Here is a 72,089-nt window from a genome sequence, read left to right as displayed (position 1 = left end):
CAACGTTTGAATGGAAGACATCTTTCTGTGTTCTGGTACTAAAGAGTTTTGTCTCAAAGCACTGGCAATATTAAGACTTTTTTTTGTTTGTTTTTTTTTTTTTACTATTGATTGGTTAACTACAGGTTTAAAAATGTAACTATATTTTCCCAAAGTTACCTTCTGACATCACTATTCTATAGATAGATTATACTAGGGAAATATCTAGGAGTATTAAACTACTTCTTACCAGGAAAGTAAATCAACAGCTGCCTTTGTGTGTTGATCACCCTCGACTAGGGCAGAGAATGCATATATCTGACTCTACATCAAGTCATCAGATATTTTATAGCTAACAGAGGACATTATGATTTTATAACATGAGCTTTCAGATTCCTTTTGCATTCAGTAAAAAAGGAATTATTTTGTAACTGTCCCAAGCCAATCATCCTTCCTGATCTGTATATCTTTTAAATAGATGTCATTCTAACTAAAGGAATTTGAATATTGAAGAATCTGTTCTGTAGTTTACAAATATAAGTAAACACTGTTGTTAACAAGATTCATATTTTCTATCTTCACTTTATTTCACTGGTTTTTGATAAGCCTTTGTCAGCTTTCTGATATGGAAAGAGAAAAGATGAGCTGAAAACCTTGTAAATTATATAAAATGGAAATAAACAGACGTATATTTGAGGTCTTCCTATTCCATCATTGTTGCCCATAAAATTCTATGTTTTGAATCTTCTAAACTCCCCATGAACGAATAATTATCTTACGTAACACTTGTAAAGGGCTTCAAATTGTGGTAAATGTGGAAAATGTATTTTAAGCCAAAACTTCAAGTATGAATTCTTGGGATTCAACCTGAATGCCAGAGCCCTGACCTTTAACACTTCCTAGACCAAAAGGGAAACTATAACAAATATGTGTCAAGAGGTGATGACTCTTCTCTCTGTCATCATAAGAAACTTAGCAGTATCTGTGCCCTTCCAAGCACAAACATTATTACATCAATAACAAGTGATGTGTAGATGAAGCAAGCAAATCTTTAACTAATTAAGAATTAAGCTGTTTCATATTGTTCACTATTTGGTTATCTTTCATTTGGTGAATACTATCAAGATCTTTCTGCTTCCTCAATTTTCTCATTTTGGAAATGGTACCTCAAAAATAATCATAGAAACCTACTTTTGATCTTCATAACATTTACAACTATGAGACTTACCAGTTGCTTTGTTAAGAATAAAAAAGTACATCTGCTTTCAGTCTAGAGGGCTAATAATGGAATATAAATGACTAAGTAAAGAGGTACTTACCATAGAGTGTAGCCTTGCCCGAACAAACTGGTGAGAAAATCTGTAAGAAAACTCCACAACTGGATTAAAAAATGTGGTATTTAAGTGAGTTAATAAATTTGTATAAATTAAATGCACATCTGAAATAGATAATGTCTCTATATTAGTGTGGATAATGTATTTTACTTTTTGTGGCTGTTATATGAAGCTACAGTGTTTTGCCATGCCTAACAGTAATGCAACTCCAATGTTAGTTTCTCTTTTTCCTAGAACAATATCAAAGAGAGATGAAAATGGTAAGAAACAAATCATTTTTTTCTTTACAACATGACAGAATGTGCAACCAAAAGTACTGAAACACTAAAGCAGGAAAAAATATAGTAAGTGAATTCTAATGGCCTTTTATTCAGTTTTGACAAACCTAGAGATAGGGATCTGCTGCAAGAACACAATGGTTATTGCAATGCAGGGAATTTATCAGAAAATGCAGAATATCGGGAACATGGTGTCAAATCTTTGCTTTAAGACTACAAAGGAGCAGCCAACAAATCAATAACATTTATAAGCAGTTTACTGGTAAATCTTGGAAATAAAATGATCTATTCTCAGCTAAGCCTCTAATCTATGATTATTGTACAATCAAAATAGGTCTTCCATTTTCCCTGGGTATAACTGAATACAAACAAATTTGCAAAGATCACTGGCTCCATTTTGAAAGAATAACAGTCTGTTATCATAAATCACACAGCAACTAAATCTTATAAGTCATTATAATTTGACTACTAGTGAGAGGAAGGAAGAGACACACACACAAAAAAGTAATTTTAGGAGTGAAAGGGAGTAAAATAAGCTGAAATTGCATAGAACTACTGTCAATCATCCAGCTACCACTACTGCCATTCTACTGTACTTGCAGAGCTTGGATAGTCTTTTCCTTTTGAGTGGTTACTAAATCCATCTAATCATCTTTTTCCTCCCAGTGACAGCTCTCAAGTCTGGTCACCTTCCCTTTTTGCTGACAGTTACAGCTTTTTTATCTAATTCTAAGGAGAAAGATTTTCCTTAAGTGAGAAGCAGAGAATGGTTGATGTAGTGTTGACAAATCAATGAAATCTGTGTTGGGCCATTTGATCATCATATTCTGCCTGTATACAGAACCATATGTACATATTTTGGCTATTTTAAGAGTGTAATTCCCTAATTCCCAATATATATGTCTATAAGAGTACACCTATTATCTGTGAAGTAGAAGTTACATATTAGCTGGTTTGCACTCATTATAGGTTATAAATCTGTAAAATTCTACTACAGACAATACTTAGTGAAAGATCTATTTAATTAATTCTATGGAGAGTGACAAGTTATCCAACAGCACTCTCATATATGTGCATAACACATTAGCTAACGTTTTATATTAGAAACGCTGGTCAGCCGAGATGCCATTTCTTGTTTCCTCTAAATAAATATAATTACAGCTATAAAGAATTATAGTGAGAGATTATTAGTGTTTACAGATTAAGTAGAATTATCAGATTAGTGAAGATGTTTGAAATGTTATTAATGGATCATTTGCAAACTTTTTTCTATACTACAGAAACTATCATTTGCATTTTATGTCCCATTTTGATACCATCATCCCAATTCTCCTCATCAATATCAGTAAGAGCGAGAATTCTGAAAAGTGTCCTTCAGAATGTAATTTAAATCTTCTTCCTAATGTTATTTCAAAAACACTAGAAAAAGGTTCATTAATGTCTCCAAAACAACTTGCCACTTTTTGAAAAAGAAGATAAAAAGAAAAAAAAAAAAAAAGACTCCAAACCTGACAGTCATATGTCATAAAATGTTACAGGACAAATTGGTTGGAAAAAGTCTCAACAGCTTTCATTGCTCTTTTTCTTTGTATTGCAATGCCCCCTGCAGGTATAAAAGTTCCTCTGTTTCTCCGTAGCATTTTCTTTAGCTCTTTGAGTGGAGCATCTCATCTGAGAAATACATGATTTCCAAAACCCTTTTTAATTGCAAAACACTGTTTGAAACATACAACAAACTTACAAAGTACAAAACAGAAGGTAGAGTTAAAAAAACCTTGACATATACTGTATCTTAGATGGAGAAGACTGTATGTGTAGAAATAGAGAAAAAAATCACCTTGCAGAAGTTAGTGAAAACTTGTGTCCTGGCCTGTACTCTGTAGGTCTCAAGAGGTTTAAACTGGAGACTAATATGATGGTCCTCTAATGCAATTTTATTCCAAAACCTCTGGCCTCAGTCTTAAATGAATGGCATGTTGTTACCATTTTTCTTAAATGGACACAAGAGAAAAGGCAAATGAACTATCTCGGGATGATAGATTTTGTGAACGACCCACCCCCACCAATATATGTTAAGCACTAATCCAGACCACCGACTTTATGTGATTACCACTATACTGCAGAACATACTTTGACAAATAATGGATGCTCATACCTCTTTGACAGGTTTCAGAATGGGAGCTATGGAGCAATCAAAAAGACTGAGGCGGCACTGTGAGACACCGAAATCCGGGTGGGGGCCTGATGCCCTTCAACAGCAGTTATGCTGGTATGATTAGAGTGATTACTGGTCTATCCAAACTGCAGTTAAAACTAGATAATTTGAGGGATTTGTGGAAATGGTTCACAGACTCATAGCTTGATTAAAGAATCATGTCAAAAAAGAGACAAAGCAAGATTTCACAGTTGTTGACAGGTAGTATTTTATTGTATTGGTTAAGTGTCACATTTCCTACTGCATTAAATGCCAGAATGTTAAACTCCAGAAGGATGTTCAGCAGAAGCTCCATGAGGTAATTACAGCACACTCACATCGGATAGGGCATAGCTGAATCAAGGATTGGATACAAGTGGATTCAGCGGTTTCTCCATTTTTGTGGAACAGAGTCTCAGTGTAGGGACACATGAAGCTTCAACAGCTGCAGTTCACAAGGGTAATGGAGTTCATCACACATTGTCTCTGCTGCTCTTTCCTCCTCAGCGGGAGGACTCCTCACACACTTGCCCTGTTCCAGCATGGGGTCCCTTCCACGGGAGACAGTCCTCCACAAACTTCTCTGACATGAGTCCTTCCCACAGGGCTGCAGTTCTTCACAAACTGCTCCAGCGTGGGACCCTCCCACGGGGTGAAGTCCTTCAGGAACAGAGTGTTCCAGTGTGGGTCCCCCACGGGGTCACAAGTCCTGCCAGCAAACCTGCTCCAGCGTGGGCTCCTCTCTCCATGGGTCCTGCCAGGAGCCTGCTCCAGCACAGGCTTCCCTGGGGGTCACAGCCCCCTTCAGGCATCCCCCTGCTCTGGTGTGGGGTCCTCCACAGGCTGCAGGTGCAGATCTGCTCCACTGTTAACCTCTATGTGCTGCAGGGGCACAGCCTGCCTCACCATGGTCTTCACCAGGGGCTGGAGGGGAATCTCTGCTGCAGTGCCTGGAGCATCTCCTTCCCCTTCTTCTTCACCAACCTTGGTGTCTGCAGAGATGTTTCTCTCACATATTCTCACTCCCCTCTTCGGCTCATGCAGCAACCTTTCCCCCTTCTTAAATACGTTATCGCAGAAGCACCATTGATTGATGGACTTGGCCTTGGACAGCAGTAGGTCCATCTTGAAGCTGGCTGGCATTGGCTCTGTTGGACATGGGGGAGGCTTCTGTCATCTTCTCTCAGAAGCCACACCTGCAGCCTCCTCGCTATCAAAACCTCGCCACACAAACTCCATACAGTAGTGCAGACCTTGCTGAAGTTATGTAAATATATTATAGATTATAAAAATGAATAAATAATGTTCCAAAATTCTCTTGTATTTACAAGTAGTTTTCGATAATTTTTCATCTATTTGCTCTTCAGCTGCACCGCACTATAATTTTGGAAGTGTAGAAGAGCACATTCTAGCTCTGAGGCTTTGATTGCAAACTTTTTCTTTCAATGATATAAACAGCTATTACATTTGATTAATTAGTTGTGACTGGTCACATTGATCAAATGCTATTTTTTTACCCATTAGACATATATTCCAGACTTTGGAATTGAAAATACAGGGTGTTCATAAAACCAAACGACAGAAATCTCATTAAGGAAATATCTGTAAACAGATTCAGTTCAACCTACTATTTAGTGAACTCAGCTTATGAAGGGAGGGTTTACAGTGCAAAAATAGTGGTAAAAATTATACCTAGCTACTGAAATATAGATGTACATAAATGCATATATATATATATATATTTATGGGCATGTCCTTCAGTTCAGAACTATTTAATACCTGCACTAGGCTGTATCTCTACCTTGAAAATCAAAACCAAAATGTCCCTGTGGAATTTTATTCTCCTTAACCCTTCTGACAGTGACAGATTCACTCAGGATAGTATAAGAGTATAAGATTTAGGGAAGAGGGGAGAGGGACAGTTGTCACATGTAAGTACTTTCCCTAACTCCTGGCTTCTTCTAGGGTCACCTGCTTTACCTGCTTTTTTACTTACCTTTCTTTTATATTTCCTCCTTTTCAGATGTCTTGCTGATCATTCCTTCAGATACTTTGTCTTCTTGTCATTAATTAAGAATTTTTTATTAAAACTGAAAGACAATATGTCTTAAGATGGTAGATGAGAACATTACTAGTACCCAAGGTTTTGTTGTGATCAATTTACATACCTTGGTAGTTAGTGAATATTTTGGTATGACTTAGTCTTTCAAACTGGATGCCAGCAAATGACCTGTTTGGGCACTGTTCAGTTTTCAGTATTGGTCAATCCATCCAGTTAGTTAACTTCACATGTATTACCTATAAGGTGTTTTTTTCCACTTCAAATCCTAATCAGCTTAATTAAAGAAAATAACATACTTGAAGCAGTGCATTATTTGCTAAGCAAATACAGAATGTTAAATCAAAAGAAATTTTTTGTTGGCCTGGAGAGAACTGGAAACTCTGGAAAGAATTGGCTGCAGACTTGGTTGTACAACCATGTCTCATTTTATGGTTTATCTAAATACTCTTACACAAGTATATAAAACCACATTAAAAAACCCACAAGTACAAAAATTTTAGAATGAAATGTAAAGGCTGCCCAACCATCCTTTCTGTTTAGTACTGAAGAGACACAGGAGGTTAACAAACAAAGCTTATTTTAATGCTTTTTGTGATTCACTTCACAAAATTTGATTCTTCTTATTGAACTTTAGATACTCACTCAGACAAATACAATGCTAAGTATCTGAAATGAAGGTGTTTAGTTGAAACTTGTTCCAGACTCCCTCTGAAGTCTTCAGGATGAGGCAACCCATCCTGTGGCAGATGTCCAAAGGGCAATGGCATTGATTGTCACCTGAAGATGTCTACCCCCTTCTCCCTGCAAAGCAATCCAGGAGAATATACAGTAAATAAGAAGAAAACACTGTTGGTTTTCAGTGAAATTTTTTTGAAATAAAAGTGGTTATATGGAATCTTCCCTTGCAGTGAGAATAATGTATGAATACAATTAGATATACTGAGCCTTAAGCGTTAAAGAAAATCACTGAATAAGGAGAATTATTGGATATACAACAGATGCAAGGAAGGAGTCACACTGGGTTTGTTAAAGTTCCATGAGACTAAGAGGACTATGACAATCAGTACATAAAACAGTTACAAATCTGGCCTAAGAAATTACATCATACATACACTTTTGCTTAGGGAATTACTCATAGAAAAACTGAAAGGAAGATATGATATTAAAAATTCTTAATCCATAGAAATAAACTACAACTATATTTATATGTCATAAAATTAATAAAAAAAAAAAAAAAAAAAAAAAATGTTAAAAGCCAAAGCAGATGAATGCAAATGGAAATGGACCAGAGGCTATGTTTGAGTTCAGCAACTATACATAATTAACCATGGCACTAATATTTTGATGTAATCCTGGAAGTCTTTGAAACTAACTTTAAAGTTTATGCGGGTGAAAGTGAAATACCTTCCCTGTGCAGCACTGACAATATCCAGGTAAATTGTTGCCTAAGAAAATAACCACTTTTGGATCATAAACGATTGCTTAAGATTCTTAATGCTATAAATTAAACTCCAGAATAATTTGGTTGTGTTTGATTTTCCTAACAGTCAAAAGGTTATGGCTGTGTTACTGAAAGAAGAGCTGAAGCAAACAAAATTAGTGACTTTTACTTTCATATGCTTGACTCATGGAGATCTGCTTCTCTACTGGTGCAGAAAAAGATATAGCCCATCTCTTTTCTTCTCAGAGAAATCCAAAAGCTAGGCCTATATTCATATCTTAGGCTAACCTCTGCTTTTACTCTGTTAAACATGTATGACATCAATGATGACATTTGATGTTTAAAGATGAGAGCAGAAGGTGAATGTGCAACAAGGGCACTAATATGCTATCAGGACCAAGTTCTATAAAGTTCTAATGCTTTTCTGAAAAACACCAGAAAAAGTTTCATCCGGATAAGTTGTTTGTGCTGATTTCTTGTTTACAAACAGATCAAAGGCTGTGTCATTCCATTAGCTGAAAGAGGAAAGATACTTATCTACATTTCTTTAAAAAACTAGAAAAACATGCAGCACATTTGTCTGAATTCAGTCAAGGCATCTATTCATCCTTCCTGACTGAAAGTGCTAAAAATTAATGAAATACTTAAGAAGATGTTTCACTTTAGCTTTATAAATACTGAATATCAATATTGGACAGCTCAAAGATAATAGCTGGCATAAGTAGGACTGTTGCTCTAGAATGATGAAACAGCACTGCCATTTTGGAGTTTGTTATTTTCTTTAAAATTAGAAATCTAGTTCTATAATATCCTTTAATTGGTTTAATTTAATATCAATTTTGAATTCAAAATAGGAAAGCAGAGGAAACTGGAACTTCAATAAGGTTATCCATAGGTATATCCTTTCAGAACATCCAATGATATAGCCCTAAGGTCATATTTGTAAAATAAAATAGCTTTCCTTCCTACCACATACATACATTCAAGATACCACAGTCTTACATGTGTCACACCCAGATCAATTTCTGACATTACAAAAATGAAATAACTGTTGTTAATTCTGCAGTTAGTTGGCCTTCTTATTTAGGGAGGTTTTTTTTGTTTTTTTTTTTTTTTTGACAGACACATATTGAATGTTACATCTGAATCCCAGTTCTGTTTTCCTTCAAAGTTTGGTTTTCTTTTGTCTTACAAATTTACAGTGTCATGCCATTTTTTAAATTCTAAACCACAGAAATTAGGCAGGCAGAGATCAATTGTACAGAAAAGGGAAACATAATGAAAGATATGCAAACCTGCAATCAAATTTATCCCAAGAACACTACCACACAGATTGAACTATTTCAGGAGCAGACTAAAATGATAGAGGTTTTTCCCGTTTGAGGATATTTGCACCTCACAGGTTGAGCCAAACATTTGCAAATTTCTTCATCTTGTACAACTCATGATTACAGGATAAGGAAGATATCCTCCTGGATTCACCTGATTTGAAAGCATAAACTTTCAGAAACTGTCAAAAATATAATCTGTCAATCTTAAATTTAAAATGTAATAAATCAGACTCTAAAGGACAATACGCAAAATCCTTTTGTAGCAAACAGCCTGACGTGAAAAGTACTAAAATTACTTTTAGAAAAAAAAAAAAGGTAATATACAAGAAGAAGATTTTTGCCCCAGATAGTTGAAAGAATGTCACAGATTTTTGCTGAATAAAGTTAATCTTTTGTAGCACAGTCTATATGGCCACGTGGTGGATTTACAGCATTTCTCTATCTGACTGGCAGCTTGCGCTTAAACTTCCAGCTTCAAACATATTATCTGAACGTGGACTGTCATAATGAAATCTAATCACACCAGTAAATGGGTCACACATACAGATCAAGACAATTATGAAACTGTCAACAAACAGCAGATGAAAAATTTAATTCATTTTAGAGGTTCATCTAACTCCTATCAAAACATCAGTCAGTATACACACTGATTTAAACAGAGAGGCACCACAGCCTCTGTCCATGAAGGTTTCATCAAGGTTACAACAGTACAGGTGTTGCCTTAATTCCTCCAGTGACAACAGTTTTACCTTGTGATTTAGTTGGGTTGCAAGGGCAGAGAACTGGTTTTGTCATCAGAATCTCTAAGTTCATTTATTGCTTCTGAAAGCATTAAGGCAAATTACATGTAATCAAGGGTCTTCTTGAAGTTTACACATTTATGCAAAAGTGTAAAGAATGATTTCTGTATATAATAAAATTCTAAAACTACAGTTACATTATTCATCAAATAAACTGAACTTTATATTGCTTACAGCAACAGAATGCTTCAATGAACATTCAATAGGCAATTGAAGGCTGTGCACCTATTAAAGCATCCTAAGATGTGCTTTTCCCTGTCAGTTGCACTGACTGAGCAAGAGGAAATAAAAATGCAACTCCCCTCTTCCTCAGGTTCCTTGGTTTCCCATGCAGTCAGAGAGAAGCAGACAGCCCATCTTCCAAATTCAGGAGCTATGTATTCACCTACTCTGTACATGATGCAAGCGTGTAAACCAAAGCTGCTTCTACAATCTCTTTTAAAAGTATGTAAAAATACATTCTTTTACTCTGAACCTGTGTAGGGTTCATCAGGAGTTCTAACACTGAGTTGTCATTACTTCTCCTGTGTATTCAATAAGCATCTTTAGCTGTAACTGGCATTTCTCTTGAGTATTGCGATCATGAAGATTGTCATGTATTTTAAAACTAACAGGAGTGACATATTCGCAATGCAATGGTGGCAGAAGAGAATTTTTTGGGGGTTTTGTCACTAATGCTTCCAGCAAGGAGAAATGCTTTGTCCAGTAAGAACAAAGAAAACGCTTGAAATGGAATATTTCTGCTTAAAGAGTTAGTTTCATGCTTATTTAACTATCTGAATTTATGTAACACTTTCAGTGGTTCACCCTCAAATTATTCATAGAGAAATTGTCACCCATCTCTAATGATGGCTCCAGAAAAGTATTTGCACACTCCATTTAGTATTATTTCTCCAGTTTGACAAATGATTGGGGAAACCTATTGATTTGTAAATTACAAAAGAATTATGTTAAAATGAAATTTTTACCAATTCCTAAGTTTACTGAATATTTAGGTAGATTTTTTTTTTTTGTCATGATCAAAACCAATAGGTAATACCTTAAAATACAGTTTCTGAAATTATGTTCAGTTCTGGAAGGTTGTTATTATTATAATGTACTTCACCTGTGGTTTCCAGAGTTGGACTTTTTTTTTGCAACAAAAATTTAATAACTTTAATTGTCTGGAATTTAAACTACTATCAAATATGAAAACATATAAAAAAGGGTGACTGCCGGTAACTCAGAGCAAAATATCCCAATATTAAGCCATATTCAGAGACCATGCACTTAGAACACATTGATACCAAAAGTCACCATGGACTATTAGTAGCATTAAAAAGCTGCCATAAACAGCAAATAACACCGAAAGTACTGGAATATTTTTAAGCGTGCTTGTAAGGAAAGAAATATTTTTACTTTGAATTTCACCTGTAAGAATTCCTGCACTCTGAAATTACTCTGTTGTTCCCAAAGTGCTCTGGTCTCCCCCAGGCTCCCCAGAGATGACAAGCCCTGCCCTGGTATAAGAAGGGTCTGGGCTGAGAAGAGAGAAGTCCTTGCTCATGGGCAGACCTCTTTGCTTCTGCTTAGGACTCCTGAGAAGCAGAGTCAGAGAATCATCATCCCACAGCAGCTCCTGCTGCTTGCTGCCACGGGTCACCCAGATTCAGAAAGACCTGACCCTTTCCCTGCTCTACAGTGGAAAACAGCTTGAGGTTGCTTATGCAGTGTCTATGAAGCTTGTGTAAAGGCTCCTGAGGATACACAGCAAGAGAATACAGTGACACAGGACTGCCATGCAAAGACACTGGAATTTTTCAGCCAATTGCTTTTACCTTTAGCATTAAAACCATTCAAAAGAACATTTACTCAGAAAAAAATTCTCAGGATGGCATTTCTGGCAGAAGAGGTTGGTCTGCCCCCAAGTGACTTCATGTTTAGACAATGGTCTTCATTCTAAACTCAGGTCTGCCCCATCTGGAACAGATTTCAACTCTTATGAGCTTTTTCAAGATAGGTATATTTCCACACTTTCTGGTGGAGCTAAGCTATTTAAATGCCTGCGGAATTGAATTCACATATTGAGAAAAAAAAATGTTAGGGAGTTGGGAAATATCATGACCAAGCATGAATTTTTATGTCTAGAATTCACAGCTTAGAAATATTTATAAAACACTAGCACTGACAACATAAGTTAACTGATGGAAGCACAGAGTTCTTTTATCCTTTTCATACAATCCTTATTTAGACTGTCATAATTTCATCTTCCTTATATTCCCCAGCCACAAACTTTTCACTTGTTTCAGGATATCTTAAATCACACAGAAAACAGTATTACTGGATAACATTTTATCAAAACCCTTGCTTTGTCAGGTTAAAATCTTGATCTCCTCATAAATAATGTTATCAAAGTAATCACACTTTGTTCACCTTTACCTCTCAGGAAGGTTCAGTGAATCTGTCAGAAAATGTTATTGTAAGAGTCATGGTTAGTGAAGATATTCCAGAGACAGGCAGATTCAATTTTCCATTTTTTGGAGACATCAGACAGTTTAAAGTAAACATTACTAAATTGTTGGTATTTCACAGATTTTCTGTCTGTCTTACATTCCTCACTAAATTCCTTTGAGTCTGGTAAGGGTCATTATTTTGTAGTCATGTTTGGAAAATGAAGGACATACAAAAAACATTCAGCACGTGAACTTCAGGCAGGTTGCTTTGATGGACTGAAATATCTACTTTTGCCTCCTTTTTAAACTAGCTGTTGCATTAATATATCATATTAATGCATATGTGTCTATTATAAGATCTCCAAGTCATTTAAGCAGATACTTACCATAAAAGTGCAGTCATACCAGACCGGTGGTAGAATTCTAAGAAAGGAAAGGTTCTGCTAACTCATCATATTTATAGCTTTACTCTCTCTCTATCAGAGAGTACAGATTAAATCTGACCTTTATGTACTACAGTAATGTTGGAAGAGCTTCAATTAACATGTGTTTGTCTTATGCAAATGTTGTTCAACAGCTTTTAATGATACTGCCAAGTATCATTACAATAATGTCTTTTGCTCATTTCACAATGATGGAGATGATTTTAGCTAGTAAAGTTAACTGGCATAAAATATAATGTGAAATATAGAGCTGAAGGAGCTGTGAAGCTAAATCAGAACACAGAACAGACAGATCTGATATTTTAAAAAATTACCCAATACCATACATGCCAAAACAGATCAAAATATCAATTGAAAATTAGGTAATTTTGTCTTCTATTGTCTCCTGTCTACAGAATTTCTTATTCCGTCTCACCAAGCCCTTTCCTATTGCCCTGCTCAGCAAATTTTTTATTGCTTTGCACTGAACATGCCACAGTTCCTTGTGAAGAGGCTATTTTTAGATAAAGAAGAATGTTTTGTTATTATAAATCAACAAATAACTGTCTTCTCACACTCTAGTACTGTCTCAGCCAGAAAAGGAGACATTAAAGTTCAGTGTTAGTAACGGTGTGTTTTGCCAATTGACGGGGTTAACACAAAGGACACAGACACCAAGCTAAAGAAATAGGCTTATTTTACTTTAGTAGAAATAGAAATTTTACTATAGTAGAAATAGCAGAAAGAATAAGCAAGGTAATGCACCTAGACATTACTATTTAAAGCTAGCTATAGTGATTAAGAAAGATACATCACCAATTGCCCTCATACTTTACCATCATCCAGACCCGTGCATCAGCTGGGGAGCCCCGTCACAGCGAAGGGTCGGAGAGCCTTTCCCGGCAATTGGGAAGTCCTACGCAGTGCGTCCACTCGTAGGTGAGGTCTCCGTCTTTGCTGTGAGAGGGTCCAGCTTTTATACAGTTTAACAAACAAGTCTAAACAAAACGCACAGGAGATATCTGGTAGATTGATATGCCTCACTCAGGCATGTCCGGATCTGGCCAGGATCCGGGCATGTCTGAGGAGTTTCTGTTTTTCTTTACATTTGGGATTTATAGTTACTTCCTATTGTTTACTTATAGTTCCCAAGGATTGTTCCCAGGGTTACATTTTCATGCTGATAAGATACTGGTTGCTTCAGTCTGCTGATAAGATGCTGATTGCTGGTCGGGGAATTCACTCAGAAGTCAACTTTGGTTTGAGGCCTATTGTTTGGGCCCCTTTTTGTTTCAATCGGTCCTTTGACTTATGGGTGAAGATCACGACCCTTTTGGAAGAGCCCAATATGTTCGCTCTATCCGTTTAATACGATACCATACATAACAATTATATAAAGTAATAATAATAATGATAACTAACAATATTACAAGAGGATGTATTAAGAAATTCAACACTTGGGTTGCAGAGGATGAATATCCAGTAAAGATGTCCCACCAGTGGTGTGCAGTCTCCTTTTCCATCTGGCTAGCTAGCGACATTAGTTGATTCTTTGTGATTACAGTCTGTATCACAGAGTCTGACAGAGTTTTATTTCGTCATTCTAGGTGTCGTCGCAAATGTTCTGATTGTTCCATGATGGTTTTCAGTGAAGTCAGGGATAAGCTGATTCCATTAAGTCCTAAGGTTTGGGGATGCCAGTACATGTTTAGTCGTTCTTCATGCATTGAATAAAAAGTATACATCTGTCCGTGCCAGATGAGATAGAATACATTTCTGAGGCATCCCGAAAATGGAGTACTTAGATTATACATTTCTATTATATTTTTATCATTTGTTACTATACAAACATGCTTAGCACTAATTTCTACAAACATATCAAAGCTTTTGGGCAAAATTGTCCATTTACACAGATTCACTGAATGTTCCAATAATCAAGGTTCATATAACCGCGAGCTTTGTCCACACAATAAACCATTTGCTGTGGACGTACACAAATCTAATTTATGGGTTCAATTCCTAGAGTCTATATAATCTCCCTCCAAGTGGGGCAGCCAATATTCTGGTTCAAAGGGTGGTTTTTCCCCAAAAATTACAGGCAATACTAGAAATTTACACATAACTTCAGGTTGGCTAACATCGTCGTGGACTATTTGACCAGCACAGAATAAATCTGTGCACTGCACTGTCTGTGGAGATAGTTTGACCCAATGGGTTTGAGGAATCCATTTCTTAAATATGTTTCTCCATAACAGCTCATTATTAGCCATTAAGTCACTCTGAGCTTTGTTTCGTTGCATAAGGACATGTAAAGTCTGCAGTGTACATGTTGTCCAATTCATAATCTGGCTAAAGTTGTGGTCAACATGCCACTGATTAATTTGAGTCCTATTGAAGAGCTTTAAAAATTCTGTATCATAGTTCAGTGACCCAATTTGTGGGGTAAAGGTAGTTGGAAGCCACCGAGCCTGCAACCTAATTCCTTCCGCCACATCATAACCAGCATTCTTTACTTTGTTTGTTAAGGTTTCGATATCAATAGAATTTAAAACTCCCATTCCTGCCCCAGTTCCTCCTAACAGGGTGTCATACCATGCCCTTTTCCATCTACATGATGGTAGCAGGGGGAAAGAAATATTGAAATGAATAACATGTTTCTGATATTGTTGAGCTACCTGAACACAAGTAGACGGAATGCGGTACAAATGATCAACAGAAATATGAGGTTTAGATTTTAACATAGTAAAGAAGTCTCCCCAGTGTAACCAATTTTTCATTACTGAATTATTATGGCATATTAGTGTTTCTATTTCTTCCATGGGAAGGGTTATCGCATGAGCAGCATTCACCTCACGACCATCTGTTCGATTAACACATTTGTAATAATCTTTCGAACTGGGCAGACCTGATACATTACAACATTTAAGAGATACTTTACTAGATATAGTGACATTTGAATTATCTGTAGGACAGGTTACAAAAAGGCGTCCACGATCTCTCCATCGTGATGCTGGTCCTGAAGGCCACCAGTATGTACATGTTTTGTTATACTGAGTACTGAAAGTAAGATTGGCTATAATACAGGCAGAATTGGCTTTTCATCGGAAATCATCCTGTTGTCTTGTCTTGGTTGCATTTTTCCATTGCCACCTAAGCGGTGTCTCTCGTGGACCTTCCAATGGCCATCCTGGTGTGAAAGCCTTTCCCAAATGGACCATGACGATACACAGGCAAATCCATCTTAGCAGGATCTAAAAGATAGAATCTTAAGACATCTAGTTATTCTCGCAGATAACATTTAGTCGCAGGAACATATTCCCATTTTTCCTGTCCAGGTTTCATGATTAAAACAGTATTGTCTTTTCCTGTGGCTATTACTTCAGCTGGTTCAGGAGGTCCGCTTGAACTCTGGACCCATACTTTAGCTCCGTTATTGAAATTAGTTGATCCAAACCCTTTATCTCCACGAACAGTGGTAACTTGAGGTGGATCCCCTTTTTTCACAATTGCTTTCAAAACTGGCAATATCAATAGTTGTGCTATTCTGTCGTGGGGATGAATAATCAAATCTTGTTCACCATTGTTTAACAGAATTACTTTAATTTCTCCTTGATAATCCGCATCAATCACTCCTCCCATGACGTGAATACTTTTCAAGGCTAGACTCGAACGGGCAGTTATCAAACCAAAGTGTCCTGGAGGAATTTTAATTCCTATCCCAGTATTGATAACTTTCATCTGTTTTTGGTTTATCCTGATCAATTCCAATGCATAGAGATCTAGCCCTGCAGCTTCTGGAGTGGCCCGGTAAGGGGCCATCGCACCCGGAACAATCTCCCAGTAAGTCAAAGTCTCACTTACTGTCAGAGGTTTTATTTGTAAATTGGGTGTAGTCATGCGCATCAAAGGGGTTTCCATTTCCCCAATGGGCCTATTGTTAAGAATATGTAGCGCATCTGTGAGATGAGTTTTCCATCGGGATAGGTTCCCATCTCCTAACTTCTTCAGCTGCTCTTTCAACAACCCATTCATTCGTTCAATCAATCCTGCAGCTTGTGGATAGTACGGTATATGAAAAACCCACTGAATATTTTGCTGTTCAGCATACTGTTGAACAAATTTGTTTCGAAAATGAGACCCATTATCAGTTTGAATCTGCAATGGTATTCCATAGTACAAAATGATTATGCCTATAGTACAGATAGTACTATAATGAGTAGCTTTCTTACAAGGACGGGCAATCAAATATCCAGAATATGTATCTACAGCAGTGCAGACATATTTACACCCTAGGTTCTGGGGTAAAGGTCCAATATAATCCATTTGCCAAATTTGTCCAGGCAATTTTCCTCTTCCCAGTTGTCCTTTCACAATATTAGGCACTGGACGTTTGTGAGTATGTTGGCACACGGGGCACTGGGCGATTATAGTTTTGATCATATCAAGTGACATTGTTATGCCACGCTCTTGGGCCCACCTGTAAGTGGCTTTCTCTCCAAGGTGCCCACACTTTTGGTGTGCCCATTTTGCCAAGCCTTCATGATCATCCTTTTGAGGGAATTCTAATCCAGCTTGGGAAATCTTTGCCCGGTTGTCTACGACAGAGTTATAAAGTCGTTCTAAAGTGTTCACATTACTATGAGCATCAACATGAAACACAGACACCTTAGTCCTCTGTACTATTTCCCAAATATCCTTCCACAATTCCTTTCCCCAGACTTCTTTGGAGTATATTTTCCAATCTTTGGCTACCCATGTTGGCAGCCAAGTAGCTAACCCATTAGCTACTGACCAGGAAGTCAGTATATAAATGACATTCTCCTAGGTCTTCTTGTTTCAAGGCCATATAAGCTGCATATAATTCAGCATACTGGCTGCTTTTCCCTTCTCCTGTAGTTTCTAAAAATTTTTCTAGATGGGGATAGGTAAGCTACTGCTTTCCAAAACCTCTTCCCTCCTATATACTTAGCTGATCATCAGTGAACCAAGCATGTTCCTTTTCAGAGGGTGTCAATTGGTCAAAAGCTTTTCCCCATTGTACTGGGGATTCCCGTTCAACTGTGAAATCAGGGTTCATTACTTGATCACCTGTGGGGGCAGTAGCTACTCTCTCGTGGAGGGTAGCTACTCCACCAACCCCTACCTTGGCCCTATCCTGAATATACCATTTCCACTTTATGATACTCGATTCTTGAGCATGCCCAATTCTATGGGTTTTAGGAGAGCTTTTAACCCATTGCATGATAGGAATTTCAGGACGAAGGGACACTTCATGTCCTATTGTAAGCTGCTCTGTTTCTACCAACGCCCAATAACATGCCAATAGTTGTCTCTCAAAAGGTGTATAATTATTTCCTGCCTCTGGCAGCTTTCGTCCCCAAAAACCTAAGGGAACTTTTTTCTTTCCCTGTTTTTGCCATAGGCTCCAATTGGCATGTAATCCATTTACCGACACATTTAACTCCACTTCTCCCTCCTGCAATGGCCACAAATCTAGGGCCTTTTGAATAGCTTCCTTTGCTGACTCAAAAGCAGCTTGCTGTTCATTTCCCCATTCAAACTCATATTTTTTCCTTGTTACTTTATGCAAAGGAGTCAGAATCTGTCCTAAATGGGGAATATGCTGCCGCCAAAAGCCAAACAATCCAATAAATCTCTGTGCCTCATTTTTATTTTGTGGCACTGCAAAATCCAAAATTTTCTGTCGAGCTTTGGGTAATATTTCCCGATGCCCACAATGCCATTGAATTCCTAAGAATTTTACCGTTTGGGATGGTTCTTGAATCTTGTTAGGATTAATTTCCCAACCTTTCTGTCTCATATGATCTACCACCTGTTCAAGTATTTGTTGTACTTCCTTCTCATCATTTCCCTGAATTAGGATATCATCAATGTAATGCACTATTTGCATATAAGGAGGCAATTTTATCTTATCCAGATGCTCAGCCACTGTCCGATGGCAAATGGTTGGACTATGCAGCCATCCCTGAGGCAATCTGGTAAAGGTATACTGTCTTCCTTGCCAGGTGAAGGCAAATTGGTCCCAATGCTCCTCTGCAATTGGGATAGTGAAAAAGGCGTTAGCTAAATCTATTACAGCATACCAAGTCCCTGAATGCTTTTGAACCTTTTCTATTAAAGTAATAGTATCTGGTACAGCTGCTGTAAGTGGTGGGGTGTGTTTATTTAATTCCCTAAAATCTACTGTCATTCTCCATGACCCATCACTTTTCTTGACAGGCCATACCGGATTGTTCCAAGCTGTGGTAACTGGTTTCAACACTCCTGCATCTAATAAATCTTTAATTGTCTGTGATATCTCCTCATGCCCTCCTGGAATTCTATATTGTTTCATAGTCACTAATTTAGTAGCAGCAGGAATCTGTACAGGAGGCATTTTCACTTTTCCTACTAAAATTGTTTTAATACTGATATGATTTTTTACCCCAAACTGGTACTGACCGTCTGGGAGATTCAAAGTTAGTCCCTTCAGAATGTCTATTCCGATTATGTATTCAGGAATGGGGACAATCATGACTGAATACAGTCGTTTTGGGAGGTTTCCTATTTTCATTTCAATTTGAGTTTGTACAGCTTCAATTTGTTTCCCTCCCAGACCTTGTAATGATTACAGGTTGTCCTTTAAATTTCTTTGGATTCCCATATATCAAGGAGGCCTCCGCTCCTGTGTCAATTAAGGCTTTTACTGTTTGTGAGGACCAGGTTTTTCCAAAATATTTGGAGCTCCACATGGGGCCGTCGGTCCTTCCGTGCCCATTGCACTGGAGCTTGGCCATAATTTCATTCCTGTTTACTGCTCTGGACAATTTCCCTAGTCTCCTTCCATGGGTATAAATCAGAATACAGCTCCCAATCCCCCCTTTCCCCCGGAACAACTGATCTGCCCACGGAGGGCCCACCGTGTGCAGATGGGAAGTCCCGTTGAGGCTCAGGAGGAGGTGCTGTAGGCTGAGTTACCCCTGGCTTCTTAGTTTCAGAACTTTGCACTCTCCTGCTAGGCTTATTCAGCCCTCTTTGTTTGTATATTCGCCACAGCTCGTTAGTTGGAACACCATCAATCTTTTCACGAGATAGGCCATCCTTCAGTAAAGCTGTAAACATTTCTTTGCGAGAGACTCTGTTCTCATTTCCTTTAGGGCTGTCCCGAGTATCTCGGTTTCCTGCGCTTCCTCGGGGGCCCCATTCTCCAAGATCACCTAGCTGCTGTATTTTTTCAATTATTTCATCAATGGGATTTCCGGTCTCATTAATTAAGAGAGTCATTATTACATTTTTATATGCTGGTGGGGCAGTTTTAATCAATCGGTTTCTATGAGTGACAGACAAGGCAGCTTGCATCATTCTGTCAGGGTCTCCTATAAAGATTGCCAATTTCATCCCTTCCTCCTTCATCCGCTGTATACAATCTCGCAAAGTATACCAGGGACGTTCCCCACCTGGCCAATCATTCTCCGTGGGGTATTTATTATTACATCCCCGGGCAGCCAAGGTTAACAAATTTGTATCCTGAGGATTATTTCGGAATGCATCTTGCACAAAGGAGTCAGAACTCAAAACTAAAAACTTCCTAGAGTCCTCTGGATCTAGGGTTACCCCTGCTGCTCCCTGATCGTGCAAACGCACCATCCAAGAGAGCAGGGGTTCCCCCTGTCTCTGCTTAAATCTTTCAATTATATCATTTATTTCATGCTGAGTATAATCTTCAATCACATCCTTCCTTACTTGTTGCCCGTTAGTATCCAATTCTATTTTCCGTCTCCACACTGGTTTTACATCCACAGGTTCATCTGAGGAACCAGCCTCATCAGAACCTGTAGAATCCCAAATATCTCCATCCCATCTGTCAGGATCCCACTGTACCCCTGCTTCTGCAATCACAGCATGCACTTTCCTATGGTTTACTCGTCCCCTTCTTTTCTTATACTGTGCAACTCTTACTGCAGCTCTTTCAGCTACAGTCTGATAAGTATCCAACTTATCGGCAAGCAACTTGTTTTGACACTGTAACATTACAATTTGATTCTGCAAATCACACATCTGTCGCTCCATGTGGGAGCGCTCTAACAACAGTTTTTCTTTCTGTTGGTGCTGTTTCCGATATGCTGTTAACAAAACCCATCCCCGTCTTCCCAAACACACAATTTCTTTTCCTTTTTCGATAGATAATTTTTGGATACATTTTAATACATCCAGTGGTTCAGCTTCTTTTAGCCGACTTTCCCACTGTTCACATGGTCCTCCGACCTTAGCCCACTCAAGAGCCAGTGAACTATAAGGAAGGTCTTCCCATCCAGGAATTTCAGATGGAGCTGATTCATTACGTTTAGATTTAAAAAATGACATTTTGTTCTAATCCTGTCCGTGACGCCAAATTTGTTTTGCCAATTGACGGGGTTAACACAAAGGACACAGACACCAAGCTAAAGAAATAGGCTTATTTTACTTTAGTAGAAATAGAAATTTTACTATAGTAGAAATAGCAGAAAGAATAAGCAAGGTAATGCACCTAGACATTACTATTTAAAGCTAGCTATAGTGATTAAGAAAGATACATCACCAATTGCCCTCATACTTTACCATCATCCAGACCCGTGCATCAGCTGGGGAGCCCCGTCACAGCGAAGGGTCGGAGAGCCTTTCCCGGCAATTGGGAAGTCCTACGCAGTGCGTCCACTCGTAGGTGAGGTCTCCGTCTTTGCTGTGAGAGGGTCCAGCTTTTATACAGTTTAACAAACAAGTCTAAACAAAACGCACAGGAGATATCTGGTAGATTGATATGCCTCACTCAGGCATGTCCGGATCTGGCCAGGATCCGGGCATGTCTGAGGAGTTTCTGTTTTTCTTTACATTTGGGATTTATAGTTACTTCCTATTGTTTACTTATAGTTCCCAAGGATTGTTCCCAGGGTTACATTTTCATGCTGATAAGATACTGGTTGCTTCAGTCTGCTGATAAGATGCTGATTGCTGGTCGGGGAATTCACTCAGAAGTCAACTTTGGTTTGAGGCCTATTGTTTGGGCCCCTTTTTGTTTCACGGTGTAGTTAATAGTATCTGTAGATAGCACAAAGAGGTCATGTGCTCTTGAGGTGTGTTACCTGGTGAAAGAGAGGACAAGTCACTTCTGTCACCAAATGCTGTTTGTGAGTCGGTGTCAACTCACTGCATACTGCTGCATGGAAAGAGGAAGCTGTTTTCACAAGAAGGGGAGACAATAGGTCATACAGAGATCAAAACTGGTCCAAAAAGGCTGAAGTGGTCATTTATGTCCTTCCTCGAGGAGTCTGGCTATTTCATCAATTACTTTTTTGTATTTTTACAAACATCAAATTCCCACCTAAGTATAGGAACCAAATTGTTATCCTTTTTACCTTTCTATGCACAGAAACAGAAAACAAAGATGAAAAAGCTTTAGTATGTTTTGATAGTTCTATTTTAACATCCAAATATTTTTTATGTCTGCAAACTCAGTTATTACCTTTTTCATTCTGAATCAGTAGCTGCAAGGAATTGATGAGCCCTAACTAATTCACATCATATTCACACCTTTAGTTTATTTAGATAAATTTCCTTTACTGATGCTATGTTGACAAAAGCTTAACAAAGACTAATAAATTGATAGAAAGTATATTCAAAAAAAAAAAAAAACAAAAAAAAAACAAACTGAGTGGTAATTTGCTTAATTAGTCACCAAAAGACAAATGTTGTTACAAGCAACACTATTTTCAGAAATGTCACAGGCTAAATGTAGTGGATACATGGGAAATGCTTATAAAGAGGTATGGTGTAAGCATATTCATTAAGTTTGCCACTGTACATACTTCCAAATGGTTTAACATGTGAAATATAAAGAAGACAAGATAAAACTATAGGAAGGTGAGACAGAGGGTTAAAAGAGAACAAATGTCAAGAAGATGAAAAAAACAGATGAAAAATAATGACTTCTGGTAACTGCACATACAACATGTTATGCAGTACAAGGAATTTATCAGTAGTATAATCTTTTTCAATCCACATAGAAATTAATTTGCAACAGTAGTACAGAACTGGGGAAAAAAAGATCATTTCATAGAGAATCAGGCAAAAATGTAATAACTTATCAATCTGCTAAAGTTGAAGTATTAGGGACTGTGAAAGATGCAAAAAGCCTAACTACTTGCATATTGAACTGAAACTTGGAAAGGAATGGTATCCTATACGTGAACAGCAATGTTTATGTAGTCTCACTCTTTACAAACACATCTCTTTTCATTCCTGTACCAAACCTCAGTTACTCGTATTTAACAGAAGAAACAACAAAGCAACACCTACAGAAGGGTTTTCAGAGGAAGTGGTAGGGAGAAAAACGTAGAATCACAGAATCACAGAATGGTTTGGGTTGGAAGAGGGACCTTAAATATCACCTATTCCCAACCCCCCTGCCCCGGGCAGGGCCCCCTTCCCCCAGCCCAGGGTGCTCCCAGCCCCGTCCAACCTGGCCTTGAACCCTTCCAGGGAGGGGGCAGCCACAGCTGCTCTGGGCACCCTGTTCACAGGCATGAGAGCTGTGGAGCTGAACACAGGCATCCGTGCGGGCTGTGACAAGAGGAAAAAGATGGAGTGCAAAAGTAGACACTTGAAATAATGCATTAGGAAATGAAACGAGACAAATTGTGAGCAGATGGAGTGATTTAACAGCAATGTGCCATTCCCCTTCTATAGTGTCCATTTTTCTGACTGAATTTTCTATTTAATGGATGACTTCAGGTTTTGGTCTCTGGCTTCCAGACCGTGATTCATCTCACCTCAGAATTTCAAGTGATGGTGGACTCAGCATTTGGCAACCAAGTGAGTCTACACTGTTGCCAGGACAGAGGCTCTTCCTGCCAAACTTCAATCATTTACCTCTGAGGTGGTTTTCTTAGACCTTCCTCAATGTCAATAAGGAAAAATAAGCAGTTTTAGAGAATGATTCATCTAACATATTTTAAAAGTCTACTCTGGCTTGAAATCAATTCCTTTACAAAAATGTCTATTTCTCTTCACTGACCAGTGAAGCAGCTTAGAATGACTAGCTCAAATATCCATGTCTAGACTGTAGCCCATGCCTGCATTCCTTTGATGAATCCCACCCAAGGCGTCAAAAAGTGAGAGGGAAAACATGAAACTGTCTGGTTATTTGAAAACAAATAAGCCAAAAATTACTGGACCTTTTATGAACTATATGGACACACAACATTTTATTTGGGGTAGATTAAAGAAACAAGAACAATTATAAGTTGCCCGATAAAACTCTTCACTGTCACTTAGGTCTTTGGCTTCAGCTATAATAAAATCAGGCAAAAACAGAATAGAAAAAGAACAAAGCAGCAAAAGCACTACCTCTGCTGTGACTGCTCCTAATTTCATTAAGTATTCCTATGTTTTGTTCAATAGGTTATAAGATTATCAGGAAATTTTTAAAGACAATTTGTAACATATGACAAAGATCTTCTTTATATTTGAAGATTTATAATAATTTCTTGGGTTTTTTTCATTGGCCTTTATCCCCCAAATTAATCCCTTGGCAATATGGAACACATATTATTTATTTATTTATTTATTTAGGAAAGATTTGAATTTCAGATTTCTGCTTGACTTCTTGGCCAGATCAAGGGTACTAGGGAAGTGGGAACTGGAAATGTCAAAAGCCACTTATGTTTCCAATATTGATTTGTAAAAACTAGACAAACAGCAGTGCCACCTACTGCTTAACTACAGAAACTCCCTAAGAGCTGGGTCCACGTACCCTATGTATGTTTTACAGTGGAAAGTTCACATGGAGAAGGAATTACTTTCTGTAATGACACAGTGTAGGTTAAAAAAAAAAAAAAAAAAAAAAGTTTAAAAGCAAAATTAAAAACAAATAGTTGTGCACAGGTGAGATCACCATCTCCTATTTCTATCTTATTTTTTCATGAAAATTATTTCAGTCGGGGAAATAAGAAATTTAGAAACGTTTTTAAATTAAGGAGTAAAGCAGGAAGGGAACTGATTCCACAATCAAATGTCCGTCGATTTGTTACATGATTTTGGAACATATCAGCTGCACTTGAGCTTCCTACACACGCTCTCACTCACTCATAACAGACACACGTGAAACGGACTTGTAGATTGAGGTATTCCTGAAATTAATTATTTGTTTTCAGATAGACAACTTACAGAAAATAATGTTATTTTCAGATTATTGATAAAGAGCACATAAAATATTAGCAGATCTTATATGGAGGAAATGTCTGTACTGACATGTTCAATAAGGCATCCAGGAGCAGCTCTTACCGTACGGGTGGTGGGACCCATCTCCACGAGAACTCTATATCCCCCCAGGAAACCTCTGAATCTGATTCCATCCCTGCACAGCACACGCTAGGACGGAGCCCGGAATCACAGACACCAGGATAGGAAGCGTATTGAGCCCGCGTATCAGCCCCTGGTGAGGATTTCCCTGCTATCCCCCCAAATCCCTACCCCTGCCCCAACAGGAATGGGGCAAGGGGGGGGGGGGGGGGGGGGGGGGGGTGCTGAGCACAGAAAGTAGCAGGAAGGAAAAAAATTACTAGGTCCTTAGGGAAATAATGGCCATTTTGGAGGTGGGGATGATTTTCCATGTTATAACAACTAATTACTGTCCTCTTGTATTACCCAGAGAACGAATGCCCTACAGTGCTCGTTTGGTGCGTTTGTTCTCTTAAACCTCAGTTGTGTTACACATGGGTACACATCCATGCATCAGCCTATTACAAAATTTTCTGTTGAGATCATCACCAGTGAAGAAAGCCTTAGAAGGGCTCCTGAAGACGCCATTCTAGAAAGTTGTGAGTTTTAGATTCCCCATCCCTCTTGTAAAATGATTACAATATTCCAGTAATATAAGAATCCCTACATGCAGGATACATGTTGTTGAAGCCACCTGACAGTGAGGCTTCTAATTCAACCACCCTGGTTACCTGAAAGAAGAGAAGACATTCAGAGGGTGAGTTGCTTCATCTTAAGGTATAATATGAGCTGATTTACCTTACTGCAAATGAATGTCAATGTTTACTTTACATTAAACAAATAAACAAATAAAATATTCAGGCCAAAATTAATAGGGCAGGAAAATCTTTAATATGGATCTTTCAAAATGAAGAATTTCAATTCTCATTTCAGAGTGATACTTTGTTTTTAGATATATAACATTTATTTTTAAGAAAGTATACCTTGACCTTCAATTTCTGGTTTTGGATGGAAAAGAGGAATTGTTTATCCACCATCATTCCTTTTGAACAAACTCCTGGGCACAGTTGCTATGTGTGACAAAGAAAAGCACAGATTAACTTTACAGGCTTAGTATCAGTGAAGACAAATTTTCTAGTCTGAAGTGGCCAGTTGTATACAACAAATGACAAGCAAACTCTTATCTTACTTCCCATATCAGTGGCACAATGGTAAACAATATTGAAAACAACTTTTAACATTACAGCTAGATGATAATATAAATACATAAAGGCACTTCCTAAACTCTTGGGAGATGTAAAGCTGCTGAAAGGCTGAACTAATAGAGTATCCAGGTGGCAAAATCAGATCAAATGCGTGATTTAAATAATGTTATTCTGTTCAATCTAGATGGATGAAGCCTTTGGAAACTGAGGAAGAACTATTTTCTCTTTAATATTTACAAGTAACTTGAACATGTCATCTTTGGACTAGATAACAGCTGCGAGTCAACCCAGGGGAAATCTCACCCTCAGTCTTTTTGTTGGCTGCTGTTACTCAGTTTTAATTAAAAGAATGCTCCAGATAAAGTGGCGACAGGTGCAAGGGAATAAAAATGAAGAGTACCTTGCCTACTCAGCTTGATCAAAGTGAATTTAAGTGGCACCCAAGTGATAAACTGGGGGCAGAAAGGAACAGACACGAAGATAAAAACAAACTTTAATCAACACAACCATGAAAAAATAGTGCTATGTGTTCCTTGTAAACATTATCGTACCATTTTATTTAAGGAGTCTTAAATTACACACTGTCAGTAAATCTCCACAATAATGATGTTTTGTTAACTATGTCAATCACAGCCTCACTTGCTGCTCAAATCAACTGCAGGCTAGCCTACAAGCTATATCATATAAAGCTAGTATGCACTGCTGGACAGGACTGAACTCAAACCCCTTCAGGCTTGGACTGATCCTCAAGTAACGTTCAGCAGATCCAGCCAACTACACGCTAAATTGTATAGTACCTTATGGTTCAGAAATGCTGAGCCTGTTAGCCACCTGCCTTGAATGATTTGTTTGGCTTAAATAAACTAAATAGAACTGCCTCATACTTTATATATATATATATATATATATATATATATATATGTATATATATGTATATATATGTATATATATGTGTATATATATGTATATATAGGTTCTGATTCTGTCTGAGAGGTCATAGTACAGGCCTGCATCTGGAAGATCCATTGTTCAATGGACTTCTGGTGCCCTATATTCAAGCTTTCCAAATTGCAGCTTAAGATAGGTTCTTAATTCATAGAATATGACACATAAAAGACTTCCTGAGAATTTCTAAGGACAGTTTAAATTAGGCAGTTTAGGGGTTTTCCCCCTTTAGTCAGAATTCTATGATAAAGGCTAATTCACCAGTTAAAGTTTTAGATTTAACAGATAACAGATAGTTTAGATTTCTAAAAATTATTCAAACTAATGATGTAATGTCTATCCAGCTAATAATGATGGTTTTCTTCTGCTTACATACTGCTGAGAGACTTGGCTTCAAATACTGGGAGACCCTGTAATTATTCAGCTTATAATCAAAAGAATAGACAGAAACTGGTAAGTAGTAATTAATAATACAATGCCATGGTAATTACTATTGTAACTAAAGTCAATTGTTTCCTTTGGCAGTATTTAAATCCACTTACTTCTTGTCACTTTTGTTTTCTTTCTGACATTGATATATCACCATTTTCCTTTCCACACTTTTGGATCAAATGTAGAATAGCTTTCTGGAATTTTTTACTTCTTCCCAGTAATCAAAAATTCCTCTCTTTTTTCTTTTCTCTGGAATTTAACTGTCTTTATTTGCAGTGACAAACCCAGCAACTAATGCAAGCTGTACCTATTCTATGAAATTTAAGCGCACTCTTAATTGTGGACGGTTCCTTTACTGTTGCCTTTAGTCATGTTTGGTTTTTGTAATTTTGGGGTTTTTTGGTAATTTTTTTTTTTTAGTAACGTTTGTTATATTTGTTTTCCACAGACTTGAAAAGAGGCAGGATAGGAACTGGAAAAAGCAATTAATCAAAAAAATAATTGTACTCCCTGCTCTGAGAAATTATCTTCCCATATGATACCCCAAATTGCATTTCACCTTCACATTTATTTATAGTGAAACTAAGTCTTTGCTTTTTTTTAAACCTTTCTTGTTGGCATCATTCACAAACTATATACATTTAAAAAGTACTTTTTCAAAAAAATTATCTTTGATTCCAGCCATGACTCCATGATGCACTGGATCTATTTTCACCTGGCCTTCCAACAAGGTGAACTTCATTTTGTTTTTATTTTTCCCTTTTTATTAAAAATTTCAATATATCACTTGGAGAAAATCTTTGCTAGAGGTTGATAACTCTAATTTCATAAAATTGACCATTAGTATCACTGATGGTTTCCAAGCCAGCTGTTGAACTTTTCCTTCTGAAAGCCTTCTGCTACTGCTCTTCTCTCTCATGAGCCTCAACACATCTTCAGCTTTGTTAACACCTCCCTTCTCCCACAGTTCTTTTGTAGCTAGACATCTGCACCCTAATTCCTCCCCCTCAAGCCTTCCACCCTATGAAGTCACCCATCTCCATCCAAAAATAGTTGTTTTTTAGCTGGGATCACCTTTGTTCTTTTGAGGTCACTTTGTGAGTGGAGACAATTACTACATTTGCTTTATCTGTGAACTTCTATCTCCTGTAATCATTCCCCTTTGTGTCTCTGTTTGGACACTTTAGCCAAACACAAAGGGATTCTACAAGAAGCGTATATACAGTTTGTAAGAATTCTTTATTGGTTATTACACACAAATGATCACTACTAGGTTAGGCATTAATATGCTCACTGTATTTTATAAGACATATGCAGAATCTCAGCTACCCAGGCAGGCAAGAGTCAGGAGCTAGGGCAGTTCCTGCAGCACCCTGGAGCACAGCCACAGCTGTGCCACCTTCTGACACCCTGGTTTTAATTTATGATCTTATACCTCCCCACGTCAGTGATTTTCCTTGTCTTAGCTGAAATTGCACAGGGTTTCTCATCTCACATGAATCGCCTCTTCAGAGTTCCTGACAGCTTTTTTTTTTTTTTTTTTTTAATCCCACAATTCAGAATTTCCTCAGAAATTTCTTCAGAAGTCAGAGCCATTGTTACGTAGCTGTGTAGTATCAGCAGTGGGCCTGGTACCCTTAGAGCACAGATGCCTGAACAGACTTCAAGAGAGAGGAAGTCACACTCCGTTATTTTAGCACTGAGACAACTGTGACACAGGAGATAAGGAAATTAATTAGTTCTGAGTGGCTACCAGTCACACCCCTAAATTGCTCAACTGTAACCTGTATCCTCATGCTTACCCTGTAGGAAAACTTATCCTTTTCCTTGTGATACAGTGACACATATATTTCTTCAGACTTTAATATACTGCAGTAAATCATTACATTTCCTTGAACTTTTCAATCCGTGTATCAGCATTTGGATCTAGGCCAATCTGAATTAATGTTGCAGAAAACCGCAATAAATCCTTTAACGACACCTATCCATAAGAAGAATCTTCCATCCTCCCCATTAAAGTTTATTACACAGAGCTCATAGAAAATAGGCATTCAGTAAGAGACATAATTTTAAAATATATACACTTCTGAATAATACAGGTAACATCTTTGTCAGAAATAAAAGACAACTTTCAATGATTTTCATTATATGTCTCCTCATTTTCCATGTAGGACTCAAGTCTGTGAAGTAAGAATTCAGTCTTACTGGCAGAGACACCTTACAGTAGTCATACCACTGACGAACTTAATTGTGCTGACCAAAAATGCAAGGAAGTTAAAGTCACGTTAACAAAAGCTCCTTTGCTGCTGTCACTCATCCTGTTACGGGAACTCAATGCTTGTCCTGCAAATATGGGGAAAGAGTGCAGGATGATGAAGAGGCAGTAACTCCACCATGAGATGATTTGGTTCCTGTAAGACAATGCAAGGGCTCTGGTTTGCAACTACTGCTTTTTAGCAGTTGAAAAGATGACAAAACTGGGCACAACTGCTTTAAACAGAAGCTGTCAAGGCCCCCCCCAAAACCGGCTGTACTTCCTTCTATTCCAAATCCATACCAGCCCCTCTGATATACCAGTAAGAAGAGTAACGGGTGCCAGAGGTGAAGGAGGCTAACTTGCGTGAAATCTGTAATATATTTTTTTCCCCTGCTAGTTTAGTTTTAATCCGAGTCAGAACCCTCGGAAAGGTCACACATTTTCACTTTTCCCTCACAGGCATCTTTGCTCTCCCCCGTTTTCTTCACCTGCTGTTGGCAACAGGATCCGTCCCCACCTTCAATCTGTGCGCTGTGTTGTCTCAGGCACTCGCCCGCCACAAGGCTGAGCGGACTCACCCTGCTGAAACACAAACACACACAAGAAAGTAAAAAAAAAGGGGGGTCTGGGGGGTGAGGGGGGTTTGGAAACGACACCAAAACCATCAGCTTTCTTGCCGCCCTGAAGTCACCCCCTCACCCACGCAGCGCCCGGCCGGGCACACGGGCGGTGCGCGGGCACCCGCCCCGCACCCGGCGGCCGGGACGGATGCGGGGTGGCGGTGGGCGCCCCGCGGCCCTTCTCCCTCGGGAGGCCGCAGTGAGGAGGAGGGGACCGCCCGGGCACACGGGCCACCGGCCCCGGGACGCGACTGGACGCCACCGGCGGCAACGCACCGGCTCCCCGCGGCCGCCGGGCCGGGCCGGGCCGGGCCGCCCCAGCTGCGCAGGCGCGCAGGGGCAGCGTCACGGGGGAGGGGCCACCCGTGACACACACCCACCCCTCCGCGACTCCCCCCCACACCCGCGCCCGGGAGGCGGTGGCAGCGTGGCTGGTAAGGAGCGGGGGGGAGAAACCATCCCGCCGCGGCCCGGGTCCCGGTGCCGCGTAGGCCGCGTTAGACCCCCCCCCCCCCCCGGGAGGGCCTGAGGCAGGAGCGTGCGCGGGGGCAAACGGGGAAAAAAAAAAACCAAACAAACTGCAGGGGTTGAGCTGAGGGACGTGGCCCGCCTGAAGCGCCGCCTTTCTGTGGTAAGTTTAGAAGCCGCAGGGACTTTTCTTAACGTTGTGTTCGCTTCGGTTGTCAGCTGGCGTTCTGTGTTTGTGACGTGTAAAAAAATTTGCCTGATTGTTTCAGCTCTCGTGCTTGTTTATGTGGGCTGCTTACTGAGCAGAAGTGGCGGGAGGAAAAACCAAGTCGCGTTGTATGTCGTGGCGCACCAGATGAAGCAGAAAACCCGAAACTGGCTTATTTGATGGGGGTTAAATTCGAAGTTGATCGTGTGCCTCTGAGAGCCCCCCTACACAGAACCACGCTGAGGTCGGTTGCACTCACAGTCAGGGCAGTCGCCTGCTTCCCGTCTGAAGGAGTGCACTTCCATAGGTTATTCTTTATGGTGAGAGTCTTGCTAGGTGTAAACCAGATTACCTTTGGTTTGTGAGTCACGCCTACGATACCCTTGTGTCCCAGAAGGTGACAAGGCTTGCTTGGCACCAGCCGGCGTGCTTGACTTTTACTTACCAGGGCCTTGGCATCAGCACTTCGTTTTTGTGAACAGTTGGTTTGAAGTTGCTGGAATGCTCCCTGCACGTTTTTCAGCTGAGGTAGAAGGAACAGCGTAGTCACCTTAATTATAAGGGACAGTTTGTTCGCTTGTTCTTTGTGCTATTAACAGTTCTAGTCCTTCCTGTTTCTGAAGTGAACAGTGGACTTTATGGTTAGTGGTGAGCAGCACGGTGCCAGATGGAGGCTGGTGACAGAGAGGAGCTACTGAACCAAAGTTCTGCCTACACCTGTTTCATTGTCAAGACAATCAGCTGTTAATGCATCTGTGTTTTAAGGGAGAGGATTATCTAGAGGGCCTTGTTACAGTATCAGGGCCTTGATGTGCAACTACCTTTTCAACTCCTTTTTTTTTTTTTTCTCTTATTTTTTATTTTTTTTTTCCCTTAATGTTTTTAAACAGATTATGTTTAGAAGAAAGAAAGTTTCAACTGTGTACTTCTATGGTGTCCAAGCTCATCTACTGACACCTCCTTTGTAACTCCATGATACAACAGCTTCTGAGAGTATCAGTTTGGTTACCGCATCGTCTGGATCCTCACTTCTGGGAAAATGTGGACTTCTAAAAGTCTTTTTTGTGCTCAAATACTGTTGCTTCATTTGAAAGAAGGCAGACTGCGTAGTTGTACATTTCCAAAAACTCAGCAGTATTGGATTGGAATTCTAAACTATTGCACCATAGCAGCACCACATAACAGAGTTAAATTACAGGTAAATATTTTTGTGGTGCTCTGGGTATAAGCAATGTGTATCAATACAGTGATAATATAATTTATTTCAGAATCTACAGAGCTAAGCTTTTGATCTTGCAGCCTTATTTGTGAACTGAAGATGCCTCTAGTATATTAAGGTAAAAGGGCAGGCAGCAAGAAGGTACAGGAAACCCAGTGTTTCTGAATGAACTTTCTTTGTCTGATGGTTCTAAGTTGAGAAACTTTTTTTTTTTTTTTTTTCCAATTATACTTCAGAGAGTACTGCATGGTAACAGACAGTCTTATTACTTAGAGTGGCATCCGTTTAGTGAAGAATAGGACCAGAGTTCTCTGGAAAACTTTTTACTAATGCAATATTGTAAAAAAAAAAAAAAAAAAAAAAAAAAAAAGGAGAAAAAAAAGTCAATTTTTGTTGGATTGGTAAGGGAGGATAAAAGCATAAGAGCTTGATTATAAAAAAGCTGTGGTTATGAACAAAAATAGTGGGAAAGGACACAAAATTAAGGCTCATCTTGGACACTGACAGTTCTGAATGTCAGTGCTTTTTTTCTAGATGTCTGAGTTCTTTAAAATACAAGTTGCTGCATGTGTAAGTAGTGGAACGTTGTGGTTTCAACTAGTTTAGTGGGGTCTAAGCAATTGAGAAATTTACATTGTTTTACAACTACTAATTAACTTTTATTAATCTGTTTTAAGATTAACATTATTTATCCTTAATTTGCCTGTTTTTTCTCTTTAATAGTAATATTTGGCTGTATGATTTCAGGTTTCCAAGGTAAATGATAAACGATCAGTAGTAGATACAAGAATGGTTGCTAGTGCAGAGGGAACTAAAATAGCTGCTGGAAAAAGGCCCAGTGGAGTTTGTGATGGAAGTCAACATACATTAGAAGGTATTGAACCTTTGCCACCCTCTTCTTAAGAAGTCAGCCTTCCCCGTCCTCTCTAGATATCTTGTGTTAGTGAACAAGATGGTCTAAACTCTTTAATTTAAAAGTTTGGTATCTTGTGGTGTGTTTTATTTTTCAGTTTTAAGGGGGTTATGCACAATTTTTATAGTTTGCAAAGACTCATGTAATTTTCTTAAGTGTTTTAGTGGCTGATTGGATATGTACCGATTATTTTGTATTATTATTATTTTATTTTTTTTTCCTTTAACTTCATCAAACTCTTTCAGTGTTTATTGCTTGTGACTGGATAGATGCAGAACACAGGTTTCCTGTTCTCCTGCTAGCAGCTGTGGTGACTCTTGAGTACACTCTGTTGGATGGGTAATTGGTTTGTGTGAGTCCATTTTTGACTGGAAGAATCAATTTCTTGAGTATTCACTGAAGGCTACGAATGATCTGTGATGGTGGTGAACTTTTTTTTCCTGTTATAAATGTGAAAAAACAATTAAACATTCCTGCGTGAGTGGTGGTTTCTGATTCAGATAAATTAGTAGTTACAATTGTGACCTCTATTTTAGCAGTGCTGCCTAGCCAAACAGTTCTTTCCCTAATTTTGCTTGTTTTGTCATTCCTAGCTAGTAATTAATCCTCAAATGTGCTGTTATGCATCATACATTTTAGCTCCTGTCCTTCAGGGTGCTTGGTCATTCGCATTCTATGTATATTTAATTTTTGTTCGTAAAGGTTTTTTTAGTCAGTTGCTTTGGGCATTTTCAGCTGTTGTTTACAAATGGGATGTCAGAGAGGTAATTATGACTGGTTAAGACACTGAGATTGTACACTGTTTATGTAATGATATTGCTCAGGAAACAGCAGGATGAGAAACGGTTTTGCTATTTCTTGTGCTTGACAATTAGGAAGACAGTACCTATCCTGAAAAAGCTGTATTGCACTGTACCATAATTCTGCTGTTCAGGCTTGTCTCCTTAAATACATTCTCTTGTAGGTTTGTATTACAAATGGATGAGATACTACTGACTAAACAGAAATGCCCCCCCCCACTACCCCCCAGAATATTTTTAATCACCAGTGAATTATTTTTTTATTTCACAGATGTGAGAATCTTTTAAATATAACTCACAGTTTTATGTTTATTCCTGAATGCTTCTGTGTTTTCTGTAAAGTGATAAGATTGAACAGCTCCAGTGTCCTTCTGGTTTCTTCTTGTACTTACCTTTTTTATGCTTCTGTTTTTTCTTGTAGACAGCAGAAGGGTACCTATCCTCATAGCTGGTTAAAATCTTTATATTTTGAAATTTGCCAATTGTAAGATTACAACGTTTTTGAAAAGCAGTGTCAAAAGCATTTGCTGTGTCATATTTGCATCATCTCTACAGTGTTTTCACTGTCCAGCTGATGTACTTGTGCATCCTTTTAAAGTTCATTGAAATTTTTCCTTAAGATATGCTGATATGATAACTTTGAGTTAATAGATAATATCTTTAATGGTCAGAATGTACATTAAACCCTCTGAGAATATTTGTTCTGAGGTCTTGTGGAACAGGTGTTTCATACCATTTCTAAGGTAGCAAGATTTCTGCTGTTTGCTCAGGCACCTGAAAAAATGGTCTATGTCCAGATGTCACTGTGCTCCTATTTCTGGTACTCTGTAAGAAGTTGGCAGGGAATAGTCATACTGTAGACCTAATTAAATTTCTCTGTGTGTTCTCTTGGGAGTTGTTACAAAAAGAATGCTACTATTCTTTTTGATCGAAAGAGCAGTGATCTACCAGATCATCAAAGCAAAAGGCATATTTGAATCACACTGTCTCTGAAATATACCATTCTAACTTGCAAATCAAGTGTTGCCGTGGCATATTTGCAGGAATCAAAAGAAATGGGAAAGTTTATATTATAAAAGTGAGTATCTCGGTTTCCTATTTCTTTTCTGATTTTACAGGACATTCATCTTAAGAATGCTTTCTTATCTTTTTTTGTTACTCAGAGATTCCTTTTCAAGGTGAAATGACATTGCTTAATTGCATGTCAAGCAGATAGTTCCTTACAGAATCATGATTCTTACTCATCTGTATCATCTTTGTAGGTTAAGTGCTTTGTTACAGATTTGCTGTAAGAGGCCTTCAATTCAATATACAGAACCTCCCCACAGGTAGATGCATTGTGCTGAATGAAGATGTTAATGTTCTGTTGTTTTTCTATAATGCTGATTATTTGCAATACTCTACTGATTTTAATATTCTGAACAAAAGAAGGAAGACCTGATTGTTCCACCCAGCAACAGATACTAGGCTGTCATTTAGCAGCTGAACATTACATGATTTTTAACTTAACTGGGTAAAGCTCTGAGCAACCCGATTTGATCTGATAGCTGACCCAGCTCTGAGCAGAAGGTTGGGCAAGAGACTTCCTGAATTATTCTACAATTTAATGTTTTGGTTTGTTTTTTTTGTTTTGGTTTGTTTTTTTTTTTAACTCAGCATTACCCACTTGTAGGTGGGTATTTATGTGCAAAGCCCATTTCTCAGTCATGCAGATAATGTAACCAGTGGATCTGTCATTTGAACATGAATAACATCTGCCCGTTCACATATGTACTGAAGTATTTTTAAATTTCATGTATATCTGACAAATACATAATGTAGACCTGGAAACTGATCCTAATTAATAAAAATGTAGTGCAGGGATAACGCAGCCATGCTGTCGCTACTTTTGAATTGAAGTTCTTTTGGGAAATCTGTAAGACAGTGTTGTGTTGCATGCCATACAAATCCAGTGAATCAAGTACTTCTGTTTAAAAAACAAACAAACAAACAAAACAAAAAAACAAAACAAACCTGCTTTTTGGGTTGCATTCATTTAATCTTTTTGGACTTGAAATTGGTCTACTCTTAACAGAGTATGAGGCTAGCAGCATTCTTTAACAGTATTCCTCCACTTGCAGTCTTAGTGTTCTTTTTATTTTGCATGTTCATCTCAGTCCTTTGGTCAGTCAAGAAACTGATGTGAATACTCCTTCAGTAATCTCTCTGTCCCTTGGATAGGGGAATGAAGAAGGAGGAAGAGGAGTATGGCATCTAAGTATTAAGAAATTACCTTTCATCAGAGAGTCAATGTCGTATATCCAGACACTCAGAACAGGGGTTACTCACAATAAGTGATAATAAGATAGGACTAAAGCTCATGTAAGAAAATAAAATTTCCTCATGAAGCCTTTTAAGAGAAGGCATGGACATCTGATTTTAGTCAGTATATTTTCAGCAGTTTTTGATCACAGTGTTTGGAGCCTGGAATCTCTTTTGGAGCAAAAATGGGAGTTAATTCTTCCATGCTTGTATTTCTTCCTACTTAATAATGCAGTTGCTTTAACCAATTTCACCTTTCTGTCAGAGTGGCCTGTGATGCAAAAGCATCTTTGCTCCTAATTTGTAGGAGGCACAGAAACAGCTGCAGTGGTTGGTTAAACTCTCCAGAGGTTAACTAGCCTGAAAGAAAGCCTGTCATGGCATCATACTTCGAAGTTTGTTTTAATTTCCTTATACTCCACTGAAAAAAAAACCTTCAAAGTACAGTTGTGTTTGTTGTTTTCCAGTAAAATATTGACTAAACTTTTTTTTTTTTATTTTCTATGCAGTATATTGATTTATCTTTAAATTAAAAGAACCTTTATTTTTTAAAATTAGTAACAAAATTTATCATTTGCTTTGTTGCAAAAGCCTTTCTCTCATATTGTTGCAGTAAGAGCCAACCTCACATCCTTTCTGTCAGTGCAAATGTGTTAGATATGTTACAGGTATTCCTACTTACAAGTGGATATGCAAACCTTTCCAGTGTAAAGGAGGTGAAGCAGTTGATAAAGTAATTTATGATAGTGGGGTGTTTTAGCAGAATGACTAATGCACCAAACCAAACACACAATACAGTATGCCCTGGCACTATGAGATGCGTGCTCTCTTATTTTTTTTTTTTTTTTTAGGAAAAGAGTAATCTGGTTAGACCCATTTGTGGTCTGATTTTAATCATGTTATAGGTATAGCAGTTGAGTTTACTTATCTAGATGGTTTTGAAAGCTGTTTCTTATCCTCGTCTTTCATGCTCTTCCCATTTCTGATCCAAAGAGGCAACTTAACCCAAAATCTGTTGCTGTATGCATTTACATCTCTTCATCGTATTATCTCCAAAAGAAACATCAGCTATCTCATTACAAACCAGAAAAATCAAGTATATTCCTGAGGGTACCGATTTTTTTTTTTTTTTTTTTTTTTTTAAGTCCCATTTGCATTGAGACATAGCCAAATATGCTAGGAGTTTATTTTATTTCAATAATAAGATAATCTGTACAATATATTGGATATATGTACAGTAGAATCTGTGGAATAACTTGCTCTCATAATTGTAATTATTTGGTGAAACAGAAGAGATAATAAAATGCACAGCCTTGTGTGTTTTTGTTTTTTTTAATAAACCATCCCTAATGATCTCCATTTATGCTTCCTGTTTGGTTGGTTTTTTTTTTTTTAGTTTTAAAAATCTATCCTTGACACCTTCAGATTGTGTGTATGTTTTCATACATTTACTGCTTTGTATTTTACTTTGATTTTTTTGAATTCCTCCTTATTTTAATAGTAGCAACAATTTATTGTGTGGTTTTCTTTTCTAAGAAGGATACTACTTTAAGTAAGAATCTATTAATGATTAATAATAATACAGATAACCAAATGAATTCCAAAGGTGAAGGGAAAAAATTTCTTTCTTAAAGAATTATATTGGGATCAGAGCTCTGTGTGTTTAAGGGGAACATGATGACAAAGTAGCCAGCAGTTTTATAATTAGTTTGATTTTACCCTTGGTGGTTAACAGTGTTCGCTCTTCAACATCATTCTTTTATCACTTTTTAATAGCTACTTTCATTTTGTATTTCTTTGACAACTTAGATGAAAATGTGTAGTTATGTTGTATATAGATACATATTTATTGAAAAAGGGATTTGTGCTAAGGAGTATTTTAGAGTTTTCAATTTTGGAGATGTTAAACTAATTGCTACTTGTTTGATGTATTTGGTAATTAAAAGATTTACTGTTCTTAAATAAATTGTTTTTTTGTTATGTAGATATAGTTTATTATATGTTCTGTGCCCAAAGAATAGATGTATATTATAAGATAAAGTTAACTGATCCTTTTTCTGATTGTGAATCTTTATGTCCACAGCAAAAATGAAACACATCAATCTGTCATTTGCAGCTTGTGGTTTTCTGGGTATTTACCACTTGGGGGCAGCAGCTGCTTTTTACAGGCATGGTAAGAAGTTACTGAAAGTTGTGAAAGCTTTTGCGGGAGCTTCTGCGGGATCACTGGCTGCCACTGTCTTATTAGCGGTACCAGACAATATAGAGGTAAATTCATAAACTCGTAGGTATAGGACATGATCATTTTCAAGGATATTTTTGATATAATCATCTACCATTAAATTTTAAAAAATATTTTGGTTCTTGTTCTTGCTTATTGTAAGGGAACAGGACTCGTGTATATGTTTTCATTAACAAAATCTGTGACTCATGGACAAAAATGTTGATGAAGCAAGTGTTTCTTTATGACAAAAATTTGTCATATGAACTTTATATTTCAATCTATGTAAATACAAATTTCATGTGTGTGGATGTTGAGTTGTGTTCAACGAGATATACTTTAATATATTGAAATGTATATGCTTTTAATCACTGTTCGTTAAAAAGTGAATAATTGTTTTTTTGGCTAGAGATAGGCTTTGTTAAGCAAATGCATAGCACCATCATTTCATCCTTTTGTGAAAGGAGATGGAAATGATAGATGTGTCTTCATAAAATTGAAAAACACCACACGCCAGGACAAATTTTTTTCCTACCTAGCTGTCTGTGCTCAGTTAGACACAGCACAAGTGGCTTGTGCACCTGGTCAGTCCTGGTGCAGCCCACGACCTAAGGGCAGCAGCCCCACTGTGCGCCAGGGAGGATCAGCCCTCACAGCATTCTGTTCTGACGTGGTGCATACACGTGGGAGGGCTTTTCGTCTCTAGAGACACCACTGTTATCACCATGGATATGGTGTCATGTAGAGACAGCAAAGTTGTATTCAGTGACTACTCTATTACAGGTTCTGTTGGAGAGTGTTAGATTTTCTGGGTTTTTTTGTTGGTGTTTTTTCCCATAGGTTAAGGCTGCTTTGCCCTCCTCAAGTGCCTGTAGTGACTTTGCCTTAGTATATGTAGAGGACTAGGCCTTGTCAAATTGTTAATATCTCTTCAATATTTTGAATTATAATAAACAGCATTATTTGGGGGGGAAAAAAAGGCTGATAGATTTTTGTTCTAAGTACACTGCTAACAGTCCAGTAAGCACTAGGTAACTTTCTCTGGGCCTTGCTTATTAGAACTTCCACTGCATTTGATTCAAATAATAGTCCCAGCCAACACCACACTTTACCACAGATCATCCAAGTGGTTGTTTTGTTTTTTTTTTTTTTTTTCCTACTGGAATATAAACTTAGCTTTCAGTTAGCTATACCGTTGTTGCTTTCAGCAGTATGTTCTTTCCTGGTTCCTTTCCATGTTCCCCCCTGCCCCCCCCCCGCCACAGTGCATTCTTTATATGATTTGGTATTGTGCAAGTTCCACTCTGCTGTGAAGAGAACCAGAGAACCTTACTTGTAGTCTGTTCAAGTCTTACTCCTTCTCTGTAGCCTCTGACTAGTAGCTCAGTTTCGAGTTGGCCTGATATAATGCATACGCTCTGACTTCAGTTTCCTCTACGGTGAGCACAGCAGGAAGCCTTTTCTTAGCCCAAGGAAATTTTTCTGCTTATTGTAGGCTCCGAATATGAGCCTTTGTTCCCAGCCTGGTCCAGCTTACAAAGGTCTTCCTAAGTAAAAATATTAGAACAGTTTTATTTTTCATTTGTGGAAACCAACCCTATATTACATTGAGTTTGATGGAATTTTCTTTGAAAGCATGTAATTTTAATGCAAATTGAAGAATATTTAATGAACTTTTTAGTCTTTTTTATTTACTTTTTAGTGATTCTGTTATGTTGTTTAAATAGAAAATCGAGCGCTATTTTTTTGGGGGGGATAATTCTTCTTAATTCTCACGGAATTTAAGTAAAGGCAGTGTTGTATACTGAACAGAATTAACTTTTCGTATCAGGATAATTATATTGTTACCTTTATAACACTTCTAATTTGAAATATTTTATATCCACTTATATAATTCTTACATTAGTTAATTTTTTTTCACTCTTCCTAAAGATGACTATATTAGACAAGCTATAATTAGGACTTTCTCCATCTCCTAGTCTCAAAGCTCTAATGCAACCTTTCCTTACCTTGGAGAGAATGTAACATTGAGGATTTCTTGTTTTGACTGTTGCTGTTCTAATATGACAGTTTGCAAATGTTTTTCTGTCATGTCTTGGACTTGTGTCACTGTTGAAAAGGCATGGGACTTGAGAATTCTAGGGAGGCTTATAGAGTTACTGTAAGTACCTATTTATTTCAAAACTACTTTGATCATGTTTGATAACAAGTTTGCTTAGCTCAGTACAAGTAGTTGCAATTTCTAAACATGTCCTCAGTCACTATTTAAAATTTAGATGTATTGCTTAAAGCTTCTAGCACTAAAATTATAAACCATAGCTGTAAGAAGATGTCCCTTTTGGCAGCAAGAATTGAGAGCCTAGGTATGGTCTATTCTTAGTACTTGTTATATGGAAGGTAGTTTTCTGTCATTCACCTATATTTGGATGCTCCCTGTTGCTCTTGGCTCCCCATCACTTTATTAAAGCATCTTAGATATAAAGATTGTAGTTCTGAGGTGCTTCTACGTAGGGTTTTGTGAGTTTCTTTGTTTAGAGAGAGAGGTACCTGAATGTGCCTCTTTCCAGCTGATTGACTACAGAAGAAGCCTGACTGCCTCATACAGCATAAATTGAAGACTTGGTGATTACAACTAGTTTTAGTTATTTGAATTGGCGTGGAACTGGCAATGTCAAGTACCTCATAGAGTAAAGGTGCAAATCTAAACAATGTGAAATGAATTAGTACAAATCTTTACAGTGGTTGTTGCTTTAAGAGGTATGGACCTCTTAATGAACTTTTTTGATACATTTATTCAAAGGCCATATAGAGAAAGTGGATGCAAGAACTACATTTCTGTCTTTGGCTTAGGTGAGTGTTCTGTTGTACAAGTGATGTGAGGAAGTTAAACTGCTTCAGTCTCCTTGTTCCTGATCTCATACTAATCCTCACCCCGACTCTTCAACGCTTTCCTGTTTTTCCTTCTGTTAAATCCTATACTTTTTTTTTTTTTTCCTCTTTTTACTTTCCCCAGTCACGTCAATAATTTATTTTGTTACTATCAGCATACTTGTTCTTTGTGCAGAAAGCTAATAAGCCAGGAACCCCAAACTCTCTATAGACATATCTTTTACTCTGTAAGCATGCAGTTTTATACGTGAATATGGGTATAATATATTTATTGAGTACCAATTTCAGAAAGTTGCATAAGATTGGATTTACTGTTTTCCTAAGTCACTAAAATAGTTAGAGAAGTCTGCATGAAAGGATAAAAAAGAAATAGGAATACCGACTAGTGAGTCTTAAGCATTCAGAATCATAATTAATAGTTTCAGAATCTTTTTGCTAAAAAATAAATACTGTCAATTCCTTTACTCTCGTTTTGGAGTTCTTATGGCTCACATTTCAAGCTGTTTTTGTGCAGTCATTAACTCTAGGCATTTTGGCTTGTGTAACAGCAGGTTTCTGTGCAGTGGCATCTGTTGCCTGGTTTTCTGCAGTGTCTTTCTTTCCTGTGTCATCTGTCATAGCATTCCATTCATTAAATAATTCCATAGTATTGTATTCATTAAATATGTGTATTTGTTACTAGTATGGTTTTTGCATTAGTGACAAGAAAGTGTAATAATTGTAATTTTTTAAATGCTTATAGGCATCTTAAGGTACTCGTGTCTGGTTTTAGTACTGAAGTAGCCTTTAAAATAAAAGGTGGCTTTACGTTTGAAATATAGATGGTCATTCTTGTAATGGCATGGTTCAGAGAACTGATTATTTAGCAAGGTAAAATATAGAAAAATGGCTTTTAACTTTCCTTGATTATTAAAGTGGTATTCTTGTGAGAATTTATTATTATTATTATTATTATTATTATTATTATTATTATTATTAGGCATCTTGATTTCTTACAAATTAGTTACTATGAAAGGATCAGTGTTTTGTTACACATATCTTGTTACAAACCATGCACATGTGAGAAAATATTTTGGTCTGATCTTATAGATCTCTCTCGATTAAAGCTTTAGCTGCTAATATGCCTTAGATAACACAGTTGAACATATTTCCCATAACTAAAGCATCCTTAATGATGAATTGTTTTAATTTCCAGAAATGTAAGCAGTTTGCCTATGGATTTGCAGAGGAAGTCAGAAAATTGGACTTTGGTGCTGTAACGCCTGGTTATGATTTCATGAAAACGCTTAGGTACCTATTGTAATGTAGCTGTAAGATCATTTTTGTGTGAAGCTCTATAAATGAAAATTGAGAGTGTGCATGTTTTTCCTATGCTGTGGGGCACTCAGCACTCTTTTCTTTCACTCGTAGCATATTTGCAAGTTTCTTAAATAACGATGGTGAATAATGTTTAGCATTTTCTTTACTCTAGAGAAGGCATAGAGTCTATTCTTCCTTCTAATGCTCATGAGATCGCTGAGAACCGGCTCTATGTGTCAGTCACTAACACCAAAAATGGGGAAAATCACTTGGTTTCAAATTTTGCCTCCAGGGAGGACCTCATTAAGGTAATGAAGTTGACTATTGCTGCTTTAAATAAAAATGCTTGAGTTTTTTCAAGGCTTAGGAGTATGTTATTAGCTGTACAATAAATCACTGTTTTACTCAAGTATTTGCTTGTATTATCAGTGGTGCTACAACCATAACATAAACAGTGGAAGCAGAATTTGATCCTTCAGTTTCACAGTTTTGCTAGAATTTATTTTCTGTCTGTGTTTCCTAGATCTGTTTTTAAAATACTACCTTGTAGGCAAAGTGTGTTTAAAATGTAACAGAGTAACTAATGGTTACAGTAGATGAGAATGAAATAGAAAATCTCCAAATTTTGTAACACTTTGCCAAGCCTTTTTGCTCCTCTTACTTCACTGATAACGTTTGTATTATGTTGGATCACAGAAGAAAGTAAAGAAAAAGAAGTTAAAAAAACCCTAAAGTTCAACACTTTCTACAAGTCCTTGTGTGGAATAGATATGATGTAATGTGAAGTACCATATAAAAATTGTATTTTAACTGTTGCTGGAAAGCATATCTTTTACTGCCCATCTCTTTTTTTTTGAATGCCACTTTTTAAATTTGGATCAGGATTGTATACATAAGCTGATATGAAATGGTAGGAGGAATTCAGATGCACGTAAAGCAAATGTTCTTTCTAGTAACTGATTATATCTTAGTGGAGGACATCATAAGATATTACAGAGTAAAGGAGAAAATAGAATAAGGAGTTCCTTCTTTCCCTATCCTTGTGGATGCTTAGAGTAAATAAGAGCTTACTTGTAATTAACAATTTAAGGAAAAAAAAAAATCACACTTGTTAACAAAATCTCAAAGTATGCATTGGAAGTTTGCCTTTAAAGTATCATTATTTTAAACTCTTAACCCTACACGGTCAATCAGTTCTCAAAATTTGTAGGACTTAATCATGCAAAAATAATTATGCAAAAAGTTTGTCTCAAATTATGCACTGTTATTTCTAGCTATAGTAGCCAGCAGTGACAGGCATGGAGATTATTATCCTGTATGCTCATGTTTGTTTTTTTTTTTTAGTGAAGTCTTCTAACCTGAAGACAATTAGAAGCATCAAGATAACTTTGGAAATACTTCAAATTTATTAGTATTTCAATAATTCTTTTGTTGACTTAACCATTTCTGGTTTGTCCTTTTGACCCATATGCTAGCATTAGAGTAAGTTTGAAGAATAGTAATACAATTCCAAATAATTGCTCATGGGAATATATTCACATTGTCTGTTCTTTCAGTGCATCTCGTAATACATGTTTTTGTGCATGCCTATGAGTTTATCATTTATGCAGCAGTCTGCATGCTGGTGGCTGCCCTGGTAGCATGGAGGGTAGGGCTGGTTAGGTGTTACAGCTGTACCACGCCTGGACATGATCTGCTGTACCCAAGGCATGGATGAAGGTACTGCTGGGCAAGCAGTGGTTTGTAACAGCAAAATTCTTGTGCCCGCTGCCAGAAATCTTTCAGCTTCCATATGCAATTGGTTTCAATGCTTAACAAGCCTTATGGTTCCAAAGTTTTTCATAATGGCTAAACTGAATATGTGTTGCTGCAATTTTAAGCTTTTATTTTCTTTTGCTATTCCCAGTGGATGTGGAAAGGCAGTTAATAATCTCGCACTTTTGAAACAGTATTTACATATGTGAAGACTATCATCACATACCAGTGTTCCTAGACTTGCAGTTCTTAAACTGGAGATGAAGGGGAGGAGAGGCAATGAATAGGAATCCACACTGGTCTTTTAGTGGTAGGGAAATACCGAAAGTGTTAGTTTTTAAAACTTGGCCTTCCTCACCTCACTCGTGAGATCTAAGTGACTTTATAAGGAAGGCCAACTACTTTCTTCAGTCATCTTGAAAAGAATTTGATCTTTGAAGGGGTCACCTGGTTTTGACTCTTTTCCTTCACTAAACCTTTTGTCCTAATTTCTCTTAGTTTAGAGGGGCCAAAGTTACTGAGATTGAATTGAAGGAGAGAGGAGAAAGGGAGTTGGGCAGGGGAAGAAGCTGTTGTTGTGCACTTGAGCAGCTTGTAGGATGTCACTTCTGAAAATCTAGAGAGAGGAATGGTTTCAAGAGGGAATTTATGTTTTTGTGAGGGAAAGGCCTGTCTGGTAGAGAGATAGGGACAATTTCACACTTGAAAAATAAGAAGAGAAAGCCTTTTTATCTGAACCCACACAAAGCTCAGGTGCTTTTAGATCACTGGGAAAAGAAATGGACAAGAAAAGAGTTCTGCAAGTCAAGAGTTCTTGCAGATTCTTAATTAAAAATTGTTAGTGGAGAAGAGGTGTTTAATACTGAAAGTAGCTTAATTTGTTGTAAAAATACATGCAATTCCACCAAAAATAGCTCAGGGATTTTCCTCCACAGTCTCCATGGACTGTGTTTATATTTTTTTGCACCTGATCATCGTTCACATAGTATATATTCCAGTCTGTAACCTGCTTCTGTTCCTCAGATTTGTCCTCATGCTGCTATGCAAGCACATGCATGCATATTCACCACATGTAGCTATATGAAATTTTCTGACATATTGCACTTCATCCACACATCTACCCCATCCCTTTGAAATGTGGTATACTGATTGCACATATAAATATATGTATATATGTGGGTGGATACATAGGTATAGAGATACACACACTCTCATAAATATTTCTGTGAGTGGATAGAAAGGTATGTGTGTACATCTGTACATGACAGAAGAGGTGTTCCGGTCTAACAAAAAAAAAAAAAAAAAGAGAACTGCTGTAGACAGCAGTGTAGGCTTACAATAGCACGAGTAGTGATTTGTAAATACTTGAATGTATTGAAAGCAAAGTATTAATACTAATAAAGATATACATACATTAATTTTTAGGCAGTTTATAGTATTTTGGAAATTTTGAATTCTTAGAAAATCTGATTTATTAGAAAACACTATATAAATATACCATCAGAGTGATTGGATCAGCTTCTTCTTTGGCAATACTCTACGTTGCATTTTTTTTTTCAGCATATGCATATTTAATTTCTGCAAAATCAAGGATTTATTTCCCATTGTATAAGACTAAGTTCATACTTTCTGAATCACATTAATCAATGAGTTAATATTTTGTTTTGAGAGTTGTCACTGTTAAGTCATAACAAAACAAACCCTATTGAATATTTTAAATCACATTTTGAGATTACAGTAGTTTTATCTAAAACTAATATATAGACTGATTACTGCTATATTATTTAATATAGATAAATATGCATGAAAATGCATATTGCTTCAGAATTATTTTGTTGCATTTTATTCAGTTTTGTTCTCGATTCTTTCTGCTTTCTTTTCTCTAGGTCCTGCTAGCAAGTAGTTTTGTACCAGTATATGCAGGAATTAAGCCAGTGGAGTATAAAGGAGAGGTAATTTTTCATTAACTACCAACTTTTCTTTTTTTTTTTTTTTTTTTAGTGTAAGAGCATTGTTAATTTATGATGTAAATATTTGATCTTAAGGGAAGACAACTGCAGCACTATATTTTGTAGAATAATTATTGTTTCTGGTGGTACTGTAAATTAACACTGTGAAAGATGACATGGTTTTGTTCATGTGTTGTTTCAAAAGCTCTGGGTGCTGAGACTGAAGTGATCTCTGTACCATGAAGCTGTTTCCTAAAGATAATGTCTAACACTTGCCATGAGAAGAAGCTCCTCTTAGTAAAGATGCTTCTCATGATAAGCTGTGTTACCAACTCTAAAATGTTTTTGCAGTTTAAAGGACCACCATTCTGCTTTTCTGTTTAATGGAAGGAATGATAAGGGAGGTCTTGGCGGATTGGACACTGATGGAGTACATGTATGGGATTACAGGTGTTATTTACTTGGTTTACTTGTTGTTTACTTGGTTTAGCTTCAAGAACATATTTGTCTCTCTTACATAAAAAGAATTTTTACATTTTAAAAATGTAAATTTTTATTTTTTTAATTTTTAAGAAGAATCTTAACACCTTAAGAATAATTTTGACTGTTTAGTCTGTTCATAATTACTGGAAGTATGAAAATAGCCATTTCTTTCTGAGAAGGACTACATGATACATATTTCCTCATATGCATCCAAACAATGCCTTTAGAACATCTATAATCCTCACAGCCACCCTGCCAAAAAAACCCTACAAAACCATATGCGCTTGTCTCTAACAGTAGGGAGTTGGAGTTCATTATGTCAGAAAGCTTGTCAGCTTTAGAATTATGTATACAGCAATACATACTAGCTAAAACGTTTGAAGGATTTAAATCAGTGTTGTCTGACTGCTTGAGTTAAATGGAGACTGCTTGCTGCTTCCCAAGTCTGGAAATTTTGTTGACTGGAGTCTTTATACATTGCTTGTGCAGGTCAGAGGGCATACATGGATGTTTTAGGTTAATTCTGTCATTAATTAAGGGAAAGAAAGTGTTATCGTTAAGTTTCTTGTGATGTTCTTTCAATTGAGAAATTGAAACATTGGCTCAGAGTTTTGTCCAGACTTACTTAAAACCCATTTTACTGGATGAACACTGCTATTATGTTTTGCATAGGTATTGTAGTATTTACTGAAACACCTGCAGCCTCTTCCTAGTGAACCTTTCTCATTCCTGCCTAACTTTATTTTTTGCATTCAAAAGTGAAATCAATGACTGTTCCATAGAAACTGGTTCTTCTGTTACTTGAAAGCTTGTCATCCACAAAGCTTCTTCTACTTCCCTTAAGTGAGTTTCAGAAAATGCAGTTTCTGGGAATGAGGTTGTTTTCATTTGTTGTTATTTGTTGGAATGATTAGTTCTGCATGTCTGCACTGACTTTTCTCATACTCTGTAAAACAGCACATTTGTGGCTTGGGGATTTTTTTTTTCAAGACTGTTGCCTGCAAATGCATATGACTTACATTCTTTAGTCCAAAACACTTAGAGCAGGGTGAGAGCAAAAACCTTAGGATCTCTGTTGCAATAGTATCTCCTCAGTTTGGAATAGTGGGTGGTGAGGATATGTGGGTGGGTAATTGGGGCCCTAAAGCATGCAGCGTAGAGCCAGATATGTTGCATGTAACCTCATGATCCAGACATAGCAAGCACTGAGGTCAGTAAGACGGGTTGGATACTGATTTTGCTCTGCCAGGCCACCTGTCACATTAGCATCATATTCCAACTTTCCTGAAAGCTTTACTGTAACAGACCAATGTTCTGTCTGTCTGCATTTACCCTAGTTTCTGGGAGTAAACTCCTTAGGCCGTATGGTCCGTGGCAGCGTGGAATAGAGCTTACGCCCTGCTCAAGGCTACTGGCCTTATCTCTGCTTCAGAACAATGATCTGGATCTTCTCTGGGTTACATATGTCACCTGCATATATATCACCAGGTCACCTGGGAGTGATTTTAAAATGTATTTCAGTATGCTGAGATACATGATGCGTGATATGTAAGGGAGCATGGTGCACTTTTGCTGGAATAGTATCAGAAAATAGTCAGACCTGTTGCTAGCCTGTCCATACTGCCTGTAGAGAGTGAACCCTGGGGTAAACTGTTCACTGCATTGCACTTTAGTTTTCTGTTTTAGGAAGAATACTTTCCAAAAAGTATTTGGCTCACACTGGGATTAGCTAGCATACCTGTAGTATGCATTCTTGGAGGCTAGACTTTTGAGGTGAATAAACTAAATTGCATGGCACCATAGGCATGATATCAATCTATTCATAGTATGTTTTCTTCTGGTTTGATAAGCCTAAAAATAATCTGAAGGAGAAGGGAGTGTAAGGTAGCATCTGGGAATTTTGAGTCTGTCAATGGCCTTAATGAAAATGGGGTAGTCTATTACCTGGGTTGGGGATTTAAGGTGCTCTTGGACTAGACCTCCAGTAACATCAGCGCAAACTCGATCCATGTAAAATTACCTTTCTTTGAGTTGGTTTGGTGTCCTTTGAATCTCTGGCAAGGTTAATTGTTAAGCCAGATAAAGATCTGCAGGTGATTGAGTTGACTATTGGACTGTAGTTTGTGTCACTGTAGTTCTTAACAACTTTGTAAAAGCCATCTACTGGTAAATGGATAGATTCTGTTAGGTCCATCATGCATCCTCAATTTCATTGTCTGGTTTGGTTTTCATTGCACATTATTTCAAAACTTTCTCTGTCTTTGCACTGTTCTTACAAAGCAGAAACTCTTTCAGAAGTTACCAAGAATTTGCCTCATCAGCTAAGGAGCATTTTTCAAGAATTGGTTAATGGAATTAAAAGAAGCTGGGGTGTTACATCTCTTTATTTGCAGCATATGTTTTATTTTAACTATGTAACATGAGGGACTGTGGAACTAAAATATTTTTGACTGAGAAGCATTTTTTCCCCAAACACTTGAGAGAAAATAAAATGACGGAGGGCATATCGGCCAGGAATAACAGAATCTACAAAAGATACTGTTTAATAAACAGTATTTCACTTGCCTTGGTAAATGTTTTGATTTTCGAATAAATACTGAAGTTGCATAAGAGGAGAGAGGAAAAACCTAAATAACCAGAATTTTTAGAAGTGGGAGAACTTTTAAGTGGTAAAAGTACTAAGATAGATTTGTGAAAGACATTAATAATGTTGTCTATTCTGGTGTCTTTGACATGGCTTAGAGAGGGACTCCACTGTTCTTTTCACTGTGGGAATCACAACAGAAAGCTATTTAGTACTCCAAGGAACATTGCATATAAATTAATAATAAATGACTATTTATAGAGACACAGAAAGAACCCCGTTAGTGTTAGAAGTGTTAAGATATGTTGCAGCTTTACTCACAGTTATCACAGCAATAATGTAATGGAGTTTGAGAAATCAGAAAGATAGCTTTAAATGGGTTTGGAATTAGTCTTTTTTTTTGCCTCCTTTTCTAAATTCAAAATAATCTCAATCTTAAGCATTGAGAAGTATGATCTTTGTGAAAAGTGAAGGATTTCAATGCTGGATTGTGGGTACTGACGTCAGCTAATGTCAAGAGTCAAGCTTTAAAGCATAGTGTGAAATAATAGGGTGAGAAGGGCTATAGAAACTATTGAATGTGAATATTTGTAGCTTGTATTTTAAGCTCAGGAGCATAAAAATCATCTGAAAGAGTAAGGAGAGGGTGGGGTGGGGGGATAAAGCACACACATATACACACACACACCCCCACACACACAACGTGTGAAAGAGTAAATCCATGTATGGCCAGATATGGGACTTGACAGTGGAAAGGGGTGGAAGGTGACAACAAAATCTTTTGACTGTGTGAACTCAAACGTGGCACTGGGAGAAATCTGTACCTATAGAATTAAAAGGAGGTTTGCTTTAAGCAGGGGTAAAGACACAGCTGAGAGGGATGCATACAACCAAGCAATGGACCTTAGAGAATCTCTGAAGAGCAAACACTGTTACCTGAGATAATGCTTCCTGTATAGCAGTCACTACACTAAAAGCTACTATCTTGTCAAGATTTTGAAGATGAGTTTAATTTAGATGTCATAAACAGCTTCCCAAAAGTATACTTTTTATGGGAGACTTTTTTTTTTCACTTTTGTGACTGAATTCCTGTGGTGTTTTGAGATATTTTGTGGGAAAACTTGCAATAGTTTGCTACTTCATAATGGTCACATATAGTATCACCTACAGCAGAAAAGCAATCTTCTGCCTGATTGGTGTTGAAGAGTACAGTGACCCATTTGTTCTTAGAGTTCTGCGTTAATGAAACATGAAGATGATATCCTGGAGTAATCAGTTTACCTTTTGGGGAGTGAAACCCTTAAGAAACACTGAGGTGAATTTTATAATATTTCTTACAGCATTTCAACTTGCCTAGCTTTATGTATCTGCAGTAGTCTACGCCTTACGTAGTTAATTTATGTTTCCTTTATAATTAGTGGAGAAGAAAGCACTTCAGTATAATTCAAATCAGATGTAAATGTCTACTCTAGGAGAAGGTGAATCATGCTAGAAGTGCTTTATGTGATGATAAAGGAAGTGCAAAATGAGTAATTAACTGTAGATGTATAAAGTTTGGTAAGATGCATCTGATCACCAGACCTCATGTCAGTGAATGCATCTAGACAGTAGACCAATGTTGAGTTTTGGGTTATGCACGTAAGCACAGAAAGAAATATGAATGTATAAGACATATAGTCAAGAGACGTCCCAGCTGTCCCTGCTTATACTGGAATGGAATTTGGCAGTGGTGCCTGTAAAGATCAGGCTTGTGCCCCTAGACTGCCTTTAGAAACAAGAAAACATGGGGCTCTGCAAGAAATTAATTGGTTGCTTTTGTTTTTTCTTCTTCCTTCTTACCTGTACTCAACTCCCGTATCAGACTTGATATCTGCTCAATGTGCCATAGTTGTTCAGCTCCTTCCCATCTTTCCTCTCCACTTTCCAGCTATTGCTGTCTTGTGTATGTAAGATGACAGGAGGATCTGGAAGAAGAAGAGAGGAGGCATGTTTGGTTTGGTTTGTGGAGTCAGTTTAGCTGCACATACAGATTGTCCAGCTCCTAGTTTGAATCTGAGTAATGTTTTAGAGAAGTCTATGTTACATGATATGGTTCACTTGTAATATTAACAATCTTATCTTTTAATGTATGTGTTGAGAAAAATTCTGTATGGGGCATTTTGTTATTAGATTAACCAATAAACCTTACAAGTAGCTTGATATTACATATAAGTTTACATATTATACCAAATTATATCAAATGCTTACTGATTAAACACTCTGTGTGTACATTGTCAGTTCCTTGATTTTTACGCTTCATACTCAAACTTAGTCATGGTATTCTGAGAAGGAAACTTGTAAGTTTTCTTGAGGGTGGGGTGGAGGAGGCAGGGACAGGAAGGATTAAATATTCAGTTATGATCATACTGTACTGAGGCTGCTTCAAAAATATTTTTGTTTTCCAATAGAAGTGGGTTGATGGTGGCCTTACCAATGGCCTTCCTATCTTGCCTGTTGGAAGAACTGTGACAATTTCTCCTTTCAGTGGTCGATTAGATATCTGTCCACAAGATAAAGGACGTGTGGATCTTTATGTTAAATTTGCAAAACAAGATATAATGGTGAGTTGCTTATTTATTAAATAATTTCAGAAGAAGAAAATGTAGTTGTGCAGTTAAGCTTATGCTTATTTTTAAGCATCTGTTTTGTGCTTATATGTCAAGTAATGCTTTGGAATTTTCTCTTTTGCAAATTGGGAACTTTTTATTAAACACAAGGGAAGGAAGGTATAGAATAAAGAAAGCTTGAAAAGCATTGATGTAGTACCAAATTGAGAATATTATCATAGGGTATTAAATGTAAATAATCTAGACTTGCTTGAAGTATCAGCTGTCTTTGGCTAGGCAGAGTGTTTATAGAAAAAAAAAAAAAAATAAAGACTTCTATAGAATACTTCAGGAGAGGGAAACTCCAGAACATTCCTTCATACTTACTGAAATCAGCTGGTCTAACTGAATTTAAAATACAAGTTTAAGTCATACATTTGAAATGCTATAACTTATCACCTTGTTGATCAAGAGAGCTCTTGACCATTTCTGACCACAGCGCTTTTCCAGAAATTATTTTGTTAGCTGTTACAGAAACATTTCTGTGTATTGAAATATAGGCTGAAACTGTTCTTTATTGCCTTCTTATCATTGACATTTATGTCTTTGCAAGCTTTGTTTCACAACCTTTAACTACTGTATTGCTTCCTTTGACATGATAAAGTACTGAATAGCAGTAGATATAGCTGTTAACAGAACTCCATTAGAAAGAATAAATAAAGATTTGCAATAACTGGTGGTACTTTTTTTTAGTTCCTTTTAGGCAGTTCTTAATATTTTCTTAATTTGAGTGAAATTTGTGTTATGTAATGTTACTCTAATCTGTGCCAATTTCTGAATCTTTATAATATTTCCCAGAGAGATTTTAAGCATGGTAGTACTTGGTAAATGTTCATAAATTATGAGATTAATGATTTCATATATATTGAAAAGATATGCAATTGCTTACTAAATATTTATTGTCATGATTTGTATCTAATATCTAGTGCATCTAGAAGAGGAAAAACGAGCTGGTGACTAGAGATAGAAAATTAATTGCAGTTATGTTGCTTGTAGGGTTGTGCAAGTGATGACTGGTGCAGAATCTCAGGCAACATTTTAAACTATTCCATTTGAAGCACCTTTGGATTTAGTGCTGTAAAAAAGTGCATTAAGAATTTTTTTTTTTTTCAGCAGTATTTTAATCTGCACAAAATGAAGCGTCATACATCTTCATTTCTCTGTATTGGAATGTGAAGAGTTTTCTGTCTCTTCGAACCTCTTCCATCTATTAGTGTCAGAATTTAAATAATTGCTTACTTCAAATAATGAAGATGATTTTGATATTGTTTTGCAAAATTGTGTATAATAATGTGGCTGAAGTATTAAATAAATCACATAAATGAAGTGTTTGGAACATTATTAAATCTAATTCTATTTTTAATTTTGTTGCAAACAATTTAATAATGTCTGTGCTCAAGAACAAAGTTGTGAAAACGTTTTACACCATCAAAGTGACCACTTGAGATGCTGAGTAGTTCTTAATTTGTTGGTAATACAAGCTACATTTATGCTCATATGTTAAACATTGCCTGGGAATGTTACCAAGAATGTGGTTGTTTGCACTAGTAATCTGTCAAAATATTTCCTTGCACAAGTTTAGCATGTGCCAGCTACCGCTCTGCCAGACAGCTCTGGGAATGTTTCCAAAGTTAAAATGTTTCAGAAACTTTGGGCAGTTTTACAGGCAGACAGTCTGTCTTGGAGGCTGAGTTTAACAGTGTATATGTCAGACAGTTTGTGCCAGTTTGTCTTGGCGCTCAGCAGCGTACCTGGACATGGTTAATTTACTAGTGTAGACAAAGTCTTGCTGGTCTTTTGTTTTTACATATGCAACATGAAACAGATGACGGAACAGACAGCAACACAGTCAAGTCTAGGTAAGTTGCTTTAATAAACTAATTTATGGCTTCTCGCTCTATTGCAGCTGTCTCTGGCCAACCTAGTAAGACTTAATCAAGCTTTGTTCCCACCAAACCAGGAGAAAATGGAATCATTGTACCAAAATGGATTTGATGATGCTGTACATTTTTTACTGAAAGAAAACTGGTTTGAATAGATGGTACATAGAAAATTAATAAAACCTGACGGCTGTCAAAACACAGCTACAGGCATCCTACAGAATCTCAGGGATTGCTGTCCTAATTCCTGTTTATGAAAAGAAAAATCCCGCTGGAATTCCATCTACTTCTGCTGCGAAAGTATCAGTTACACTCCAAAGACCTGTATAAACACATCAGAATGGGAATTGTACTTGCCCAGTAGTTGTCTTGTTTTGAGGAGGTTCGAGTTTATCTTGAACCTCAGCATTTTGCTTCAGCTGAGGACTTGAGCATGGGATTTGTAAAAAGCTTGTGTTGTCATAATTACAGAAATTGGAAAAGTCTTTTTCAGTGTTATTTGAGAGAAAAATCGACGTTGTACCATGAAAAATTGCAATCTGTATTGTTCACTTAATGTAACAGTTGTTCATATTAATTGGATGCTTGCAGTATTGCTGATCTAACACATATCTTGCAGTTTTCTAAGGCGCTTGAACACTTAGCACTAGCCACAAGAAATTAAACATTTGCACTCTCTTATTCTGATGTATGCATTTTTTAACATTAAAAGTTCTTGCCTTTTTCAGTGAATGTGGTCTTCTAAAATATGAAATGCTAGTTTAAATTTGTAACAGAAGTGTGATGTTTGAACATAAAAATATTTTGTAAAGAAGGGTGTAAGACAGTGTTACATTAATTGTGTTTTCTTCTGCTAAAATGGAATAAATATATTTTTGTGAAACTTTTGTCAAGAGATCATTTATAAATGTATTGGAATGCTATAACAATCTGATTATCTGTAAAAAATATCAGTCAGTTGCAGAGAAGTTGAAGTGAATCAGCAGGTAATGAACTCAGACTCGTATATCTTGCTAGTTTACCATTCACCTTGCATTGACTACCTGAAGTGCAAGTTCAAGATTTTCAGTCTTAATGCCTTAGTGTTCAGGCCTTAAGTTAGGCGTAGTGCCGCAACAGTTTATTTAAAAGCAAACAGTGTTTGTTTTTTAAATGTGTTTTTTAAGTTGGTTTCTCAATACTTAAAAAAAAAAAAAAAAAAGATTAAATTGGGGATTGAATTAAACAAGTATGAAATTATGGAATTCCCCAAAACCAACAGAAAATCTATGGGGGTGAGAAATAAGATTAAAAAAAAGATCTGCTATAGCTGTTTGAAAGTTTCTTCAGCACATAACCACCAGGTTTATTTTCATATGTAGATTGAATCAGATTAGGATTCATGTGGCAGGGATTGAATTCTTTTATTACTGGTTTTGATAATGAAAGAAATAAAAAATGCCAATGTAAAGCACCTTACTTTCATTTTAGAACAGCAGCTCTTTCTAGATGGATGAGGTTCTGTATACAGTAAAAACTGGATAGCTTGCATGAGATCCAGGTCTGTAGGTCAACATTTTTGCATGTAAAACTAAAGTAAATTACCTTTGTGCTACCAAGACACCACTGCCTGGCTCACTTGCATACTCATTTATACAGAGGATGACTTTCAGCATGAATAGAAATAGTAGATAATGCCAGTGAGAAATTCTCTTCTTTTACACTGATTTACACGGCATTATTTTCAGCCAGCTATGTTTAAATCCATGTTGTTTGTGTGAAAAAAATGATATCTTGCTTGAAAAAAAGGGGTGTTTCATGATCATTTAGCATATTTGGAAAATACTTGTAAAAGGTAAATGAGGATAGTCACAGTCTCTAAGAAGCTGAAGCTGCTTTGAAGCATATAGGTTTTGTGAATACCACCTATTTTATCTCCCCCTTCCTCCAGTCCCTCCACTGTATCACCTTGAATCTATCGGATGTAAAGTTTGAAGAAAACCCCTTTTTTTCTAACCAAAGTAACATTTTCACAGTAGACATAACCTTATTAAAGGTGAATCTACTTGCTTTCTGGTTTAGTCTCCATAATTGTGTGAATTGGTCATGATTTCGTCCTGTTTATCTTTGCAAACTTCAAAGTCTTACTTCAAAAACTTCTGTGTTTAGGTCTGTATTTACTGACTTGCTATTTCAGTGTTTGAGCCTGGACAGAACTTTCATTTTAAAATCTAGTTTTAAGTGCATTTGCCGTATCTGATAAAATAGCAAATTTTTTTATTGCTCAAAATGTTCTAGAATGAAGGAAACCATATGGCTGTGGGAAATCTTGGGTTTGGTTTTGTGGCATGTTCGTGCCATTCGTGTTCACTACAGAAATGAGGGCTAACCGAGGAATGTTTGCAAAGGCAGCTTCCAGGGTAGGAAGGCTAATTAAGTATCTTTCCTTAGGTCAGCCTGTTTCATGGGAAAAGATCTGATCCCTTTTAACTAGTCTCCTAACTGTCTTCATCTGTAGTAGTAGTACTAATCCTATCCATACCCCGTCCCAGTCTTCCTATTTGGAATATATTTGTCTGCTTGCATTCCTAACCTAATCCTTTTTCTGTTTTAAATCTCTTCTACCTATAATCTTATTGGGCAATTACACCTGTACATTTTTATCAAATAAATATTTTCTGTTTAAAAGAGCAACTGTGAGAATGCTAACAACATCAGAGCATCTTAGACGTTGCTTTCTATTAACGGTAGTTGTATTCTTCAAGGAGTGAGTATTAGCCTTTCTGAATGGAGTAAGTTCAGGGGGTTTTCACCACTTTTCAAATTCTTCAGTTTTGTATGGATTTTTCCTGGCTAATTATCCTAATAGCTGAAATTTCTTGTTAGAATGTCATGAATCAGTTCTGCTGAAAAAGGATCCTAGTAACTTTGTTTACATTTCTCACAAAAGCCAAAGGTAGTATGGAGTTCTCTTTAAAACAGTCCGAAATAAATGGAGTTGAAAATCAGTTTGTGATCTCTTCTGTCAAAACAAACCACAACAAAATATATGAATTTGTAATTTTAAGAATATTCTGAGATAGATTATATTGTTCTATTAGGGGTGTTTTATGTGTAGTCCTTGTGTGGCTGAAAGCAGAACCTGCATTTGTCAGAATTTCATCTTCTGATGGACTTACTACAAATATAGGCTACATAACTTTTTAAAAAATATGTTATTAATGTCTAAAAAGGCTGAAGGAAATGAAACTTGCTAAAGCTCATACCTATTTTGTACTATGATGCTGTCAATAAGTGGTTGCAATAAAGACAATTGCAAACAATACTTACAATTTAAAAAAAAAAAAAAAGTGCCATTTCTGCTGAACTGTTACTAGCTCTGCTAGCTGTGTTGTCTGGGAAACCATTTTTTTGGTGTTTTTTTTTTTTTAAACTCTGATTTCATAAGTTCTTTTGAAAATCATTGGTACAGTCACAGTCAAATCTAGAAGATGAGATAAGATAAAGGAATATTTTGTCCTGAGATGAACATATTTTATGATAAAGCACATTGTTAATGAATCTGTTCTGATATGACTACTTCAGATTATACTATGAATATGCTAAGCTGTTTTTTTTCTTATTTAATTATTCCATGTAGAAGTATATTTAAACAGGCAAGACATACAAATGCTAAGAGATTATTAAGAATAGTTCCATAGTTTCTTCTATGCTGAAATATTTTTACTAATTTTAGGAGACTAGTCTGAGATCCTGTTGTATTCCAGAGATGTGATCTACATGATGTTGTTTTGTCTCATATGATTTAGGTGGTGTTTGGTCAGGGAGTAACTTTTTTCTCAATTTTATTTCCCCAACAAATAGACTTGTGTTTGAAAATGTAAGATGTATGTAGGCACCGTTCCTCCTCTAGGCAGATCAGTTACCACCATTTTTTTCATATGCCACAAAGTAATGGCAAATCTGAAATACATTTTTCTTAATCAGTCTTGGATAATTACAAGGGAGAGAACTTGTGCAATTGTAACTGTACTAGGGAAAGACAGAGAAGCATTAAGAAAATTGTTTTCCGTAGTTGTGGACAGCTGTGTAAGATTTCATGCCTTCCATTTTAATTATAATCTTGATACTGGTATACAGCATAACACCTACTGAGAAAATGGCAGTTTCAATGTGAGAATAGAAAAATGCTGTCAGTTTCCATATTTCCTCATTACAAACAAATTCTACAAAAGCTACCAACTATGAAAGAAAAAATGTGGAAGTACCCCAAAGAGCCATGGAAGTCTGTCTTTAAATGTTGGTATTTTCCATAATTAATGAAGTAATGGGTGACCTGCTCCTGGTTTTCTCTCTCCGACCCCTGTTCATATGTAGCTACATGTACATGTTCTGTCAGACAGCAAAAAGCCTAGTCCTGACTTAGTTTCCTTAAATTCACCTGGAACAACAGCTCAACTTTTGCCATAAGAAACAGCGAATGCAAGAGCTCGTTTCATCGGGAGAAAGCAGTGCTCACCTCTGGGAACTTGGGCCAAACCACGAGTACTGTGAAGTTGAGACCATGACTCTGGAAACTGCCCTGATATTTACTGGGAGATCTGTGGGATGAAGGGGCCACAGAAGAGCAGTGTTCTTGGTGAGCTGTGTTGCAAGGAGGTTACTGCTGCATTGCTCATGAATTGGTAATCCCGGTAATTTCGTTCCGAAGTACAGTTGTGTTGCAAGTGCAGTCCAGGAGCATCCCAACAATTAGCTTTTTTGGATGCACTGAAACTTGAGCTAGTTTTAACTTCCTACCCTGATCTACTTGGACCAAGTAACAATCTAACTGTGGATTTTTCTGTTGTCTGTTGTGGTTTGTTTTTTTGTTTTTTTGTTTGTTTCTGTTTTTTTGGTTTGTTTTTTTTTTTTTTTTTGTTTCTTTTTTTTTTTTTTTTTTACACTGTTCATTCTAGTCTAACTCAGCTTTATCATTTGTGATATTGTAATGAAATCATTTTGACTTCCTTGAGGCCTTCAACATGTGCATGTAGCATGCTGCAGGTATTTGAAAAGGAAACGCTACAGCTAGAGGGTTTTGGTATAGGCACGCCCTCTAAAAAGGCAGTCTAGACCAAGCCTTCTGTTGAAACTTCCGACTCTGCATGCTGAGGCAAATAGGATGGCTTCACCCCTTTTTCAACCTGTTGAGGATTGCTTCAGTTCTTGAAAGAAAAGAATCTTTGAACTCATTCATGCCTGGAAGATGGATAGTGGTTGGGATGATGTATTCAATTGTTTGCACTCTTGAATTTAATAATTTTCCATTTTTCAGAAGTGTAATGAATTTCTATCTGAATGTTTCAATGTCCTGTCTAAAGTATTCAGGACTAATTCAGCCTTTTATAACAGCTCTTGTTTCCCTAAAAAGACTCTGAATTCTGCTCTGAACTTCAGAGTTTTGGTCACCTTTGTTTGTGTGTGAAGACTGGAAATTAAGATCACAATAAGTACGCAACAGTTATTTTTTTTAGTTAATAGAAATAATAATTCGCTGGGACTACTAGGCTAAGCAGTAATGCTCATCATCCAGATGTAGGTATTCCATGAATGTCTGATGCCTAGACTGGTGCTTTATTCCTTCAAGATCAGTTCTTTGTGTGAACTTCAATGCCCATCCTTTCTCCTAAATCATTCTTCATATGAACATAAATTTCAATCCTTTTTCCCATCCCTTTTCCCTTCTCTAGATCCAGGAACTATATGACGTGCACTCTATTACTATATACATTTTTCTGGGGTCCAAAAATTCTATGAGGTGTTATCAGACCAGTTTTCCACACTCTAAATATATTTATAAACAATCCATCTTGAAATCGGTAATTACTGTTAAAAACCTTTCTGAGCATATATTTAAAAATTCTTAATACCAGGTGAAGTAATTAGAAGTAACTGTTTCAGTTACAATTTTCTTCTGGCGTGTCTACATGTTTCCTGTCACAGTGTATATTCAAGAGATTTGAAGGTAAACTTGAGTCCTACTTAAATGAGCAGGAGTGCTGTCTCCAGTTCCTGGAGGGCTAAGACTCAATCCTTCATATATTAGGTCGTGAACTTGAGGTTCTTTTTTTGAGTCACGTGGAACTGAAGATAATCACATGGTCCAGAGGGACCCGGACAGGCTGAAGAATTGGGCTGAGGAGAATGCCATCAAGTTCAGCAAAGGGACATGCAAAGTCCTTCATCTGCTTTGCACAGAAGGAGCTGTGGTACTGGGGACAACAAACAGGCAATGAGCCAGCGATGAGGCTTCACGGCAAAGAAGGCCAACAGCCTCCTGGTCTGTGCGAGGCAGAGCATTGCCAGCAGTTTGAAGGGACTTATCCTTCCCCTCTACTCTGCAGTGGATAGACCACATCTGCAGTGCTTGGTCCAGTTCTGGGTTCCCCAGTACAAGAAAGTTACGGACTTACAGGAGCAAGTCCACTACAGGCCCACAGAGATAATTAAGGACTGAAGCATCTGACAAACGAGAGGCTGAGCGAGCTGGAACTATGTAGCCTGGAGAAGAGAAGGCTCAGGGGGATCTTATCAATTTGTATGGGAAGGAATGAGGAAGACAGAGCCAGGCTTATTTCAGTAGTGCCCAGTGACAGGACCAGAGTCAATGGGCACAACCTGAAACACAGGAGGGTCCACCTGAACGTCAGGAAATACTTTACTGTGAGACTGACTAATGACTGGGATGGGTTGCTCAGAGAGGTTGTGGAGTCTTCCTTGTGGATATTCAAAAGCCATCTGGATATGGTCCTGTGCAACTGGCTCGATCTTACCCTGATTGAGTAGGGGAATTAGAACGCGTGATCTCCAGAGGTCCCCTCGAACCAGTGGTTCTGTAATTCTTTGACTTACTGTAGGATCAGCATTTCATATAAATATTAACTTTTTTAACAGTGTATACTTTATTACAAACAGGTATAAGTGGAAAAAAGTGATATTTCATATGCCTAATATTAAGAAGTGTTTGTGTTCCAAACTCATTCTAAATTCAGTCCTGATGTTTCATTCTGTGCTAAGCGGCCATAAAAATCCGTGACCTTGCTGACTGCAATATAACAGATAATGTCTTTTCACTATCCTTGTGCTGTTTGTGGTAGATGATGGAACATATTACCTATTACTTGTTTTCAGTCCCCCAGAACTTTCTGAATATTTAACCTTTCAGGCTGGAAGTTTATGTCCAACTTCTTTGGAAACACTATGTAGAAAATAGCTCAGCTGTTTCAGAGAAACGTGAAAAAGTGCAGAAATCACGTTGGCCTTCATTTGAAAGGCCATTGATCTGAAGTGGAGGCAGTGTTATAAAGTGGAAAGAAAACAGCCCCATTCGAGTGCATGAGTTATCTGAATGAGATGCTTTTTAAATGCACCTTCTATTTATGTCTGCTAGACTAGGTATGATTTCTTGTCATTTTTGCCAAAATGCCAGAGCGGGAAGGTTTTACTGAATGCGTTGACCTTTTTGTGCTGGTACTTGAAGGTGACTTTGGTTCAGTGAATGCTGCCTTCCCTTTTTCTCTTCACAAAACTGCATCCTTGGCTCAGATGGGCATCACACCTTGCATTTTAAAGGATGGAATGGCTGTTACTCTCTCCTCTAAAGCTCCATGTTAAATGTATAAACATTCCCTGTATTTACCCCTTAATATTTAACCCAACTTACAATTTTAATTTTAAAATTAAGAGTTAAACATATACACAACAAGGATTTTAATCTTAAAAGATTCTTAAAATAGGAAATTTGAAGTACTTCTGAGGAAATAGTTTCACTGGAAAAGAAATGAATTACATATTTACATCCACAATTAGAATGTGATTTACTGTCTCTGGAAACCTAAATGTGTATGACTGCAGCTGCAGTCAGTTCCCATTCTAGGTAGAGGAGGAGGGAAGACCATTGTTTAATTCCCACTGTCTAACTAAAAAAATAAAAAAAAAAAAGGATCCTTCATGATTGTCTTCCCCCTCTTCAAATGCTCAAGCACAGTCTGTCTGTCCCTTTGAAAGTCACATTTCACTTTTTCTATGTTTATTAGCCATCACTTTCACCAAAAGGAATCAAATGCTCAGATCAAATTCTTAAATGAAAGTTATTTGGCATCGTTACTGATAGAATAAGGAAATATTTTAGAAAAAGAGGCCAGTGATGAAGCTGAATCCAGCTAGCAGTGTATCCACTTCTTAATGTCCAGGCCTGAGTGTCAACTATATGACTGGCTGCCCCCTTTTGAGTGAACAGAGTTCACTCAATTTATAACTGCTGCACAATTAATGTATAGGACTGTAGGGTCTGTCATTTTATTCTATGAACTGTTTCCTTTCACATAATATATTTTCAGTGTTAAGCAAATTTGAAACACAATATTCAGCTTGAAATATTTGACTGGGCAAAAAAAAGAAAAAAAAATAATTTTCAACATTTTAAATATTTTGTCAAAGTATTTAATATAACTCTACCAAGGCAGCAGTTCCTCAAGTACTTCATTACAATGCATTACAGTGCAAATTATGATAAGCTCTTTCTATGCAGCTTAGTTCTATTGTTGTTATTGACATAAATTCCACAAGTATTCTAAGTACTTTAAAGCAAGTTTAAAAGACACTTTTTAAAATCCAAATAGGTTATGTTACAGTCTTAGGTATGGCACATCACAGTGAGGATAAGCCCTATAGCAGTAAACTCTTATCTATCTAGCCTATCTACGTGCCAAGGTGATTTCAGTAATCAATGTTACTTCAGAAAGCATGTTACAACTTTTAAAAACACATGAAGTATTTTTGTTCTATTGAGAGGTGCATGTATCCAATATGCATTACGTGAGTGACATAACTAAAAGTGGAAGGATTTGCAGGGATTTGTAAATGTGGGGGATGCGTAAGGAGTTAGAAACAAGATCCAACAGTGCGCTGGGGAGCATGTGAGGAATTCTGCACTGACAAACTCTTCTTTAAATCTGTCATTACAGTGGACAGATACTGCATTACAGAATTACATTTGTAAAGCAAAGAAGCTGTCTTAATCGGTGTAAAAACAAAATTTCAACTGTGTTCTTATGTATGAAGTAGAAAAAAAAAACGTGTGGTGAGATTTTATGGCATTGAGAAGAGGTTTGAATACCTTTAGATTTTACAGCATTTTGATGATAGTTACATATACTAAAGCTCATTTCATCTGTAGTTGCATGGAGTGGTAGCTTCTTTAGTTTGAAATAAATACACGATAAAGCCTGAACAAAATATATTCCAAGTTAATAAAGTGATTTGTGTGTATGTTTCTTTTATACCTTGATAGAAGTAGTACACATCACAGATGCTCATATCATAGTTACAAATGCATGGACCTTGTTTTTCATGTCATTTTCCTTCCAATGTCACTGAAAGTTCTTATTAGTGACATGTCTTCATATTCTTGATTAAACCCATTATTAACTGGTTTGGATGGCCGGTCATAAATCCATTCACTTGGCAGGGTGGCACTGCTATCTGTATTTCTTGACTCATTCTTGCACTTTTTACAGCACTGGTGAATCTGTTGTAATATGCCACAAAATATATTGTTAAGCAGTAAAAACGTTTCCATCAGATACCCTGTCTTTTCAGAGAACATGTTCTGAGCTTTACTGTGATAACAACCCAGTGTTTATCCTGAATTGTTTCCAAAGTTGTTATGCAGGGCACAGTTGAAACAAACCATGGAAATACTAATTTTAACTACACCTTCATGAATTGACAGATTATTCACTATTATTAATAAATGTTAGTAGTATGTTAGATAAAATACTAACACCTAAGTAGTTATGGGTTTATAGCTTATCTGGTTCTAACTTGATAAACAAGTGGAATATGGTCAGACATGGACTATTATGTTATAGCAGAACAATTATGCTATGATTTGGTTTAAAACAAGAGTAAGAACTAATATTAAGCAGCATAAAATTAATTTATTTCAGTGAATTAGCCTTCTAATATGCTGAATTCTAAACCTTTACAGGTTGCTTCATGTTGTACTCAAGAAATAGGCAGAAATTAGGTCTGATTGTATATCAGTGATTTCATTTAATACTTTTCCAGTTCCCAGTGCTATATTTGAAGATGCATGTATGCTGTCATTTTAGAAAAAAAAACAGAGCATGGGAGTTGGGGGAGAGACTTTTTCATTCATTCTTCTTACAAAGCATAAGCAATTTTTTTTGGAGAATGGATGAGATGGGTATCATCTTCTTTGGGGAATAATCCCCGAGTGACAGGTATAATGGCTTCTCCATAAAACAGACCCAGTTGTCTCACAGAAGTTGTTGGGCTAGCACAGTGCTGTGCCCTAGTCTGGATTTGGAAGCACAGGAAAAGTTTGGCAGAGGTAAGAAGCAAGGGAACAGCTGAGAGGACTTTAGACTCAGAAAAGGTAGGTCAGACCTCTTCCTGAGGTTAACAGCTCGGTACAGAAGCTCCCTGAGGGACTTAACCAGTCATGACACGCTGTATGTAAGCAGCAGCCTGTAAAAGCCAAAGGGCCTTTGAGTCTTCTGGTCCCTCTTTCATTAGTTTACACTCTGATTTTGACACAGTGTACATTTTCATGATGGGAAACATTTGTCATTTAGGAAAGAAATGACTTTTAAGAAGTTATAAACTTCCTAAATTTTTAAATTTCAGTGTTGGTCTTTTTAGTTTGTGTGGTGTGTTGACCCTGGCCAGCAGCTGAGCACCCATAGAACTACTCGTTCACTCTCTCCTCCCTCTCCAGTGGGACAGGGGAGAGAATAGGAAGAACAAAAGCAAAACAGCTCATGAGTCAAAATATGCCAATTTAATAGGTGAAGTGGGAAAAGAAGAAACCCCCCAGAAAGACAAGTGATGCAGAGGAAATCACTCGCCACCTCCATCCGGAGGATCAATGCCCAGACAGTTTCTGAGCAATGGTCACCTTGGAAGCAAAAAACCCCTTTGGTCATCTTCTCCTCTCCCAGCTTTTATTGCTGAGCATATTATATGGTATGGGATGTTCCTTTGGTTAGCTGTGGTCAGCTCTCCCTGCCGTGTCGCCTCCCAGCCTCTTGCCCACCCCCAGTCTCCTCACTGGGCAGCAGCGTGAGAAAACCAGAAAACCTTGATGCTATTCAGGTACTGTGCAGCCAAAAAAATGGTGTGTTATCAACACTTGACCACAAATCCAAAACAAGGCACCATACAGGCTTTTCTGAGGAAAGTTAAACTGTCCCAGCCAGAAGCAGTGGAGTTTGCTACTGCTTACTAATTGTGCTCACAGTGACTCATTTTAGGAGAGTCTAGGTTAGCTCACTTTGTATATTCAGATGTGAAATGGCTTTTGGCGGGTTTCTGCTGCTATTGTATTTTAGCAAGGTTTGGCTGTTTACCACATCTTTCTCTGGCACAAGTTTACTGTCTCCCTCAATACACATACCTTGTCTCCTACTGTCTGAACTGTGTGAACACTTCTGTTTTGGATGTGGCTTTGAGGCAACCATACTCAATAACTGGTTGTTAAAGAAAACAAAACCCAAAATTTGACTGACCTAGAAGGGCAATCCAATACTGTAAATATCTTTGTAAGTTTTGTAAATTATGTTGCTGGTGCTGAGTCTTATGTAATAATGAAGTTCTTGGCTGCGCAGTGATATGAGCAGAGAGGGAGCTGTTTCCACCATGACAGGTTCAGGGACACTTAAGTAGCCCCTTTAAAATACAGAAGTTGAGAAGGAGAGAACAAGGTGAAGGAATTCACCTTCAATCAGGACTTAGATACCCGAAAGATCCTTCTTTCTGAACTTAAAATAACCATCATTTTAAAACCGCATTAAGTCCTCGAGAGATAAGTTTTCTTCCCCTAAGACTGTTAAGTTTGGTACCTATTCCCTTTTGGTCCAATTTGACCACATTTGTTAACTTTCAAGGGACTCTACAATATTAGTTTTGAGGAGGGATGTTGGTGAAATACAAAGAATCTTTTAGGTCTATAAATGATAATCTTTGAACTACACTTGCAAGCAAGGACCTTATAAATGTAAGTAGAACACGTTGTACTGTTGCGGATGAAGCGTGAGTGTAGCGCCGTCCATGCCTTCAAAGACTGTGATGCTCATTTGCATCAAATTATAGTATAGCTCAGATTTCTTCAGTTCATATTTATTTCCTTCCAAATGGTTTCATTTACATAAAGGATATTCCCAATTGGGATCAAAGTAGAGCTATTAATTAACAGCTGGATTTTTAGGTTTTGTTCCACAAAAAATAATCGATTAAAATGATTATGAATTTTTTCCTGGCGTGGGGAACAAATCCACAACTAGGAAGGAGGGAAAGATTTTTAAAATATGGGAAGCATAAAAAATCACCCTGGGCTTAGACAATTTTGTATCCAAAAAAATGTTTTCTCCCTCTCTTGCAAAATATCTTTAAGTTTTCAAGTTGCCGGAGTGCTGGACTGTTTGCCAGATAAATGGCAGGCAGTGGCCTGTACCAACTAGTGTGTAGGAGTGGGCGCAAAACCCTGGCATGACTGGTTGGTTGGCCAGAACATGAGTAAGACAAAAGATAAGCAGACATTGATGAGTGTGCAGGGGAGCTCATGAAATTAGGAGCTGGAGCCCAGAAGCATGGAGGGAACAGGAAATGTTTCAAACTGCTAATCATTTAGGGGATTTTTTTTCTCATTTTCCTTTGTTTTCAGGTAAAAGGAACAAGAACAGCCAGCAATGCAGAAAATAGCTTCCTGTCAGGCTCAGAAAAAAAAAAAAAACAAACAGATATAATTTCTCTGTATGTCACAGCTTCCTTTTTTTTCATGGCAGTACCCTGAAAACTTTCACAGACAGCGGGTTGTACCTCCAATACTTTAGTTAACAGAAAACAGAATGACTTTTTACTTTTCCACAGATACATATGCAGGCTAATCTTTTTATAATTTATTTCTGTCAGAAGATGTCACCCATCTTTAGGTTTGTAGCATTTATTTCTGAAGTTATTACTTACACTGAAAGCTATGATAACTGTAGTGGCAAAGATGGTGTATCCAAGAAGAAGGAACCAGCCCCACCAGGTCTTATCTGATTTTACGCAGTCTTTGCATTTGAAATCTGAAAAAAAAAAAAAAAAAAAAAAAAAAAAAAAGAAAAATAAGTATTTAGAAAAAACAGAAAGTTGCTTTTCTTGTAAGATTTAATTTGAAGGATCAGTCAGGATTGACCAGGCAGCACAGCCATTTTTATCATATTTTCCTTCATTGTTTTTTCAGGCTAAAATTTTAAGCTTATTGTGAGAGAACTGTTATCTTCCTTTTCCTTCAGACATGAGATTTTTGAAGCTGTTGTAAGCTATTTATGTAATGGATAATAAACTAAAGCCTGTTTACTAAAAGTGGTGTATCTGAAAATATCTTTGTTATGCAGAACACCCTTAGGTAATGATGAAAAAGCGAGTCTAAATGACAGTTATCTTACTAAGTCTCAGAAACTTATTATTTTTTAAAATAAAATTGAACGAAATCGAACATATGCTTATGGTGCAATAGTCAAAAGAATTTAGTTGGTCACTGTGTTTTTTTACGGACTTGGAATAATTGGACAATTGTTAAACATAATGTGAATTTCAGAATGCGGCGCTTTGTGGCATTTAGCATTTGCTAGTCAAATTAGTCTGCAAAGTCCACATGGACAACACTTGGCTTACCTGAAATAGTGTATCTTGGTCACTGAGGTCACATCCCCAGCAGGACTATGGAAATTGGATTCTTAATTTGAGGATAGGGGAACAATTATAAGATTCTGAAAATGATTTTCATTCCTACATATCCCTACTTTCATGTACATGCTTTCTAAAACAGCTCATAGTGCTGTGTGAATTTACTGTTAATTTTTTAGTAACTGGAAGAGGAAGATCAAACTACATATTTCAAGAGACCATTGGTTTATAAAGAGTGAAGTAAACTATAAAAAAAGTAATGAAAGATTGTCAGGGATTTGTTGTTTGTTTTTTCTGTTTGTTTTGGTATGGATTAAAGTAAAGATCCAGCAAAGGTTTGTGAAGAACACTAAGAAAAAGAAAATATGTATATATATATATATATATATATATGTACATATATATATACATACACACACACACATAAGTATATATAAAATAATGCTATAAATGTAAATGTATAAAATATTTAGAATATATAATATACAGAATCGGTGTTCTACTGCACACTGAGCTGGTTTAGATCCAAAGAAAGTCTCTGTCCCTGAGAAGTCAGTCTGTCCAGCTGTATAAATAAATCAGAGAAGAGGTGTGCATTTCCTTCCCTACTCGTGTGATTGTAGACTGTTTTTTCCCACCCGTCTTCCAGCAGAGGTGAGTGTTGAGGGGAGCAGGCAGTAAGGCTGAAGGGAAATCTAATTCCCCTCGCCCACGTCGAGTCCGTTCCTGCCGCTGCTAAACGCTCCTTACCATGCACAGTCAGCCTGGTGCCGTTTCCACGTTTGCCCTGGATTTTATGCGTTAGAGTCACGTCACAGAAATAGGAGTTACTGGCATTCTGGTCAACGTTGCTCAGTTTTAAGATGGAAAATCCCCTGAGGGTGTCCTTTGTAATGTGCACCTGAGGCCTGCCCGCACCCGGGCTCGGCTGGAGGCTCTGCTGGCTGCGGCAGTCGGGGCCTTTCCTCCAGTACACCACTGGCTCCTCGTTCTCCTCGCTGGGGTACTCAAATACGCACAGCATCCACACCGTGGAGTTAAGGAGCACGCTGGCATCTTCAGGGTACTGCATGACCGAAAGCTCTGGCCCGCTGCTGGCTGTGAGGTATGAATAAAGGACATTCAGGTAAATAGAGGTTATGCTCTCTCGGGAAGGGTTGTCTCGGCCAGATGAATACGTGGGCATGGCCGATACCTGGACGTACAGCCAGCCACGGCTGCAGGCACGTATAGTCAAAGGTGCACTTGAGTGAGGCAAACAACGGTTTTTGCTACTACCTCCTGCGAAAGCAACGCTGCAGCCAGTGCTCAAAAGACAGTCATTAGATTTGCCTAAAAATCATGTGTCAAATAAATTACATGTAGGGTGTAAGAACTGCAAGCCCAGGCAGTGACAAAGTTGGAGTTGCAAACAGAGCAGAGGACTGGATCAAATCTGCTTACAGTTACTGTTATTCTTAAACTTTTGGGATGCCTTCATAACAAAGCTTTGGTCTGGGAAACTTCAGACAAGATTTTCAACTTGTAGAAAATTCTAGAAAATATACACTTTTACAAACTTACAATGTTGTTCTGCTAGTGTCTGCACATGATCTAAATACTATATTTCCTACAGTTTCTGGCTCAAATTTTATTGCCTCTGTAAAAGTTTGTCAGATACATTATTTATGCAATTAATATGCTATTAATAATGGCTTGATAGTAATTGAACATATTAATTTTGTCCTAGTATTTCAATGCATCTTTATTTAAATATTTGCATGCCCTTTGTTATGGGAAAGAATACTGGAACACGAGAAAACACAATTACAGCTAAACACAATGGCAATGAATACTTCAGGAAAAAAAATTATGCTTTCTATTAAACTAAGTGTAAGAATTATTAAAATTTGCTTAGAATCACTGCTTGGAATATTTTCTATGCAATCTCAATCAATCTTCAATTTCTGTAATTTTTCATCTTTAGTAGTTTCTGACATCACATCCCAGAGTCTTTGGGTATTTTTTTGATTTTACAGGTAAAGACCTGTATGGATGCTATGTGCACATAAACTAACTGTATACAGTTAATGCAGAAGTACGATGAATCCATAGATAATGGATATTTTGAGAGAAAATTCTTGCACATATACAGGCAACAGTGAACAAAATGACTAGGAGCATGCCTGAAGTAAATCTGTTACTGTCGTTTGAACAGTTAAAAGGAAAAAAAAAAAAAAAAAAAAAGCAAAATAGCACCTTGGACAATACAGTACACCTCAAGAAACAAATCTGATATTAATAACAAAGGTTCCAAATGGCTAAATTGATAATGCATTAGACATTCCCTCTTTAGAAGCAATCACTAGCCAGTCTAAAAGTTGTCAGACTACAGTGTCTGCATTTCTTCCCTCTCCACAGGCATGATGGCATGAGACAAATCCTGGAGGTCACTGAAATGCACTTTACTTAGGCAATCCTCAACTAGCAAATCGTTTAAAGGGGCTATCCCAGGCAGCATAGTGATGAACTCTTACAGTGAGTAACAAAATGATCCCTGGCTTGACACTCATTTCAGGTCACATCTCACTCTTTTTAGCATGTTACATGACTAAACTTCATCTGCATTTGAGTTTTGAGATTTTAACTAAGAAATCATGTGAGATTATTCTACTTTAAACTCAGTTACTTATGCTTTAAATATCCACATTTAAATACCTATACTTAACCATACACTTTGTAGTCAATAAACAGAAATAGTAACTCAAAGGCAAGATTAATTTATCCCACAATAAAGATTTAAGCAGATGAAATGTTGAGGGGATTTTTGACTATAAAAGCACCTATTTCTCACATAGAATAATGAGTTCAGCTAAAGACATTAAAATTTCTGTAAAATGAATTTTATTTTCCAACTCAGGACATAAGATGATTTCCATCACCAGTGTTCTTGTATTTATGGAATTGCTTTCAAATTAAACAGAGTTTGTCTTTTAAGTTTTACATCTGCATTTTTATATGAAATATAAAAAATTAGAAATTCATTACTAAGAACAAACAAAACATGCTTTTAAAAATATCAGAACAAATGAAAAAAATACCCAAGAAAAAGAACTCCCTACTTACCTGCAAAGTGAGAGAAGTAAGATATTGTAATTAGTAGACCAAGACACATCATTTTCTTGGAATTGCTAATGTAGAGATTTTGAGACCTCAGCCAAGACTACTGATATCACAGCTTTCAGCAAATAATTGAAAAGTAAATTAAAGCTCTCCTAAAAACATGTTTTTAAACTTGTTTCTAAGGGGAGGTTCTTGTGGTTTCATTCACTGTAACTATTTCCTCTTCTACCATCTCACATCCTGGACATTGCAACATATCAGCTTCTGATACCATAGTTTTGAATTGAACTCCACTGGGACTATTCTTCCATTCTGAGCATTTTCTCCAGATGACTAGAAGGAGGATCAGGTTCGTATGGCAAATTTACTCAAAGCTGCTCATCTGACAAAAAAAAAATATTAAAAAGCCCTGGCTGGGAACAATGGTTCTGATTTAATATAGCAAAGTTTTCAACAGACACCCAACTCTGATACTCTTTCTCAAAGTCCCATTTGTGCCTTAAACACCACATAGATGAAGATGATTTTCCTTTATCTAGTGTTGGTTCAACTAGATAAATCAAATATACCAGAAGAATGCTTCAGAAGAGACATTACTTCATGATACTGAATGTCTAATTATCATCCTGCAGTGCAGCATACATGAACATTAGCTGCTGAAAACTATAACATGGCAATGAGGGAAATGTAGTTATCCTCCTAATGCATATCTTCTGAATTTACAGGTGCCCATTGGATTAGCTAATGTCCTCGTAGCCCCTTGTATAGACCATTACATTTTATCCAGCAAAGTTACCCCTAGGCTTAACTAAAACTTATTTTCATCCAGCTACACTGCCTAAAGATTTGAATGTCTGGGTTTGACTAAGAGATAACTTCCATGGTAATATCCAGTTTTGATCTGAAGGCTTTGAGAGATACAGTCTGCCAACTGAATGGTTAGCTGCCGCGATGACTAATCACCATCACTGTGAAAGGCTGTGTTTTCATCTGTATTCTGATCTCTGTCTTCAGCTGCTCATCACTGAAACAGCTTTGACACCTCTTCCAGAGCCCTTTAAAATTAAAAAAGAAAAAAGAAAATTAAAAAAAAGGAAGGTACTAAAGATGGTACTTTTATATTATCTAGGATAATCTCTCGATATTCTTTTTCAGAAAAAAACAATATGCATGCAAGTCTCCTGCTGTACGACATCTCCAGCCTGGAATAAGGTATCTGATTCTGTTTCTTATGACTAGTGTGCTTTAAATCTGGACTCCTTAAACCCCCTTTATTCAGGGTTAAAATCAAAAACTTACTCTTCTACCCCTCTGTCTTGTTTACAGAAACAAGGGTATTCTTCCACACAGTACTACTTGGATGTCACTGTCTGCTGATTTCCTACTTGAAATGTTCTGTATGTTGTTAGAGTCACTGCTTTCTAAAGAGGTACAGGTATTCCACACATTCCTTAAATATCACTAAGGCTACAACAAAACCTCCCAACTTTCCTGTAGATGCTATTTAATGACATCTCCTCAGTGATAGCTTTTAGAGAGGTTTGCTGAACTGATTTTAAATCACTGTATACTCTAATAATTTTAAGTATTTGTATTATGTCTTAAAGAACTCCATTCTCTTAATTCAAAGGCACATCTCAAAAAAACACTCCACGTTTGTGTTACCT

At 37.2% G+C, this 72,089-nt stretch overlaps 3 protein-coding genes and 1 long non-coding RNA gene across 8 annotated transcripts; 1 reads left to right on the top strand and 3 right to left on the bottom strand.

The window, feature by feature from the left end:
* Positions 1 to 14,285: 14,285 nt before the first annotated feature.
* On the bottom strand, positions 14,286 to 18,694 carry LOC122152916 (the record flags this gene model as incomplete). Its single annotated transcript, XM_042788259.1, is given in 5 exon segments — positions 14,286 to 14,948; positions 15,652 to 17,070; positions 17,072 to 17,200; positions 17,202 to 17,248; positions 17,251 to 18,694. Coding segments are annotated over 5 exon segments (3,702 nt in total), but the record flags the coding sequence as incomplete, so codon positions are not given.
* Positions 18,695 to 28,330: 9,636 nt separating this feature from the next.
* LOC116960152 lies at positions 28,331 to 30,315 on the bottom strand. Its single transcript, XR_004406230.2, has 2 exons — positions 29,856 to 30,315; positions 28,331 to 29,521 (listed from the first exon to the last, which is right to left on the bottom strand). It is a non-coding gene; the product is annotated as an uncharacterized LOC116960152 (long non-coding RNA).
* Positions 30,316 to 30,338: 23 nt separating this feature from the next.
* Positions 30,339 to 54,484, top strand: PNPLA4 (patatin like phospholipase domain containing 4). Of its 5 annotated transcripts, XM_032986928.2 has the most exons (10): positions 30,395 to 30,618; positions 30,725 to 30,907; positions 31,554 to 31,861; positions 32,630 to 32,756; positions 37,980 to 38,164; positions 42,202 to 42,296; positions 42,478 to 42,613; positions 45,947 to 46,012; positions 51,524 to 51,676; positions 53,628 to 54,484. In XM_032986928.2, exons 3-10 carry the CDS (start codon positions 31,703 to 31,705, stop codon positions 53,757 to 53,759), a joined length of 1,053 nt encoding a protein of 350 aa, XP_032842819.1. In that variant the 5' UTR covers positions 30,395 to 30,618; positions 30,725 to 30,907; positions 31,554 to 31,702; the 3' UTR covers positions 53,760 to 54,484. The 5 variants fall into 5 exon arrangements, with proteins under 5 accessions (XP_042644644.1, XP_032842820.2, XP_032842819.1 ...); XM_042788710.1 differs by lacking the exon at positions 30,725 to 30,907 and having other exon boundaries at positions 30,339 to 30,421; XM_032986929.2 differs by lacking the exons at positions 30,725 to 30,907; positions 53,628 to 54,484 and adding an exon at positions 51,945 to 53,614 and having other exon boundaries at positions 30,388 to 30,618.
* Positions 54,485 to 60,103: 5,619 nt separating this feature from the next.
* On the bottom strand, positions 60,104 to 70,714 carry LOC116960157. Its single transcript, XM_032986924.2, has 4 exons — positions 70,426 to 70,714; positions 68,071 to 68,418; positions 66,613 to 66,716; positions 60,104 to 63,151 (listed from the first exon to the last, which is right to left on the bottom strand). Exons 1-4 carry the CDS (start codon positions 70,475 to 70,477, stop codon positions 62,972 to 62,974), a joined length of 684 nt encoding a protein of 227 aa, XP_032842815.2. The 5' UTR covers positions 70,478 to 70,714; the 3' UTR covers positions 60,104 to 62,971.
* Positions 70,715 to 72,089: the final 1,375 nt, after the last annotated feature.

This window comes from Tyto alba, unplaced genomic scaffold (assembly GCF_018691265.1).
Source record: "Tyto alba isolate M040663 unplaced genomic scaffold, T.alba_DEE_v4.0 Super-Scaffold_14, whole genome shotgun sequence".
Classification (NCBI taxonomy): domain Eukaryota; kingdom Metazoa; phylum Chordata; class Aves; order Strigiformes; family Tytonidae; genus Tyto; species Tyto alba.
This window is presented reverse-complemented; position numbering and strand designations above follow the sequence as displayed.

Bases quoted from the DNA above. Each gene is read 5' to 3' on its own strand.
- LOC116960157 (XM_032986924.2), bottom strand. From the start codon at position 70,477: ATGATGTGTCTTGGTCTACTAATTACAATATCTTACTTCTCTCACTTT. The intron at 68,419-70,425 runs GTAAGTAGGGAG...CATACCTCACAG, and splicing joins TTACTTCTCTCACTTTGCAG to CCAGCAGCGGGCCAGAGCTT. The intron at 66,717-68,070 runs GTAAGGAGCGTT...TTTTTTTTTCAG, and splicing joins CACCAGGCTGACTGTGCATG to ATTTCAAATGCAAAGACTGC.
- PNPLA4 (XM_042788710.1), top strand. From the start codon at position 31,703: ATGTGGACTTCTAAAAGTCTTTTTTGTGCTCAAATACTGTTGCTTCAT. The intron at 32,757-37,979 runs GTATTGAACCTT...TTATGTCCACAG, and splicing joins AAGTCAACATACATTAGAAG to CAAAAATGAAACACATCAAT. The intron at 51,677-53,627 runs GTGAGTTGCTTA...GCTCTATTGCAG, and splicing joins TTGCAAAACAAGATATAATG to CTGTCTCTGGCCAACCTAGT.